General features: G+C 44.1%; 1 protein-coding gene across 1 annotated transcript; it reads right to left on the bottom strand.

The window, feature by feature from the left end:
- Positions 1-11,823: 11,823 nt before the first annotated feature.
- LOC121282465 (complement C1q tumor necrosis factor-related protein 3-like) lies at positions 11,824-65,707 on the bottom strand. The gene is made up of 6 exons (XM_041196172.1): positions 65,571-65,707; positions 59,762-59,876; positions 56,679-56,833; positions 53,174-53,303; positions 18,376-18,475; positions 11,824-12,982 (listed from the first exon to the last, which is right to left on the bottom strand). Exons 1-6 carry the CDS (start codon positions 65,652-65,654, stop codon positions 12,823-12,825), a joined length of 744 nt encoding a protein of 247 aa, XP_041052106.1. The 5' UTR covers positions 65,655-65,707; the 3' UTR covers positions 11,824-12,822.
- Positions 65,708-72,089: the final 6,382 nt, after the last annotated feature.

The raw sequence follows: 72,089 nt of genomic DNA, 5'->3' as shown, positions 1-72,089 counted from the left end.
CTCAGAAGCTACTAGAGTGGTGGAAATAGCTCAGCTTAGTCAAGGAGATCCCTTCCTGGGTACTGATGAAGTGAGTCAGGTCATTGGAAGTTACAGAGGCTTTGGGCTGAATTTTGTGTTTGACGGGCGGGCAGACCCGACCGAATCAGCACCAGGCGGGGAGCCGATCCCCACCACCAAAACGGGCTGCGCTGGCATTTTGCATGGGCAGGCCAATTAAGGCCCACCCAGCACGTTTCAGACTCTCGTGTTCAGTGGGAAAATTAAATTGGGGCGGGCGTGTTCAGATCGTCGGTTCCAATGGGGAACCTGCAGTCTGTATAAAAATGGCCAGGCAGCCATCTTTCAGCTGTTCACCATGGCCAGCGACCAGGCACCACAAGAGGTGAGGGCAGAGGAGGAGGAGGGGTCATGCTGCAGGATAGGCCAGCGGAGGGCCACTGTGCCCCTTGGTTCTCCGATGCCTGCCTTGCTGTCCTCCTGCAAGAGGTGTCCAACCATCGGGAGGTGTTGTTTCCAGAGGATGGGAGGAGGAGGGCCCCCCATGGGACAGGCAGGCGTGGCAGGAGGTGACGGAGGCTGTTACCTCTCAAGATGCTGTGCGGCTCACAGGAACACAGTGCCGCAAGCACTTCAATGATTTGTTGTACTCTGGAAGGATGAGCACCATGTCAGCCCTTGGCCATTTTACCCAGCAGGTAGCCTTAGCCTTTGAGGCCGACCCCCCCACCCCCGCCACGTCTTAGTGTCGTTACTGCATTGGGTATTTGGTGCACACTGGGTGGGCAAACAGATAGTGACCATGCTTACATCAACCTTAGTGGTTGAGGAGAAGATGGGTTCTCCCTGCAGCATATGTTGGTGTTTGTCGCATTTGAGTAGTCTGGGGGCAACCTGCAGGGGAGGCAGCGAGACATATACTCAGAATTCCAACACATATCTTATTGATGGTGATGAGATGGTGGAAGGGGACCCTCAAGGTGTCGTGGCCAAGAGCCATCTACTGGCCTCGGTGCTGCACCTAGTTGTGCCTCCTTGCCATGGGCGTAAAGACCCGTGTGTTATTCAAAGTGATGGACGCCGAATGTGTCCAAGGTGACCGTTGGGGAGGGGGGGTGGCGGGTGTTGGGACCAGCCGTGCTATCTTCTGGTGACTGATCACCAGTAGTGTGGACAGGAGCCACTGGATGCCTCAGATGGGCCACTATGGTTGGGGTGCAGTGTGTGCGTGCAGACTACATGAGCGATCAGCCCCAATAAATGCTCTTCTCTATTCTGCAGACAAAAAAGAGCACAATAGCCGGGAGCATTTGTGGACTGGTGGTGGGCACGCCGTGCTGCAGCACCTCACCACATATGAGGAGCAGATCATGGAGCTGGGGAGGAGGCAGGTGGCCAGGGTGGCAGGTGTCGGCGAGGCTGGGGTCCAGCGGTCAGTTATTTGAGGGCCACAGTCCCATCCACTCTATCTGCCCACCATCCAAAGCACTGATGGTTGCTGCAATCGTTAATGCAGCAAAACTGTTCATTCATAGACTGATACAGTCAGATGTGTGGGTCATACACAAAGGTCCCTCGGCCCCTTGAGGATGTGCATCTCTAGCATCTTCCAAAGTCACCTTATCCCATTTGTGACCACTATCCCCTTGGTCTAACATGCCATGGCTGCTGCACATCCAAAGACTTATTGCACCTTAGGAGGGTTTGTACCTCCACCACCCTTTCAGCCAGTGCGTCCCACATTACTCTGTTCAAAAGGTCCTCAGCACCTCACCTGTCAACCTCATGGCACTCAACTTAAATAAATACCACCATGTTAGTCATCCCTGTGCCAATGGGAAATGTTGCCTTCTGTCCACCCGTTCTATGCCCCTCACAACGGTATGAAGGTCAATAATGTGACCTGTCAATCTCCTGTGATCCATGGCAAATGTCACAAGTGTATGCAATATTTCCTCATCACTGTAACTCTCCAGGCCAGCATACATCCAGGTCAGGAACCTCTGCACTCTCCCCACTCCAATGCCACCCCTCCCATGAAGCTCAGGTCACAACTGAACGCAGAAGTGTAGATGTGGCCTCGACAACGTTTTCTGCACTTGCAACATGACCTCCCTTTTCCTACATTCTATTCCTCAGCTAATAAAGACAAGTCTGGCTTTGACCTTGTTAAACGCCTTACGTTCCTGTTCTGCTACCTTGTCTGCCCAGCAAGATCCCTGTAATCGGTGTGACTTCCCACGGTCCTACCATTACTCATGTATTCCTGTACCTTGTTTGTCTTTCTCAAGTGCTTAACCTCACACTTATCCACATAACATTCCATGTGGCATTCCTTAGGCCATCTGGCCAGCCTGTCTGTATGCACATGTAATGTTTGGGCCTCCTCTTGACTATTTACCACCCCATCAATGTTCGTCTCCTTAGTTTCTTGAAGGTTGAGCGCATTATGAGCCTGGGGGTGAAAGGGATGAAAGGTGTTAGTGACTGAACGCTAACTGATGCACTGTCCTTGTTGTTAATTTCAGCATCACCACCGCATGGCCGCCAGGAACAAGTCTAGAGCCACCCCTCCACACCTGAGCGGCATCACTTGCAACTTGCGTCATATCATTTCAGCGAGCCAGGCACCAGCGCAGCGACTACCACATCAGTGGGGATTATGATGTCGGTTAGTGTCCCGGGGCACAGTGGAGAGGGCACTTCACAATCGCTGGAGGAGATGGCACAGACAGAGGGTGCCGATGGCACCAGCAGCTGGAGGACTGTAGGGGACCAGGCACATGCTGAGTAGGGAAGTGATGATGAGCCTCTGGAGATGTCTGCCATGCAGCAGCTGCAGGACAAGCGGCCGGGTGCGTGCGAGCATCTGGCAGGGTTGCATGAGGGTGTGCTACACTTGATCTCTGTGGTGGAGGAATCCATGCAGAGTGTCAGTGATGGCATGAACCTCTGGACAGAGCTTCAGGCTTCCTCCATTGAGAGATTGGTGACTCTCATGGAGAGGGGGTTCCAACAGATTGAGAATCATCTGATTGGGTTAAGCTCTGACCTGCAAGCCCTCACAGCGCTAATGGCCACAGGTGGTCATTGGCAAAATGGGAGATGTTCTGGGCACCAAGTGTTGCAGCTCGGTGCCCATGCATCTGCGGTGAGCAGGGAGGTCCAATGTGACCTCAAGTCAGTGCAGCAGCTGTCTGTCGTCGCTGCGAGCTCCTCTCACGGTGCTCTGGATGAGGGCAGCAGCTCCTCCACCCCTCTGCCAGTGACTGTTGCATCCATTGAGGCTGCGACAACTGGGGAGGTGCCAGTTCTGGAACTGGCCAATCCCTCCCAGGCGGGGCCATCACAGGGGTCAGAGGACGTCCGCCAAGGTCATCGAGGCCAACAGGACAGCAGAGTCAGCAGGCTGTCTCACAAGCCACTCTGAGCGATGGGACAGCACCATGACATAGCACCACAAACGTAAGCATAAGGCACCTTAGGCACTGCATAGGTTTGTTACTGGTGATTTTGTGTTGGCCTTAGAATAGGGAATGTTTCATTATGTACGTCAGAGCGACATTTGTGGTTTATTTTGGATGGAATAAAGTCCACTTTTCTGACCATGGTTGAGGGTGTTTCCTTTGTGCTGCATTTGTACGTTTCACAGACATCTCATGAGTGTTTGAGTGAACATTGATATTTCTGTACTAAGCCCTTAGTTGTAGCTGATGAGGTGGAAGATGTAGCACCTAAGTGCCACATGTGGAAGCGCCAGGCAATGCTGGTCCTGCTGATCCATGTGTGTGAAGCTAGCTGAAGGTTCGTTGGATTAAAGTGTCCCAGGTGTCACTGCCTCTCTGGTGTAATAGTGGGTCAGCGTGCTGCACCCCAGCATTGCCCTGTGCTTCCTCATCCTCTGAGTCACTGCTGGATTCATCATGTGCAGCCTCATCCGCTGTGTAAAGGTCTTCATCGTGAAATGCATCCCCCCCTTTCCAGCGCAAGCTTGTGAAGCATGCTACCACTATCAGAGAGACGCGATCTTGGGGGTACTGGAGTGCGCCCCCTGAGCAGTCCAGGCAACAGAAGCGCATCTTGAGGAGACTGATGGTTCTCTCCACCACAGCCCTTGTGGTGCCGTGGTTCCTATCATAGCGCTGCTCAGCTTAAGTTCTTGGATGGCGGAGAGGCGTCATGAGCCACCTTCTGAGGGGATAGCCCTTGTCACCCAGCAGCCATCCATCCAGCTGGGCTGGAGCACTGAGGAGCCCCGGCACCTGGGAGTGTCTGAGGATATAGGCTTCGTGGGAGCTGCCTGGGTACCTTGCACAGACTTGCAGAATCTGCATCCTGTGATCACACACTATTTGCACGTTCATGAAGTGGAAGCCCTTCCTGTTGACGAAGGCACCGGGCTCACCTGCTGGCGCATTGATGGCCACATGTGTACAGTCTATTGCACCCTGGACGCAGGGGAAGCCAGCAATGGCTGCAAAGCCTCTGGCTTGCTGTGTCTGACTTGCCTGGTTGCAGCAGAAGTGGATGAAGGTCAATGTATATCTGAACAGAGTAACCTGCTTGACACGAGTGTGGACAGCTGATTGGGACACACCACAAAGATCACCCACCGAGCCTGGAAGGAGCCAGAGAAGTTGAGGGCAACTGTGAGCTTCAGAGCTGCTGGCATGGGGGTCCACCCACACAGTTAGGGGTGATCTCAGGGCCAATCATCTGACAGATATAGTTCACTGTCTCCCTTGATAGTCGGAGCCTCCTTCAGCACTGAACCTCAGTCACGTTGAGGTAGCTGCTTCGCTGCCTGTATACCCTGGCAGCAGGATAGTGGCGTCTTCTATGGCCCCTTCCACCTTGGACAACCTCTTGGCCCTGCGCCCCTTGTGCCTGCGTCTGGCCTCCCAAAGATGGCTTCCCTGGAGGCTGATTGTCCACTCCTGGCCTCCTCCTTATTCTATCCCTCCCTTCCTCCTCAGAGGAGTTGCCTCCAGTGGAGATGTCAGAACCCAGGCTAAATGGAGGCTTGCGATAAAGATTACTGTCTGCAGACTGGCGAGCTGAAGCTTCAAAGTACAGAGAAAGTTGTTGGAAATTGATCTGAACTGCTAACAATCACACAGGCAACTTTAAAACACTTTCTGTAATAAATACTTCAGACAAAACATTAACAACCACTCTGAGCCTACATACCCGCCTGTGGATGAAGTTTGTTTAAAAAAATCACTCACCCACCTGACCGTTGGGCCTGTGCGCCAAGCCGAAGATCGCACGGGTGCCTCAAAATCGGTGTTGAATACCGAGTTAAAGGCCTTAACAAGGCCTTTAATTAATGGCGGGCATGCGTTGCACTGCATAGCGCACCCACCCAGCTAAATATAGCGATGGTGCGAGCTGACGTCGGGATGCTTGCTCGACATCAGCACGTGACATTTTAAGCACTGATGTGTGGACTCTGTCACCCGTAGGTCATACATAAAATTTTGCCCCACCACCTCCCCAACACCCACCCCCTGCCCCACAGCATCTACTCTGTCAAGCCTTGTAAGAATTTTGTATGCTTCAATGAGATCACCTCTCATGCTTCTAAACTCTAGAGAATATAGGCCCTTTCTTCTCCATCTCTCCTCTCATCCCAGCGATCAGTCTGGTAAACTTTTAAGCACGCCCCCTGTGGAAATTATAACCTTCCTTTGGTAAGGAGACCAAAACTGTACACAATACTCCAGGGCCAGGATCTTTAGGTCGGTGAGCAGGGGGTGCCAACACTTAAAATGACACGGGATAACATCAGGCAGAACTCCCAGCATCACCGTGCCTCATTTTAATTGCAAGGTCGGCGGGGCCTCAGCCGAATCAGCTGTGTGCCCACCGACCTGTCAACAGCCTATTGAGGCCATTTAAAAACTAATTGTAATAATTAATGGACCTGCCCATCCAACTTTAAGGTTGGTGGACAGGCCGGGAGCCCTGGCGGGCTTCAGAAAGAGCATGAAACCTCAACCACATTTTTAAATTTGGCGCTGACCTTGCTGAGGCAGCACTTAGCCTCAGGGAGATGAGTGCACTCTTTCATGCACATCTGCAAAATAATGCACTCTCGGCTGAGGGACTCCACCCCTCCCCCCACCGCCACCCACACAGCAAGCTCATAGTGCTTCCTGGAGGACGTCATGCTGGGTGGGCCTTGATTGGCCCGCCACGTAAAATGACGGCACGCCCCCGATTGGAGGTGTGCCCGCACGTGCCCGCTCCTGAACTCCACCCCCCCACCCCCGACAGGGGGAAAATTCTTCCCCAGGTGCAGTCTCACCAAGGCTCTATACAATTGCAGCAAGATGTTTTTACTCCTGTACTCAAATCCTCTTGCAATAAAGGTCAACATACCATTTACCTTCCTAATTGCTTGCTGCAGCTGCATGTTAGCTTTCCATGTCTTATTAACCAGGTCCCATTGGGCATCAACACTTCCTACTCTCTCTCCATGTAAGGAATACTCTGCATTACTGTTTTTCTTACCAAAGTAGATCTTCTACATTATATTCCATCTGCCATGTTTTTGCCCACTCACTTAGCCTGTCTAAATGCCCTTGAAGCCTCTTTGCATCCTCCTCACAACTCACATTCCCACCTAGATTTGTTTCTTCAGCTAACTTGGAAATAATACATTTGGTCCCCACATCCATCTCATTGATATAGATTGTGAATAGCTGTGGCCCAAGCACCAATCCTTGTGCTACTTTGCTAGTCACAGACTGCCAACCTGAGAACAACCCATCTATTACTATTCTCTGTTTTCTGTCCGTTAACCGATTCTCAATCCAGGCCAGTATATTACTCCCAATCCCGTGTGCTCTAACTTTGCTTACTAACCTGTGTGGGACCTTATCAAAAGCCTCCTGAAAATCCAAGTACACCAAATGCACTGAGTCCCCCATTTTACATACCTATATAAGCTTTTACAGTCCTTTTTCATCTTTTCCGCTAGTTTACTTTCATATTCTATTTTCTATTCTTTAATCTTGGTCCTCTGCTGAATTCTAAAATGCTCCCAATCCCCATACTTACTACCTTTTAGGCAACTATATAAGACTCTTCCTATGATCTAATACCATCTTTAACTTCTCGTTAGCCATGGTTGGATCAACTTTCTTGCTGGGAAAGTAAATATATATTCCTCAAAGGAATGTAAATTTGTTGTAAACCATGCATTAATTCATTAAGTGCTAGCCATTGCCTGTCTCCTATTATATCTTTTAATGTAGTTTCCTAATCTACCACAGCCAACTTGTCCCTCATACCTTCATAGTTTCCTTTTTTTTAGATTTAAGACCCTAGCTTTGGATTGAACTACATCACCTTCAAACTTTATGTAAAATTATAGTCACTCTTCCCTAGAGGCTCCTTTACAACAAGGTTAATAATTAGCCCTTTCTCATTGCACTATCCTAGATCTAACACAGCCCTATTCTCCAGTTGGTTCATCAATATACTGTTCTAAGAAACATCTATTATACATAAAAGAAATATGTCCTCCACAGCATCAGCGCTAATTTGGTTTATCCAGCCTATATGTAATTGATATCCTCCATAATTACTATATTACCCTTGTTATATGCACTTCTATTTTCCTGATTTATTCCATACCATAGGATCATAGGTATATAAGACTGAGGAGCTGGAGTAGGCCATTCGGCCCTTCGAGCCTGCTCTACCATTCAATAAGATCATGCCTGATCTGTTTAAAGTCTTAGCTCCATTTTCCTGTCTGCACCCTATTTCCCTTGACTAAGGGAATATTACATATTACATAAAATATTACATATTTTATATTATATATTAAATAAAAATAAAAAAAAAAAAATAATAAAAATAATTTAAAAAATTGTAATAAAAAGTAATAAGCAACTTGGTAAGAGGATCAAAGGTTACGGGGAGAAGGCGGGAGAATGGGGTTGAGAAACTTATCAGCCATGATTGAATGGCGGAGCAGACTCGATGGGCCGAATGGCCTAATTTCTGCTCCTATGTCTTATGGTCTTATGGACTACCTAGCCTAACAAAAATGTATCTAACCCAGTCTTGAATAAATTTAAGGATTCAGCCTCCACTACCTTCTGGGGAAACGAATTCCACACAATAATGACCCCTGTTGGAGAAAAACATTCTCCTCATCTCTGTTCCCGAGTCCTAGTTCCTCCACAAGAGGAAATGTTCTCCCAGTATTCACCCTGTCAAGAAGCCTCAAGATCTTACATATTTCAATAAAATCACCTCTCATTCTTTAAAACTCCAAAACTTACATATTCAACCTTTCTTCTTAAGCTAAGTCCTTCATCCCAGTAATGAGTTGAGTAAATCGTCTTTGAACTGCTTCTAATGCAATTATATATTTTTTTCAAATAAGGAGACCAAAACTGCACACAGTACTCCAGATGTGGTCTCACCAAGGCCCTATCCAGCTGCAGCAAACATTCCCCACTTATAATTTCCATTCCTCCTGTGATAAATGCCAACATTCGATTTGTCTTCCTGAACACTTGCTGTACCTGTGAATTAACTTTGTGATTCATGTACTAGGACACCCAGATCCCTCTGTACTACCAAGTTCTGCAATCTCACTCCATTTAAGTAGTATACTGCTTTTCTGTTCTTCCAGCCAAAAGGACATGTTCACATTGTTCCACATTACACTCCATCTGTCAAATTTTTATCCAATCACTTAACCTGTCTATATCCCTTTGCAAACTCTCTACCATCTGTTGACAACTTGCTTTCCTATACTTACCTTTGTGTTACTGGCAAATTTAGCTACCATACATTTGATCCCTTCATCCAAGTCATTAATATAAATTGTAAATAGTTGAGGACCCAGCCTGATCCCTGCGGCACACCACGAGTTTTGGCTTGCCAATCTGAAAAAGACCTATGTATCCTTACTCTCTGCTTCCTGTGCCTTACATTACCACTACTGTTAGGTGGCCTATAAGTAACTCCTACCAATGTTTGCTGCCCCTCATTCCACCTAAACTGATTCTACATCTTTATCATCTGATCTAAGATCCCCTCTCACTGTTCACACAGGTTTGTTAAATTGTTCTTTGTAGTGACAACCTTAATAATGAGGGAAACACCAAAGGAAAAAAAATACTTGTTAGTGCAAGAGCTCCAGTAAATGCTTTTGGATCTCAGGTTCTTGTATAAAATCAAGAAATTTAATCCCCATAATAAGGGTTAAAATTACAGAACCCCACATAGTCAATCACCATAATCCAGTGGCACTGGTCATAGGGGATCACGGCTGCTTTCTACAGTATCAGCACATTTGCCATTTCCGGAGGAAAAAATATGCCCAGAAAGGCAAAATGCAACAACAACATGCATTTTAATGACTCCAGCCAGAATTCCATAACAATGGAATTTTATTAATTCAGTCACTGGTAATAGAATTTATTTATCTATTGTATTTGCATAGCACTGTTCGTGACCTCTGGATGGCCCACTGCACTTTACAGCCAATGAAAAGATTTTGAAATGTTGTCATTTCAAATGTAGGAAATGTAGCAGCCAATTTGCATACAGCAAACTCCCTCAAACCGCACTGTAATAATGGCCAGGACTGAATGACATTGGTGGAAGAATTAATATTGGCAAGGACACCGGGGAGAAATTCTTTGCTTTCCTTCAAAATATTCAAAAATTCTTTTATGTTCACCGGAGGAGAAAGATCAGGTCTCAGTTTTCAGGTCACATCTGAAAGACACCAACTCTGACAGTGCAGCAATCTCTTAGTATTGCTCTGGTGCATCAGTTCTCTCGAGGATTCCTGACTTTGATGCAGAAATGTATCTGCATATTTCCAAAAATTATTTAACAGAAGCACAAGAAATTACATTATGGATAAATATCAAATTAAAACCTTTTTAGGCATGCTTTGGGCAACATTATTAACATTTTATTCAAAGTCACAATTCCAAACACAAGAACACAACAAATAAGAGCAGGAGTAGACCATATGGTCTGCCAAGCCCACTCCGTCATTCAATACAATCATTACTGACCGAGCAGAGTTTTGATTAAATGTCAGGGTTGCTGCAATGCATTAGAACACAAATTGATGAGAGAATTTTTATGAACTCAAATTAACAGGATAATAATGGCCTCAAAATTGGGTTGGTAGACTTACCACCCTGTTATCACTGATAATTCACCGGCTGCCACTTTTACTAAAGCTTACTGCTGGGTGACTGAAGCTCTTGCCTGGCTCAGTCAGTGGGTCCCTTTTACCACGCTGAGTGAGGTCATATACTATGCACTCTCTGATACTTGGATGAATATTCAGCAATCACAGCTCACAATTCTATTTAAATGTACTATTTCCAAATTTGCAGATGACACAAAGCTGGATGGTAGGGTGAGCTGTGAGGAGGATGCAGAGATGCTTCAGTGTGATTTGGATAAGCTGAGTGAGTGGGCAAATGCATGACAGATGCAGTATAATGTGGATAAATTTGAGGTTATCCACAGGAAGGCAGATTATTATCTGAATGGCTATAAATTGAGAGAGGGGGATATTCAACAAGACCAGGGCATCCTTGTACACCAGTCGCTGAAGGTAAGCATGCAGGTGCAGCAGGCAGTAAAGAAAGCAAATGGTATATTGGCTTTCATAGCCAGAGGATTTGAGCACAGGAGCAGGAACGTCTTGCTGCAATTGTACAGGACCTTGGTGAGACCACACCTGGAATATTGTGTGCAGTTTTGGTCTCCTTATCTGAGGAAGGATGTACTTGCTATAGAAGAAGTGCAGCAAAAGTTTACCAGACTGATTCCTGGGATGGCGGGACTGACATATGAGGAGAGATTGAATCGGTTAGGATTATATTCACTGGAGTTCAGAAGAACAAGGGGGATCTCATAGAAACCTATAAAATTCTAACAGGACTAGACAGGGTGGATGCAGGAAGGATGTTCCCGATGGTGGGGGAGCCTAGAACCAGGGGTCACAGTCTGAGGATACAGGGTACACCATTTAGGACTGAGATGAGGAGAAATTTCCTCACCCAGAGAGTGGTGAGCCTGTGGAATTCGCTACCACAGAAAGTAGTTGAGGCCAAGACATTGTGTGTTTTGAACAAGGAGTTGGATATAGCTCTTAGAGTGAAAGGGATCAAAGGGTATGGGGAGAAAATGGGAGCAGGCTATTGAGTTAGATGATCAGCCTTGATCATAATGAATGGCGGAGCAGGCTCGAAGAGCTGAAAGGCCTACTCTTGCTCCTAATTTCCAAGTATGTTTCTATGTAAATGAGATCTGGGCTTCAAAATGGCTCCAGCCTTTTCTGCAAAAACTGGATCTCATTTACTTCTCAGTTTCAGTCAAATTACTGTTGGCACCTGTCAAGTGGATGCAGGGACCTTTTCTCATTAAAGGGAAAATATAAGACCTGCAGTTCATTTTTAAATGGATTCTTTCAGAAGTTACATGAATGTGGGTATAACAAAGCCACCAAACAACATTCCCTTGTCTTCTTTTGATGAAAGGCAAAATAAAAATTAGGAAAATTACTAAATCCTAGCTGATTCCATGGCCAGTAGGCTATAAATGAAGGCCAAGCAACACATGAAGCAGCAAGCCTGAAAAGAGCAAGGGATTAAAGGAAGGTAGGCTGTAAAGGGCCATCAGATCATATTGAGGTATTTAAAATGCAAGGAAACACAATTAAACCAAAATAAAGTGTTATGTGACCAGATATACAATAACAAATACTGCAACATCAACTCACATATCAGTACACCGCTCATAATAAGTCAAGGATTAATGACATCTTGTATATAGATTTATTTGTTGGCATTGTACAATCTCAATCACAAAAGGTGTTAACCCTGGAACTGTTACTAGCATTTATGCTTTTCACCTGTTAATATGATGCTTCTGATTTTTAAAAAAAAATTCCTGAAGTTATCATCTCTAATGACACAATCTTTCCATAAAGTGTCCCAATTTACTGAAATATTTAACCCTACTTAAAATTTCTACTTGAAATACATTTTATTATTGTCATGTATTTAGTAATGTGTTATTGTTAATGGGTGCATTTTATACATTAAATACTGTAGGGCCCAATTTATTACTTCTTAGACACAGCATAGAAATAGATTTGCTATGGCCAGATCCAGCTTGTGACCATGCCTAAACGTATAACCTTGTTTGATGCTAGGAGCCAAAACGTTCATATGAAAATTTGTTATGCCACACACACTCTCACTATTGTGGTGAGCTATGCATGGAGACTGAGAGCAGGTGGCAGTCAAGCAATATTCATGCATTTCTCCCAGGTTTTGTCCACTTTTTGTAACAAAACATTGAGAAGAGCAGGGCAACAGACAGACTGGTCTGCTTTGGCACTGGAGTCCAAAATGTATAGATGAGACCTCCTTCAAGCATGTCTAAACTGTGCATCTGCTTTTAGACTGCCTAATGTCTCCTCTACAACTGGGAAATTTTGAGTAGGGATGCAAAAAATATCTGTGTGCCCTCATCTTGACCAGGGTGAATTTTATGCATTGGCCAGATGTATCTTTTCTCGCACCAGTAATCATAGGGTAGGATGGAGGAGTGGAGGCTTAGAATGAAAATACTTAAAATAATTTGTGGAAAGCCAAACTCAGAAGGAAGAAATGGGCTTTTTATGTTTTAATGAAGTTACTCTCACCACTCTGAATAGACCATGGATAAAGGGTTACTTTAGATCTGAATGTGCAATTATATTCTCAGTATGGTGCATCTAATGTTATTAAGGAACAACATTAATAATAAAGGTTCTTAGTTATCCTCAAAAAGAAGGAAACCAGAAAATGTACAGTATCTTTGGTGGTCACCATGCAAGGCTCCATTTCCCATCCGCAGCCATACTTCATCTCCTGTTCCAAGCTTAAGCACTCCACTGTTTCCTGAAGTATCGTGTTTGCCCTTGGATTCAGAACTGAAAGGTGACAAGAAAAAATCAAACAAGTTCATTTTTCTTAAACTGGCTGCCTCGTCATCCACACCACCCGTTGAAATAATAAAGCAGCAAAAGAATTATGATCAAACAACATTTTTTAATATTAATTGGTTTAAAAATGCACATGTGTATACAAGATGATAGGACAATTGGGAAGACTAGTTTGGATGAGATACTAAAACACAGCTCCAGAGCTATGGGACACTGTTCCATGTCAAAGGTTGCAGGTAGGCTGAGAAGGATTAGGAATGATAAGAGCATCATCACAGGGGATGTCATTTGTGACTGATAATATGACAACATATCGGAGGACTTTGGAGGGAAAAGAATGAAATAGTATTTTGTAAGAAAAGAGAGGTCATGGATGAATTCTTTTGAGGACAGTATCTGAGGAGAGAGGACTGTTAACAATATAAGAAAAAATAAATTTATATTGTAACAACTTTCATGATCTCAAAATGTCCCAAAGCACTTTAAAATCAATGAAGAAATTTTGCAGTCATAGCTGTAATGCAGGAAAAGTAGCAACCAATTTGCACAAAACACAATTCCACAAATAACAGTGTGATAATGATCAGCTCATCTGTTTTAGTGCTATCTACAGAATTTTAACGGCACAGAAGGAGGCCATTTGGCCCATCGTGTCTGCACCGGCTCTCCAAATGATCATTATGACCTACTGCCATTACCCTGCCTCTTCCCTGTACCCCTGCACATTATTTCTATTCAAGTAACTACCTAATGCCCCCTTGAATGCCTCAATTGAACCTGCCTCCACCACACTTCCAGACAGTGCATTCCAGACCCAAAAGTTTTTCACACTTGGATAGATTGCAAGATTGAAATTATCAGTGAGAAATAAATATTGCCAGGGTACCAGGGAAAACTCCCCCGTTTTTGTCTTGGGAAATACTGATGTGTGATCTTTCACATCCACTTGAAGGGGCAGAAGGGGCCTCGGTTTAATAGCTCATCTGAAGGACAATACCTCTGCCAGTGCAGCACTCCCTCAGTACCGCACTCAAGTGTCAGGCTAGATTTTATGGTCAAGTTTTTGGCTGACCCTGTGACTGGCATGGAACAGTGAAAAGAAGTTGGGTGGTCAGCAGTTCAGGAGAATCAGGCCCACAGAGTAGGAGGTGTGTTTAATTGATGAGATGAGTTTGGAGACTGTATGAGGGGATAAAGAAGAGAAACTAGAGAATTGGGGATGCAAAAGGTAAACATTTATTCCTGTGGAAGACTGGAAAAATGTATTTTAATTGAAAGTGATCTGATGAAGTCATGCTTGCTTCTCCTCAGTCCCTGAAACCTGGAGGAGGCAGCACCTTGTGTACTCTCTAGGGTCCCTGAACTAGCATAGTTAGAGTCAGGTATCTTGGACAGTTCTGACTTACTTATCTATATAGTTAACTGAATTTAACTTAACATATGAGGAACGTTTGAGGATTCTGGGTCTATACTCAATGGAGTTCAGAAGAATGAGGGGGGATCTGATTGAAACGTACAGAATACTGAAAGGCCTGGATAGAGTGGACATGGGGAAGATGTTTCCATTAGTAGGAGAGACTAGGACCCGAGGGCACAGCCTCAGAGTAAAGGGAAGACCTTTTAGAACAGAGGTGAGGAGAAACTTCTTTAGCTAGAGAGTGGTGAATCTATGGAATTCATTGCCACAAAAGGCTGTGGAGGCCAGGTCATTGAGTGTATTTAAGACCGAGATAGATAGGTTCTTGATTGGTAAGGGGATCAAAGGTTACGGGGAGAAGGCGGGAGAATGGGGTTGAGAAACTTATCAGCCATTATTGAATGGCGGAGCAGGCTCAATGGGCCGAATGGCCTAATTTCTGCTCCTATGTTTTATGGTTTTATAGTTACTCAGGAAATGTTAGGCAGAAAAAACCTAGGGTGGGATTTTCTGGCCCCAACACCAGCAGGAATCATTGTGGGCAGGATGGGAAAATTTGGAGAAGCGTTAAAAGTCAACAGCTCTCCAAATTTTCCCATCCCTCCCGCAACAACGCCTGCTAGTGATGGGAGTGGAAAATTCCAGACCTACTCTAACACCTGGGTTACTCTACAACTAGCCCCCCAATCACTCACACTGACCCCCCAACTCCTCACCTGATCCCCAACTAACCCCCCTGACCCCCAGACTCCCCACCTGACCCGTGAACTCACTGACCTTCCAACTACCCCAACTTGACCTGACTAGCCCCCACAACCCAACTCCCTCCTGAACCCCCGTCCCAAACTGACTACCCCCCCGACCCAACCTGACTAGCTCTCACCACCCGACTCCTCCAAACCAACCTGACATGACCTTACCACAGGACTCCCCCCTTGACTGCCCACAACCCAACATGACCACCACCCAACTCCCTGCTGACCCAGACTGACTAGCCTCCACATGACAACCCCTCCTGACCCCGACTATCCCATGTCCCAGCTGCCCACTCAGCCACCTGCCAACATGCTACCCTACCCACCTGATACCCTACTACCTTACCTGCCTACCCAGCTGCCACCCTGCCACCCTACCAGCTGCCATCCTACAACCTCACCCATCAGCTATGTTGCCCAAATTCCACCCCAACCAGCTGCCACAATGCCACCCTACCCATCTGCCACCCTACCCAACTTCCAACCTACCCATCTGCCACCCTGCCCAACTACAACCTTACCCACCTGCCACCCTGCCCATCTGCCCCCCTTACCTGCTTTAACTACCCTCCCCAATACCTGCTTACCTTCTCCATACTACCCCCTTGCCTGTTTACCTTCTCCACCCTACTCTCTTACCCGCATACCTAACTATCCTACCCTCTTACTCACTTACTTTCCCTCCATAGCTTTACAAAGAAACTTTGGGACATTTAATTCTTTGCTCACAAAATACGGCAACTAGTGCCATAAAAAAGGGGCATGGTTTCTGCATGGATTCTTTCTGCTGCATCCTCCAAGAATTCCTGCACTGTGTCATTTCTGCAGGATCCTCCTTCGGAAGACAGCCCTGAAAAATCAGAGTAAGGTAAGCATGTAAGTTTTTGCCTGATCAGCGTTGGAAATAGGTGCTCCATCCCTGAACAGAAGATTCAGGCCATATGCATCTGTAATGCAGAAAGTTATGCTTTTAACTCACTAGAGTACAAATGTTTCATAAAGTTTCTTTGTACAGCAAGAATATTAAAAATATAGGCAAAGGCAAAGCCATTAGATTTCATTTCTTTTGGTTTTGCTAAGTTTACTTCTGATCTGGCTTTAGGAGCGTGACCTTTGACTGCCAGTCTATCCAATGTATAGTATTCAGACTGTCACTACTCTCCATATTTGCTGCCGCTATGAGATACAGGTATTAGGTATACATTTCAAAACATGCATGCAGAGGATTGTGACATCATGCTTTAGGTCATTTAAGTTCAGGTTGGAGTCTAGCTGAGGGAAATGTTGAAGTAAATCAATCCACAAGAGAGTCTAATGTCAAAAAATCAAATCTGTTTTTTTCTCGATGTCCTAACCCTTAGAAACACTTGTCTCAGATTGTCTCAGAAGACCAATTGTACCTCGGCCTTTACCTGACAAAGATTACTTGTTGTTAGCCCAGGGATTAATCAGAAAACACTTGTCACTTTATTTTGGCTCACCGGTCAAATCAGATACCATCAGGTAATCTTCCTGGAGGTTGGCAGGTGACCAAATAGCCATTCTTTAAAAATGTGCTTTGTAGGATGGCCAAGTTCTGCTATTAGTAATATAATTAAACTGCAGACACTTCCTCAGTGGAAACATTATGGCCTGAATCTTCTGGTCGGTGTTCAGGGGGCGGGCCCCGCTTGCCGACACGTAAAATGACATCATTCTGATCTTCAGTTCGGTGGGCGTGCACCGGAGTCGACTGCGCGCCCGCCAAACTGTCAAAGGCCTATTAAGGCCGTTAATAATCTAAATGAGCTGGTTGTCTGCGCTGCCTGTCCAACCTTAATGTTGGTGGGCAGGCGAAGAGCCCAAGCGGCCTTTGCATTTATCACGAAACCTCATCCACGGGTGGGATGAGGTTTCATGAAGGCTTTATAAATCGAATAAAATTTTTTATTAAAATTCATTGACACGTCCCACCTCATGTGACACTGTCACATGAGGGGACACGTCTGATTAATTTTTTTTCTTCTTTATTTCAATTCATAACAATCAAACTGATCTCCCTGAGGCAGCTCTGTGCCTCAGGGAGATTTCTGTGCTCCTTTGCACAGGCCCCTACTCACCCTCCTCCCCCTGCCCGCACAGGGAGCGCTCAGCACTTCCAGGTGCGCAACACACTGGACGGGCCTTAATTGGCCCGCCCACGTAAAATGGCAGCACGCAGCCGATCGCGGCTCACGGCTCAGCTCCCCTGACGAGGGGAAAATTCTCCCCTAAGTTTATTTACAAGATACTCAGCAGCAACAACACGTATTTTCAATTCCAACTCCAACTCTATCTCTACACTGTCTGCTGAGGTTGCCCATGCTACTCTCCTACTGGTTACTACAGATCATGTGATCTTCCCTAACAAGTATTATTCTTGAACGTACATTACACACTAAATAAAACCATAATTACTACATGCGCTTAGTCTATAAACCCTGAAACAGACTTATTAACCAATAAATGTTACTATGAACAGTAGCATTGACAGATTTACAGTTACTACAAGATTGACTATCAGAAGATAGAAAGTAGAGAACGGAACCATTTGCTGTGTTAAAATGTAATGTGAACTCGACCAAGATACAGATCTTTGAATATTAATCTCTAAATGACAACTACTGCTGGTGATTTATGGATTATGTCTGGATAATTTGCCTCTATGTGATAGCTACATGTAGAGTACTGAATTGGAACAAATCAGGATGAAAAATACTTTGTAAAATATTACAGGGAAAAGAAAATTTTAATGAGTCTTTTAAATTCAAGAAGCACTGCCACTCAAATATATGTACAAGAAAAAATGCTCAACAAGATGCTTGTATTTTAATGGAATAGTTTAACCCTTTACTGGGACAGATATGAGGCAGCTGTGTGTCAAAATGAAATGCGTCATTTTCTCTAACTGAACATAGTTTTTAACCCTATAAAATAAAGAGGTCAGTGCTATGATACATCATATCTAAATATGCTTCATTCTTGTGAAACATTGTTCGATGTATAATTTGCAATATATCTGCAAAGAGCTCTACTTGTAGGCAACAATGGATATTGGTATTAGAACTGAGTTGAATTGCATACGATTAACATCTCATAGGAAATCCAGCAGACTACCTTGGAAACCTCTAAACCTTGAGTTTAAAATTAAAAGTTAAAATTCACTAGTTTTTTTGAATTTCAGTTCATACCTATACATGCTTATGATAGCATTTCCATTGTGCATTAGATAGACAGATGTTTCTTCTACATCTTCATGCTTCAACATGTTGAATATAAAGAAATAAACACCTGTAATGAAATAAAACACATTCAATTGCACCGCTGATATCCCTGTCTTTTATAATTAATTACATTTTTTTGGCCGTTTTCATTAAGGTGTAATTGTAGAAATTAGGGAAGTGTCCTAGGTCCAACCATCTTCAACTGCTTAATCAATGAAGTTGCGGAATTTGTACTGTCAATATGAACTAACTAGGAAGTTAAGTCTTATCATTTCAACTATAAGTGCATTTTAACAATGTGGTAAGTGTTAATTACTGTCAATTAACTTCACAGAATCACAGAATCACACAGTGCAGAAGAGGCCCTTTGGCCCATCGAGTCTGCCCGGACACGTGAGAAACACCTGACCTACCTACCTAATCCCATTTACCAGCACTTGGCCCATAGCCTTGAATGTTATGATTTCTCTGTCTTTAAAAATTAACTATTCAAAATGTTGAGACTCGTTCCTTCAGTTATTAATTGTTGTTAGAGATATTAAAATTCTTTACAAATGTTTAATTTTTTTCTTTCCTATTGTCTCTTTTCTCTCTCTTAATCCAAACTTTCCCCCCTCTCTTTATTTCTCTTTCTGTGTCTGATTCGGCATTGAAGTCACTCACTTTAATTTACATTTCCTTCTCAGTCCTTGTGTTGTTTATTTCTGAACCCTTCAGTCTGATTAGTTAAGAAGCTATACAGTTGCTTACTCTGTTCACTGACATCTCACATGCCTGATTTCCCATACTGTGATAATATGAGCTTGCACTTACAGCAATAATTTTAAAACTTAAATACCTTAGACCAATAAAATAAATTTGCACCTTGAAACCTGATACTGTAACTTTTAGTTAATTATTATGTATCATTCTTGCATTGATCTGAACCTTAGTATTACTATGAATTTCTAAAAGAATAGCTTGAATATCTTGAATATTTTTGTTTAATATCTAAGGTAGTCATATATTTCATAGAAAACAATTCGGTGATTGAATGTAGAACATTTAGGTCATTTGCGATTCTTAATAGACATATCACAACCTGCAAACATGTATGCTTTAGAATACTTTTCTAAAGCCATAATTTAAATGTCTTTACTTTGTAGAAAATTGAAACATGTTAATGCCTCAGTAACAAATTGAATGCTTATGGGTACTTTTTGCTATGTGATATTCCTTCCAATCTTCCCGTTCTTTCCCATCCTCTAATGCCAGCTCTGAACAAATGTTGTACACATCTATTCTGCTAAAAGTTTTTAGAATAAGCTCATAAATCAAGGCTTACTAAGCAAACCCACCATAATAAAATATGTTTTACCTGTTTACTCCATGCAGTAATATTAGAAGAATAAAAGCAAGTATTGCGGATGCTGGAGATCTAAAATTAAAACAGAAAGTGCTGGAAAAACTCAACCAGCCTTGCAGCGTCTGTGCAGCGAGAAACAGAGGTAACATTTCGAGTCCAATGAGGACTCTTCTTTGGTTCCGAAGAATCATATTGGACTCAAAATGTTAATTCCATTTCTTTCTCCACAGATGCTGCCAGACCAGCTGAGTTTTTCCAGCACTTTCTATTTTTATTTCAATAATATCAGGAGCTTGAAAAAAATAGTAACCATTTAATTCATGCTAATGGATCAAGTTGCTATAACATGCATAATAATTACCTCTCCCCAAACAAATGCTTTACTTCTACCTGAATATATTGACAGCAATCTGAGAAATCTTAAGAGCCAGGCCAATTCTTGCAATTCCAAAGGAACCCGACCAGTATTTGCTGGGTTTAGCCACCGGGCAGTTACGGTCTCCAACATTAAGTAAGCAGCTGGTGTTGCTAGCTGGGAGAATTCGCATTCTGACCCGAGCTAAGTGTAGCGCTCTCCACAACAAACGTGTGGCCAAGGTGCACGTGGGACAAATCACAATAAGTAAATGTAATGTTTCACCTTCACTTTGAGCTTGAAAAAATACCAAACAGTCTGGGGAGATTCATTGAGAACAAACAGCCCACCCACTGGGTGGAATCATTCATGCCCGTTGGCGTTGGGCGTGCTCGGCACGATATGGCGAGACGGCCAGAAATCAGTTTCAGGACATCATGAAACCAGTTTGTGATCGCCCGCTCAGTCCGATGGCGGGCTACGTTTCCTGCCTTCAGACGTCAGGAACCTCAATGTAATACATCTGCATATCATTATAAGGCCAGCCGCTGGAATCATCCTCTCCACTGGATGGTCCACCCACATCAGCATACACTGATGTGTTTCACAACAGCATATATAAGGCGTGCACTTGGCAGGCTGCACTTTGAGAGGAACTCAGAGGTGAGTACACAGTAACATTGTGCAGCGCTTGCCTCAGTTGCCTATTGGACTTCAAGGTTGAGGTGCGTTGGAGGCATGGGGGCAAGGGCTACCATTTGGTTGAGGTGATTTGGGCGTGGGGACAAGGGCCAGTTGAAGGTAGTGCACAACCACATGCGGGGTGGGAGGGAGGGAAGCTGCCAGGCGTTAGGGGAAACCTATATGAAGTGACCACTCCTCTGCAGCTGAGACAGTTCAGATGCAGCCACAGTGACATGCATGGATTTGGGCCTCTAGCTTCTCTGCCAACTCAAGCAATGCAGAGGCATGAAATTGCAACCAAGTGCTCCACAGCTTTTCAATCCGTGGTCAGAGAATGCAAACTAATGAGCATTTTAGTGGACTGCACAACAGTTGGACAACTGCACACATTGTACAGTTGCCTTGCTAAAGCTAGGTGTGGAGCAGTCACTGGTGGATGCACCTACAGCCCCTTGCAATGTTATCATCCTGGTTTGGATCAGTCTCCCCCATGGTTCAAGCTAACAATACAGCCTTGCAGTGCGGGTTAAGAGAATGCCTGTGCCTGAGCTGAGAGCACTGCAGTTCAGTGGGTGAAGCTGTCGCCAATCAATCAGGCGGAGTGGGGCAGTGGTGGGTGGGGTTTCAGGTAGCCTTGCAGAGCACTAAACTCTAGCCATCCAAGTAGTGGCCAGTGCTCTCCGGAATGCATTAAAGGGCCTTCAGACTTAACCAAGAGATGTTCTTAGAACACCCAAGCTAACCCATGTGTCTCGCTCTATCATCCTGTAAGAGGATTACATCAGGAGCATGGAGCCTGGTGAACTAGCTATATGCCCTGTGATGCACAGAGAGTGGAGAAGACAGAGAAGAGAGCGACAGAGGCACCTGGCTGCCCAGAGGGAGGAGCAGCACCCTCAGGAGGAGGGGAGACTGGGGCTCCCGCACACACTGAAGAGCCACAGCGAGCCATCATTGGTTGGTGTCTAGCTAGACCCAGGGTCCAAAGATGCCGCCTTTCATTCCTACAGATGACTGAGAACCAGTGTTGCCAAAGACTATGCATGTCTAGTGAACTGGTTGGTCAAATCTCCCACCCGCTGCAGGATTTGGTGCCACAGGGACATGAAGGGTGTCCACTGGCAGTGACCGTGAAAGTGACCACGGCACTCAATGTTTATGCAAGTGGCTCCTTTCAGGGCTCCACAGGTGACCACTGTGAGATATCACAAGTCTCCGCTCACAAATGCATCCATGAGGTCACGGATGCCATCTTCGTGAGGGCACACAACTTTGTGAGTTTCGTCTGGGACCAGGAGAACCAGGATGCAAGAGCAATCGGATTTGCCCCGATCTCAGGTTTCCTACAGGTGCAGGGTGCCATTAACTGCGCTCTTGTGGCGTTCAGATCTCTGTCGCAACAAGGGCTCTACAATGTCAATCAAGGGCTTCCATTCACTGAATGTGCAGCTGGTGTGTGACCACCGCAAATACATCTTGCAGGGCTGCGCACGGTTTCCAGGGAGTGTGCATGACTCCTACATTTTCAGTCGATCACAGATCCCTGCAGTCTTCCAGGGTCCACAGAAGTTGCAGAGTTGGCTCCTTGGGGGCAAAGGCTACCCACAGAGGACCGTGCGGCGGCCTCAGACTGCAGCAGAGTGAAGGTATAACGAGGCTCATGCTGCAACTCGCAACTTGGTGGAGCAAAGCATCGGGATTCTGTAAATGTGGTTCCAGTGCCTGGACCAGACTGGTGGAGCCCTGCAATATAGTCACAGAGGGTGTCACACATCTTCATCACCTGTTGCACCCTTTACAACCTGGTGCTGCAATGGGGAGAGGAGCTGGTAAAAGAGGAGCTGGAGGTCACCTCCAATGAGGCGGACACCAACGAGGATGAGTATGAGGATATCCTCGAAGGTGACGATGATGGCGATGAGGCCCTCTCAATGGCCAGATAAGGCAGGCACAATCGTGAGGTCTGCATTGCTGCTAGATTTGTGGAGGATGATGACAACAAGCAGTGAGGAGATGCCATCGGATCCTCACATAGCATCTATGAACGTTTGACTCTAATCTGGCTTATGGCAACGCTCATACCCTCTGTGATAATGCTCCTGACATTAAGATGCAGTGGAGGCCCTAATAGTCACTCGATTGCAGGAGGATGGTGACGACATGCAATGAGAACACTCCATAGATCTTCACATAGCTTCTGAGAATGTCTGACTCCTGTCTTGCTGAGGGCACCTTGTTGGGGCTCTGCGATCAGGTCATATCATGGAGACGCAGCCATGAAACTTTAAAAGCACCTGATCTTTTGTCCAGCTTCAGTACCTGAGCCCTTTCAGGAGCACAGAGTCATTGGTCACAGATGCTAAAGAGATGAGGGCCAGCCCCACATTAAAGGTACTGAGAGCACACAGAAACAATGATGGAACTCCTTGCTGCCTGCCCACGACATTCTGGGAGCAATGACGAGCACTGCCGAGGTGCAGGCAACAGTAATATATCCAGGGAGGTGAGGCTGGGCCATCACTTTGGCCTGAAGTCTGCACAGAGCACAGGGAAGAGCCCTGGGCTGAGACATCTGCCTTTACCTTGTGCAGAAAGTTTTCACATTGAGTGACATGAATACTGCTTATCAGAACAAGGAGCCATAGACAGGGAAACGTTCTTTGGAGTTTATTTACAATAGTGATCATTATGTACAAGTGAATAACACCCATGACCAGGCTGTGCAACTATATCTTCTTAACTGTCCTAACTCTGCTGCTACGTCTTGGTGCTCCCTGGACATCCACAGCATAGGTGGAGGCAGCCTGCTGACTGCTATGCAGTGTTGTCTGTGATGACATTGACAGGCGTCCTCAGGAGGGCCGAGACCTGAGGGCCCTGGCATGCTTTCAGGGTCCTGCTGTGTGGCAGTGGCACCCTCCTTGGCCTGTGGATCTAGAGCTGCTGAGGTCACAGGAAGAATGGATTTGGATGGGCTGGACACAATCGGAGTCACCTGGATGGATGGCCATGGAGTGTGCGCCTGCTGATCCTCCTCCAAATGGGTGCCCGAGGGCCCCAGGCTGACTCTTTGAGGAGAAGAGGTAGCTGGAATGAGATCGGACTGCCCTGCACCCCTCTTACTTACACAGTGTTAGAGGCCAACTATGGCCTCAGCAATGGAGTTGAGCCTATGCAGCAGTGCAGGAGCAATACCTTGGACCAAGGTCCCATGGCAGTCACCACCTAATCAGTGTTGACCTCAGTGCATTGCAATGCTGGCACTATTAACTCAGCCTGAAAGCGGACGGACTCCCTCCATCGTGCCTTGCAATCCGAGGAATGCAGCGGACATCCCTTCCTGATGTTCCCGAGCTTGCCCTTGCAGCTCAAGCAACTGTGACATGGCTGAGTCCAGAGGCTCGTCATCTGACATGGACTCAGCAACATTTTGGTCTCCAGCATCCTCTGAGTGCTGGGGACCTGGGAAGCCCCTGCCGCTGCCTGCTGTGGATCGGACTGTGCGATGTGCTCACCAGATTGTGATCCTGAGGCTACTGTAAAGCTAGGTCCCACCGAGGTGTGTGTTTCTGCGCGGGTGGAGGGTTTGGGTGAGCGCTGTGACAGGGCTTCATGGAGGGTTTCGGCAAATTCCTCTTCGGAGCTTCCCTCGTGGCTTGATTGAAGGCCCTGTGTTGTGGACTCTCTTGGCTGTTTCCCAGGTGTGCCTGCGGAAGCAAGGAGAGACAATTAGTGCATGACAGTAGCCTGTGAAACAGGACACAGCACTCACAGCATGGTTGTCTGATGTATATTGCACTGCTGGATCTTCACTTGGTAGAGCACCGCCAACCTCACCATCAGCTCAGGACCGGTCCAGAGCATTGCTGGTCAGCTGGATGACTCTGTTTTAAAGGACCATGATTTCAGGCATTCCTCCACCAGTCTGTGACATCTCCCTCTTGTGTTCCAGCTTGTCCTGCATGAATAAAGGTGGAGAAAGTGTAAGCAGGATGCCTGCCAGTCCAGATGATAAGTATGCCTGGCAAGTCTGGGTGGTGAGTGGTCTCATGGACAGGTTGAGGACAATGAAGGTGTGTGTGAGAGAATGGTGATGTCCCTTGAACTGGCAGTGAGTGAGGGCCTGGTGGATGTGTGATGGGTTTGTGAGTGTGAGAGTTGAGAGTGATGAGAAGAGTGATTTACCTTTGCAGAACAGAGGAGATCATTCATCCACTTGCGGCACTGGGTGGCTGTCCTCTTTTGCTGGGCATTGGTGCTGACCGCCACTGCCACTGCCTCCAAGCCAGATTGAGGATGTTGCTGCCCATCCTGTGGCCAAGGTGGTAAAGGACATCAAAGCTGGCCTGCACTGTCTCCAAAAGGTGCTTGAGGGGCGCGTCATTGAACCTGGGGGTTGCAGTCTTTTTGCCTATCGGGGCCATGTCTTCCATGCATCAGTTGTGGGCTGGAAGCACTGAAGTGTGCACATGGCTGTACATTAAATATGGTGCCTGATGTGATGTAGCGGTAATGTGATGGCGTGGTGGGTTAATGAAAGCCCGCCTGCCATGGAAACGGCGTGTTTCCCGGGAATGTGTAATTAATGCAGTGGGTTTGGGGCAATTTGTGTGAAGCCACCATTGTGGCCGATGGGTAAATTGCTGTTTTTCCCCCCACTACCTCACTTAATGCAAATCTGTGACAATTCTACCCACTGTCTATGAAATTAGAAAACTTTAACCAATATCAGAACTATCTTCCACCCTGCTCCTTCAGTCCCCAGCCATAACAAAGCCACAGAAAGGCAAATCAAGCAAGTTTCTTCAGTCTCTAGATCTACATTGCTGCTGGTGCAAAACAGCAATGTCTCTGCCAAGTATTGTGCAACCTAGAGATACAGTGGATTCATAAAATAGGTATGCAAATACACATACTTCAGAATTCAATTCAAAAGCAGCAAGATTATAAACACAAATAAAAAATGTCTATAAAATAATTAAAGGTCTTGATAATGTGCCTATTGATAGGATATTTAGTTTAACAGACTCAAGAGGGCCAGGGATATGAGTTTAAACTATGTAAGTGTAGGAGTAGACCATATGTTAGGCAGAGAGTGATGAGTGTCTGGAATACATTGATAAAAACAAAAAACTGCGGATGCTGGAAATCCAAAACAAAAACAGAATTACCTGGAAAATCTCAGCAGGTCTGGCAGCATCAAAGGGTCATGAGGACTCGAAACGTCAACTCTTTTCATCTCTGCCGATGCTGCCAGACCTGCTGAGTTTTTCCAAGTAATTCTGTTTTTGTTCTGGAATACATTGCTGGCTGGTGAGGTGGGTGTTGACTCTCTGTATGCCTTCAAGAGGATGCTGGAGCAGTTCCTGACTGGGGCAGGGAGCACATCATATATAAAGGAAGTAACTTTATAGATAACACGAGGGCCATGTGATCTCCTGGGCTAATCTTGATTATTTGAGGGGGTCAAAGAAGAATTTTCCAGAGTAACTTTCTCTTATTGGGCTTGCATTTTTTCCCTGACTTGTTGCTTCTCCCAGGATATTACATGGTTGAGTGCAGGGGTGGGGGGCTGAGGTGGGGTTGGGGGCCAGCGGTACGGTGAGTGGAGGGGTGGTGTTGGTGGCATCAGGCAGTATCTAGTCATGATGTTCCAGCCATCATGATGTGGTGCAGGCTGGATGGGCCAGTTAGCCTTTCCTGTCTACATTTTTGTATGTTTGTACACCAGTAGAGATAAATAAACGATAGCTCTTGACTGAGTAACAGCAACCATGAAAACTTTAAGCAAAGCATCGCAATTGGGCATCAGTGAATTGCAGATAACATACAACTAGATAGATATTGTGGAGTTTAGTTTGATTCATATTTGCAGGGAGCTGGAGAGAAAGTTTCAGAAAGTTAAATGAGTTTGATGATGTTTATGAAAGAGTAGGTTATATTCAGATATGACAACCTTAATGGTCTTTTCCCACTTAATAATTACTTATGTTCTTGAGTTCTCTTATTTATTTCTGGTTTCTTTGTCACTTAATTCCCTGCTTCTCCACTTTAATGAAATTGTATTTATAGAGTTTGCTAGTTTCATGAATTAACTGAAGGTTCTGTATTATTCTAATTATCTGCTCACTTAACATTCAGCATCAGTGACTTCTCTCAAATGAATAATTTTTGACTGGTTACAAATTGTAATTTAACATACTCTCCAAAATGTTGAGAATGACTCATTGCTAAAAGCAACAAGGTATCAAGTTAAATGATCCAGATGTGAAAATGTCATATGCCATTCATGGCTTCAATTAGTAATAAAACATTAAATAATGATCTGTTACATTGCTAACTGATCCGCTAATCACTCTACAAAACAATATGGAGTGCAAAAGCTTCAAAACAAGGGCTCATGCTTTCTTCTGTTTGTAAAGAAATCAGGAGAAATGTTTGTCTTCTCAGTAATTTAAGATCATGTAACATGACTGCCAGAACAATTTTCAAGCATGCAGACTCTAAGGCTGGAATTTTATTAGCAACAAAGGATATAGAAGCAAGGTGCCTGTAATAATAATCCTCTCAACACTTCCCCAGCAGCCAAAGATTCACGTAATGGGGAGAGAATTCAGAAATCTGGAATGCAAAGGGACTTGGGAGTCCTAGTCCAGGATTCTCTTAAGGTTAACTTGCAGGTTAATGCTATTTGGCATTTATTTTGAGAGGACTGGAATAGAGGACTAGAAGGCTCTGGTCAGACCACATTTAGAATATTGTGAGCAATTTTGGGGCCCATATCCCAGGAAGGATGTGCTGGCCCTGGAGAGGGTCCAGAGGAGGTTCACGAGTATGATCCCAGGAATGAAAGGCTTAACATATGAGTAATGTATGAGGACTCTGGGTCTATACTCGATGGAGTTTAGAAGGATGAGGGGGGATCTGATTGAGACTTCCAGAATACTGAAAGGCCTGGATAGAGTGGACGTGGAGAAGAGATTTTCATTAGTAGGAGAGACTAGGACCCGAGGGCACAGCCTCGGAGTAAAGGGAAGACCTTTTAGAACGGAGATGAGGAGAAACTTCTTTAGCCAGAGAGTGGTGAATCTATGGAATTCATTGCCACAGAAGGCTGTGGAGGCCAGGTCATTGAGTGTATTTAAGACCGAGATAGGTAGGTTCTTGATTGGTAAGGGCATCAAAGGTTACAGGGAGAAGGCAGGAGAATGGGGTTGAAAAACTTATCAGCCACAATTGAATGGCGGAGCAGAATTGATGGGCCGAATGGCCTAATTTCTGCTCCTATGTCTATGGTCTTATGGTGATCATTGTAAATGTCAAACTTATTAATCAGAGCAAGTATGAAGGACAATAGCTCAAGAAAATTTGATAAGAGCTTCTTTTAGTTTCATAAACTTTGTTTTCCAGAAGGTGTTAAGATTTTGGTGGGCGAAGCCTTCTCTTAATTTGGAGATGAGATGAGAAATATTAATGTATAATTACTCGACAATGAATGCAAGGGGAATAATATAGGTGATGCAGCAACAGTAAAGCACGAATATTGCTGCAAAATTGTAGGGACATGAAGGAAATTAGTATTTGCTGAAGATATATGCAAAAAAAACAGGAACAGAGGAGTGAACACAGCATGCCGTCAGTGGGAAAACTTGCTACAAATCAATTTCACACCCACCTTGCAACAAGGTGAGGATTGCATAGGATATATGGCACAGAAACAGGCCATTCAGCCCAACTAATCCATGACTGTGTTTATGCTCCAGTTGTGACTCCTCCCATCTATCCTCATCTAAATCTCCCATCGTAACCCTCTATTCTCTTCTCCCTCATATGCATTTCTAGTTTTTCTGGAGTGCTGCTTTGGGCTGAATTAGATTGCTTCAGTTGGAATTTGGTGAGAGAGGGGCTTTTAAGGGTTACTTTCTATCTAAAGTCTAATATTTCTTTAATTTAGCAACTAACAAAAAGTTGCTCTTTGGGTTGAGAGAAGGTGAATTTTAGTCCAGCTTTAAAATAGTGGTTATATAAGCTCTGCTTGTAGCAGGGGAGGCGGTGGCATAGTTGCTGGGCTAGTAATCCAGAGACCCAGTCATGCTCTGGGCAGCAGGGTTTGAATTCCGCCATGACAAATGGTGGGATTGAATTCAATAAGAGTGTGACTCCAGACCCACAGGAATGTGGTTGACTCTTAAATGCCCCCCGAAATGTCCTAGCAAGCCGCTTAATTGGAACAAGAAAGGGATGAAACCAGAAGGATTGCCCAGCATTGATCTCAGCCTGGTTGATCCTGCAAAGTCCTCCTTACTAACATCCAGGGGCTAGTGCTGAAATTGGGAGAGCTGTCTTATGGACTAGCAACAGCCTGACATAGTCATCCTTATGGAATCATACCTCAGAGATAATGTTCCAGGACAGCCCCAGAAAAGGTGGTGGCACAGTGGTATACAGTCGGGAGGCCAAACATGGGCAAGGAAAACTCCTGCTGATTACCCCATACTGCCCACCCTCAGTATCATGAATCAGTACTCCATGTTGAACACCACTTGGAGGAAGCACTGAGAGTGGCAACAGCACAGAGATGTGCTCTGGGTGGAGGACTTCACTGTCCATCGCCAAGAGTGGCTTGGTAGCACCCAGCTGGCTGAGTCCTAAATGACATAGCTGCTAGACTGGGTCTGCGGCAGGTGGTGAGGGAAAAACATACAGGGCCAAGCGATCCCACAACAAACGGATCAGATCTAAGCTCTGCAGTCCTGCCACATCCAGTTGTGAATGGTGGTGGACAATTAAACAACTCACTGGAGTAGATGGCTCCACAAATATCCCCATCCTCAATGATGGAGAAGCCCAGCACATCAGTGCAAAACATAAGGAGTTTGCTACAATCTTCAGCCAGGAGTGCTGAGTGGATGATCCATCTCGGCTTCCTCTGGAGGTCCACAACGTCTCAGATGCCAGTCTTCAGCCAATTCGATTCACTCCACATGATATCAATAAATGGCTGAAGGCACTGTATATTGCAAAGGCTATGACCGTGACAATATTAAAGACTTGTGCTCCAGTACTTGCCGTGCTCCTGGCCAAGTTGTTCCAGTACAGCTGCAACTCTGGCATCTACTGATCTATGTGGAAAATTGCCCAGGTATGTCCTGTACAGAAAAAAGCAAAATAAATCCCACCTGTCCAGTTACCGCCGCATTAGTCTACTCTCAATCACCAGTAAAGTAATGGAAGGGTCCTAAACAGTGCTATCAAGTGGCACTTGCTTAGCATTAACCTGCTCTCTGATGCTCAGTTTGGATTCTGCCAGGGCCACTCAGCTCCTGACCTCATTACAGCCTTGGTTCAAACATGGACAAAGGAGCTGAACGCCCGAGGTGAGGTGAGAATGACTGCCCTTGACATCAAGGCAGCATTTGACAGAGTGTGGCATCAAGGAGCCCTAGCAAAGCTGGAGTCATTGGGAATCTGGGGGAAAACTCTACGCTGGTTGGAGTCATACCTAGCACAAAGGAAGATGGTTGTGGTTGTTGGAGGTCAATCATCTCAGCTCCAGGACATCACTGCAGGAGTTCTTCAGGATAGTGGCTTCGGCCCAACCATTTTCAGCTGCTTCATCAATGACCTTCCTTCCATCATAAGGTCAGAAGTGGGGATGTTTGCTGATGGTTGCACAATGTTCAGGACCATTCAGGACTTCTCAGATACTGAAGCAGCCCATGTACAAATGCAGCAAGACCTGGACAATATCCAGGCTTGCGCTGACAATTGGAAAGTAACATTCGTGCCAATCAATCACCATCTCCAACAACAGAGAATTCAACCATCGCCCCTTCATGTTTAATGGCATTACCATCGCTGGATTCCCCACTATCAACATCCTGGGTGTTACCATTGGCCAGAAACTGAACTGGACTAGCCATATAAATACTATGGCTACAAGAACAGGTCAGGGGCTAGGAATTGTGTGACGAGTAACTCACCTCCTGACTCCCCAAAGACTGTCCACCATCTACAAGGCACAAGTCAGGAGTGCGATGAAATACTCTTCACTTGCCTGGATGAGTGCACCACCCATAACATTCAAGAGGCTTGATACCATCCGGGACAAAGCAGCCCACTTGATTGGCATCACACCCACCGATGTTCACTCCCTCCACCACCAACGCACAGTAACAGCAGTGTGTACTATCTACAAGATGCACTGCAAGAATTCACCAAGGCTCCTTCAACAGCACCTTCCAAACCCATGATCACTACCATCTAGCAGGACAAGGGCAGCAGATAGATGGGAACACCTCCATCTAGAAGTTCCCCTCCAAGTCACTCACCATCCTGTCGCTGGATCAAAATCCTGGAACTCCCTTCCTAACAACAGTGTAAGTGTACCTACACTACGTGAACTGCAGCGGTTCAAGAAGACAGCTCACCGCCACCTTCTCAATGGCAACTAGAGGTGGAGAATAAATGCTGGCCCAACCAACAAATCCCACATCCCTTGAGTGAATAAAGAAAAAAAAAGCTACAGCTAGTAGATTAGTTAACTGGCTTAAATAGGTTTTCAGAAATAGATTCAGACAGCATGAAAGTAAGCCATCTACTGTGCTGCTTTTGTCTGCACTGTAATGATACTTTGGGCTGCATTAGAGTGCTTCAGTTGGAGTTTGGTGAGAGAAGGAGTTCCCTGAAGAGGAGGTGATCCTTTCATTTTCTACCTCTTCTAGTAAGAAGAATGGTGGCCTTGCTAAATAGAACCTGGTAAGTATTTCTTCTGTCCTTAGCATTCTCTAAACTTGAGGAAGTAAAAGTAAAGGGAGTAATTTAAGGATAAGTCATGGCAGGGCAGCTTGGCCATGTAGAATGCTACTCCTTTGCAATGTGGGAAGTCAGGGACACTTCAAGTGTCCAGGGCGACCATGTGCACAGTAAGTGTTTCCAGCTGCAGCTACTCAAAATCCATGTTTCGGAGCTGCAGCTGCACCTGGAGTCACTGTGGAGCATCTGCAAGGATGAAATCATCATGGATAGCATGTACAGTCAGGCAGTCACACCGCAAGTAAAGAGTCCACAGGCAGAAAGGGAATGGGTGACCATCAGACAGAATAAAAGCACCAGGCAGGTAGTGCAGGAGTCCCCTGGGTCCGTCTCCCTCTCCAACAGATTTTCCATTTTGCATACTGTCACAGAGAGATGGTTTCTCAGGGGAATGCAGCAAGAACCAAGTCCATGGCACCATGAGTGGCTCAGCTGCACAGAGAAAGGGAAGGAAGAGTGGGAGAGCAATTATAATAGGGGATTCTATCATAAGGGGAATAGATAGATTTTTCTGCGGTCGCAGACATGATGCCAGGGTGGTATGTTGCCTCCTGGTGACAGGGTCAAAGATGTCACTGAGCGGCTGCAGGATATACTGAAGGGGGAGAGTGAACAGCCGAGGTTTTGGCCCATATCAACACCAACAACATGGGTAAAAAGAGGGATGAGGTCCTGAAAGCAGAATATAGGGAGCTAGGAAATAAATTATAAAGCAGGACCTCAAAGACAGTAATCTCAGGATTATTCCCAGAGCCACATACCAGCGAGATCAAGAATAGGAGAATAGTCTAGATGAATGCATGGCTGCAGAGATGGTGTAGGAGGGAAGAATTTAGATTCCTGAGGCATTGAGACTGATTCTGGGGAAGATGGGACATGTACAAGCTGGATGGGTTGCACCTTAGCAGACCGGGACCAATATCCTCGAAGGGGTATTTGCTATCACTGTGAGGGAGGGTTTAAACTAGATTGGCAGGGGGATGGGAACCTGAGCGGGGAGACACAAGAGAGGGAAACAAAGATAGGAATTAAAGACAGGAAAATTCAAAGCAAAAGTAGAAGGCAGAGGAAACAAGGGCTAACAACAAATTGGGCCATGGTACGAAAAAAGATGTTAAAAGGACAGGTCTAAAGGTATTGTATCCGAATGCTTGGAGCATTTGCAATAAGGTAGATGAATTAACAGCGCAAATAGATGTAAATGGGTACAATATGTTTACTATTACTGAGACATGGCTGCAGGGTGACCAAGGCTGAGAACCGAATATCCAAGGGTAATCAATATTTAGGACGGAGAGACAAAAGGGAAAAGGAGGTTGTTATTTAAGGATGAAATTGGTGCAATAGTGAAGGAGGATATTGGCTCAGAAAATCTAGATGTAGAATCAGTCTGGGTGGAGTTAAGAAGCAACAAGGGGTGGAAAACATTAGTGAGAGTTGTCTATAGGCCTCCAAACTGCAGTGAGAAGGTAGGGGATGTGTTAAACAGGAAATTAGAGATGCATGTAACAAGAGTACTACAGTAATCATGGGTGACTTTAATCTACACATAGGCTGGACAAGCCAAATTAGCAATAATACTGTGGTGAATAAATTCCTGTAATGTGTACAAGATGGTTTTTAAACCAGTATGTCGAGGACTGACTAGGGAACAAGCTATCCCGGATTTGGTATTGTGCAATGAGAAGTGTTTAATTAATAACCTTGTTGTGCAGAGTCCTTTAGTGGACAGTGACCATAATATGATAGAATTCTTCATTAGGATGAAAAGTGATGTAGTCCAATCTGAAACTAGGTTCTAAATCTAAACAAAGGAAACTACAAAGGTATGAAGAGTGAGTTGGCTAAGATAGGTTGGGGAACTTCATCAAAAGGCATGACAGTGGATAGACAATGGCTAATATTTAAGGAACTAATGTATACATTGCAACAGTGATATATTATTTTCCAGTGCGAAAACACAACAGGAAAAGCAGCCCAACCATGGCTAACAAAAGAAATTAAGGGCAGTATTAGATCCAAAGAGGAGTCATATAAAGTTGCTAGAAAAAGTAGCAAGCCTGAGGATTAGGAGCAGTTTAGAATTCAGCAAAGGAAGACCAAGAAATTGATTCAGAGGTGAAAAATAGAGTAGGAGAGTAAACTTGCAAGAAACATATAAGGGTAACCAAGCTTATGAAAGCTTCTATAAGTATGTAAAAAGAAAAAGGTTAGTGAAGACAAATGTAGGTCCTTTACGTTCTGGAAATGGGAGAATTTATAACAGAAAACAAGGAAATGGCAGAGCAATTAAACAACTACTTTAGTTCTGTCTTCATGGAGGAAGACACAAAACTTCCAAGAAATACAAAGGAACCAAGGGCCTGGTAAGAAGGAGAAACTGAAGGAAGTTAGTATTGCTAAAACAGTAATTACTGGAGAAATTAATGGAATTGAAAGCTGATAAATCACCAGGGCCTTATAATCTACATCCCAGGGTACTAAAGGAGGTAGCCATAGAAATAGTGGATGTGTCTGTTGTCATCTTCCAAAATTCTGTTGATTCTGGAACAGTCCTGGCAGTTTGGAGGGTGGCAAATGTAACCCCACTATTTCAAAAAGGAGGGAGGGAGAAAACAATGAATTACAGACTGATTAGCCTAACATCGGTAGCAGGGAAAATGCTAGAGTCTATTATAAAACATGTGATAAAGCATGGGCTTAGACAAAGCCAACATGGATTTATGAAAGGGAAAGCATGTTTGCCAAACCTACTGGAGTTTTTTGAGGGTGTAACTAGCAGAATAGATAACGGAGAACCAGTGGATGTGATGTATTTGGATTTCATAAAGCCTTTGATAAAGTCCCACAAAAGAGGTTAGGGTGTAAAATTAGAACACATGGGATTGGGGGCAATATATTGGCACAGATTGAGAAGTGGTTAGCAGGCAGGAATCAAAGAGTAGGAATAAACGGGTCTTTTTCAGAGTTGTAGGTGGTGGCTAATGGTGTACCGCAGGGATTAGTGCTTGGGCCCCAGCTATTCACAATATATATCGACGATTTGGATGAAGGAACCAAATTTAATATTTCCAGGTTTGGTGACGACACAAAACTTGGTGGGAATGTGGATGATGGCGTGTGCATTAAGAGGCTTTAAGGTGAGTTAGGCAGATTGAGTAAGTGGGCAAATACATGGCAGATGCAGTATAATGTGGATAAGTGTGAAGTTATCCACTTTGGTAGGAAAACAGAATGGCAGAGTATTATTTAAATGGTGATAGATGGACGTGGGTGTCCTTGTAAACCAATCACTGAAAGCAAGGATGCAGTTGCAGCAAGCAGTTATGAAGGCAAATGGTATGTTGGCTTTCATTACGAGAGGACTTGAGTACAGGAGCAAGGTTGTCTTACCACAGCTGTACAGGGCTCTGGTGAGACCACACCTGGAGTATTGTATGCCGTTTTGGTTTCTCTACCTATGAAAGGATATACTTGCCATAGAGGGAGTGCAGCGAAGGTTCACCAGACTGATTCCTGGGATCACAGGATTGTCATATGAGGAGAGATTGGGCCAACTAGGCCTGTATTCATTGGAGTTTAGAAGAATGAGAGGGGATCTCATTGAAACATGTAAAATTCTGACAGGGATGGACGGACTGGGTGCAGGGATGATGTTTCCTCTGGCTGGGGACCCTAGAAGAAGAGGTCATAGTCTCAGCTTACAGGGTAGACCATTTAGGACTGAGATGAGGAGAAACTTCTTCACTCAGAGGATAGCAACCTATGGAATTCTCTACCACAGAAGGCTGTGAAGGCCAAGTCAGTGAACATACTTAAGAAGGAAGTAGATAGGTTTCTGGACTCTAAAGGTGTTAAGGGGTATGAGGATAGCACAGGAGTATGGCGTTAAGATAGAGGATCAGCCATGATTATATTGAATGGCGGAGCAGGCCATAAGGGCTGAATGATCTACTCCTGCTCCTATCTTCTATGTTTCAATGTTTCCATTTAAATACATCTATACTATTCGCTTCTGCCACTCCCTGTGATAGTGAGTTCCACATTCTCACCAATCTTTGGGTAAAGACTTTTCTCCAGAATTCCCTATTGGATTTCTTGGTGATTATCCTATGTTCATGGCCTCAAGTCGTGCTGTTCCCCAGAAGAGGAAACATTCTCTCTGTATCACTCTATCAAATCTTTCATCATTTTAAAGACCTCTATGGCGTCACCCCGCAGCTTTCGGTTTTCAAGAGTAAAGAAAACCAGCCTGTCAATCCTTTCCTGGTATGTATGCCCACACATTTCTGGTATCATTTGGCAGGCCTCATTAACATGCTATTGTTTGACTTCCTGTCTGCTAAATCCAGTGGGATGTATAATGGGTATTATCCAACTTGCTCCCCTATCAAAATTGAATTTAATCCCCAAAACTTCTTAAGGCTGTTCGAGAGGAAAAGCTGGGAGATTGGATGAATGCACAAACTTGTGCTATGCTTCATATTCTATGATTTCCACAGACAGTGGTCATTCATAAGTGCCTAATAATGCATTTGATGACATTGAAGTACTCACATGAATAAATATGCACATTTACTTTTATCGACTATCTGCTCTGACCAAGGAGAAAAATTTAGCAAAGCCCAAAGAAGATAATTGGAATACAAATCATCAACCCATTTGAAGAAGTCAATGGCAAAGATGCATGCATTACAGGACATTTAGTGAACTTGAGGAAGAAGCATAGGGTGCAGCGCTTAGAAGTGAAAGGGACACAGTAATAACGAGCAGAATTTTTTGCTTGGCAAGCAAGCGTATACCTGACACTCTCAAGTGTAAAATAAGATGCGATGACATCAGGTGAGCGTCCCAACGTCATCGCACACTCATGCGATATTTTGGGCGGCGAGGGAGCACTAAACTTGGAATCGCACCTGCCGACAATTAAAAGGGCTGTTAAGCCCATTAATGCCGCAATTGACTGGGATTTTTCACTGCCCATCCAAAGTTACGATTGACAGGCAGGCGTATCGGCCAGGTGGCCTTTGCAAGGGCAGGATGAGGTTTCCGTCATTAAATTAAAAAATGTTTACTCAGAATTTTCATATTGTATATGATCAGGTGACTGCTTCTGATGCTTGGGCAATTTTTCTGGATTTCAAAGCCTGTCTTTATTGGATTTGAGTTCTTCAGCTCCCTGAGGCAGCTCCCTCTCTTCAAGGAGCTACCTGTGAGCACTCGCTCATGCCCGTGCTGACTTTGGCACTTGACCTCCTCCCACCCCCACTTCGGCAGCACTGTGCATTTCAGCACGCCTTTCATGCTGGCTGGCCGCTAATTGGCCAGCCAGTGTGAAATCGGGTTTGGGGGCCAATGCGAGTGGTGGGACATTTCCCAGCCATTCCCAGGCCCACAGACCACACCCACCTGCCAATCTCAAAAATCTGGCCAACATTTCAAAATGGGACAGGGATGAGATTCCTTCCTGAGTTGCATCTAGATACTGACTTTAGAGGGGCAGCTTCCCAGCTCTGATACAGCAGCCGGGGTTTTATGGCCCCGATGCGGTGGGAATGAGGCAGTAAAATGCAACGAGTCATTCTAAACTCCATTGACTTCAGCCAGAATGTAAAATCCTGCTGCCATAAAATTCCGCCCAGTGTCACAGCAACATTAATGAGTCACTTACAGACACTTTGTCTGCACAGGGGTGCTGTGTTTGGCCGCAGTAGAGAGCTTCAGTTGGAGATTGGCGACTGAGGGGGTTTAAGGGTTAACTTAAAGGTTAAATTATATCTAAAGTCTAGTCTTTCTTTAATTTAGCAATTAACTAAAAGTTGCTGTTAGGGTTGAAAGAAAGTGAGTTTTAGACCAGGGAGAAGAGAGCGATATTAAATGGTGCGAAAACAGAGGCCGGGATCAGAGAGGAGAGGCCAGTGAGAGTGGTATAAAAGGGTGCAATAAACAGAGGCCGAGACCGGAGAGGAGAGGTGTACCCTCAGGACCTTCAAGCGGTGGAATTCGAAGCGACATCATGATTCAAAAAGTGATGCGGCACAGGGGAAGTGGTTGACTGACAAATAGGGTCAGGTGAGTACTTCTACTTCTACATTTGCTCCTAATTAAACTGCTGCAGTCCATTAGCTTAAACAAAATGAGGTGAGGACTTTGGACTGTAGTGTGAATGTTTGGAGTGGAATAAGGCCCCTTTTTAAAGGGAATAACTAACGAGCTTAATCTAAAGGGAAGTCATGGCAGCAGAGCTCGCACCCATGATATGCTCCTTCTGCATTATATGGGAAGTCATGGACACTTCCTGTGTCCCAGGCAACCATATGTGCAGCTGCAGCTACTGGCTAACTGCATTCTGGAGCTCATGCTGCATGTGGATTCACTGTGGAGCATCTGTGATGCTGAGATTGTCGTGGACTGCCGTTTAGTGAGGTGGTTACACCACAGGTACAGGCTGAACAGGCAGAAATGGGATGGATGACCACTAGGCACAGTAGAAGAAGGCAGGTAATGCAGGAGTCCCCTGTGGCCATTCCCCTCTCTAACAGATATACTGTTTTGGATACTGTTGGGGGAGAGCAGTTTCTCAGGGGAAAGCAGCAGGAGCCAAGTCCATGGCACCACGGGTGGCTCTGCTGCACAAGAGGGGAGGAAAAAGAGTGGCAGGGATATAGTGATAGGGGATTCAATAGTAAGGGGAGCAGAGATGCATTTCTGTGGCTGCAAAAGAGACTCCAGAATGGTTTGTTACCTCCCTGATGCCAGGGTCAAGGATGTCACGGAGAAGCTGCAGGGCATTCTGAAGGGGGGAGGGTGAACAGCCAGTGGCCGTGGTACATTTTGGTACCAACGACATAGGTAAACAAAAGGGATGAGGTCCTACAAGCTAAACATAGGGAGTTAGTCTGTAAATTAAAAAGTAAGACCTCAAAGGTAGTAATCTCAGGATTACTACCAGTGCCACGAGCTAGTAAGTGTAGAAATAACAGGATATATCGGATGAATACATGGCTGAAGAAATGGTGGGGATTCAGATTCCTGGGACATTAGGATCTGTTCTGGGGAAGGTGGGACCAGTACAATCAGGAGAAGTTGCAGCTGGGCAGCACTGGGACCAATGCCCTCGGGGACGGTGTTTACTAGTGCTGTGGGAGAGGGTTTAAACTAGAATGGCAGTGGAATGGGAACCAGAGCAGGGAGACAGTGGAGAGGAAACAAGGCTAGAAACAAAAGGCAGAAAAGTAAGAAGCAAAAGTGGAAGGCAGAAAAAACAAGGGCAAAAAACAAATAGGGTCATAGTGCAAAATAAAGCTAAGGTGACTAACAAGGTTTAAAAAACAAGTCAAAAGGCATTGTATCTTAATGCGCTGAGCTTTCACAATAAGGTAGATGAATTAACAGCACAAATAGACATAAACAGTTATGATATAGTTGCAATTACGGAGACATAGTTGCAGAGTGACCAAGGATAGGAACTGAACATCCAGGGGTATTCAATATTTAGGAAGGACAGACAAATAGGGAAAGAAGGCGGAGTAGCACTGTTAGTAAAGGAGGAAGTCAATGCATTAGTGAGGAAGGATATTGGCTCAGAAAATCATGATGTGGAATCAGTTTGGATGGAGATAAGAAACATTAAGGGGCAGAAAACGACGGTGGGGGTTGTCTCTAGGCTCCCAAACAGTAATGAAAATGTAAGGGAAGGCATTAAGCAGGAAATTAGAGATGCATGCAATAAAGGTACAACTGTAATCATGAGTGACTTTAATCTATATGTAGATTGGACAAACCAAACTGGCAAAAACACTGGATTTCCTGGAGTGTGTACATGATTTTTTAGACCAATACATTGAGGAGCCAATTAGAGAGGAGGCTATCCTAGACTGGGTATTGTGCAATGAGAAAGGATTAATTAACAATCTTGTGGTGCCCTTGGGAAAGAACAATCATAAAATGATAGAATTGTTCATTTAGATGGAGAATGAAGAAGTTGAATCCGAAACTAGGGTACTGAATCTAAATAAAGGGAACTATGAGGGTTTGAGGTGCGAGTTGGCAATGATAGATTGGGGAACTTTACTAAAGGGGTTGACGATGGATAGGCAATGGCTAATATTTAAAGAATGTAGGCATGAATGACAACAATTATTCATTCCTGTCTGGTGCAAAATTAAAACAGAAAAGGTGGCTCAACTATGGATTACAAAATAAGTTAGGGATAGCATTAGATCCAAAGAGGAGGTATATAAAATTTCCAGAAAAAGCAGCAAGCTTGAGGATTGGGAGCAGTTTAGAATTCAGCAAAAGTGGACAAAAAGATTGATCAAGCAGGGGAAAATGGAGTATGAGAGTAAATTTGGAAGGAACATAAAAACTGACTGTAAAAGCTTCTATAAATATGTGAAGAAAAAAAGATTAGCAAAGACAAATGTAGGTCCCTTACAGTCAGAAACAGGGGAAATTATAATGGGGAACAAAGAAATGGCAGAAGATCAATCTTTTTGTCCACTTTTGCTGAATTCTAAACTGCTCCCAATCCTCAGGCTTGCTGCTTTTTCTGGAAATTTTATATATCTCCTCTTTGGATCTAATACTATCCCTAATTTATTTTGTAATCCATAGTTGAGCCACCTTTTCTGGCAGAAGAATTAAACATATATTTTGGTTCTGTCTTCACAAAAAAGAACACAAATAATTTCCAAGAAATATAAGGGAACCAAGGGTCTAGTGAGAGGGAGGAATTGAAGAAAATCAGTATTAGTAAAAAAATGGTGCTAGAGAAATTAATGGCATTAAAGGCTGAAGAATCCCCAGGGCCTGATAATCTATATCTCAGAGTACCAAAGGACATGGCCCTGGAAATATTGGATGCATTGGTGGTCATCTTCCAAAATTCTATAGACTCTGGAGCAGTTCCTACAGTTTGGAGGGTGGCAAATGTAAGCCCGCTATTTAAAAAAGGAGGGAGAGAAAAAACAGAGAATTACAGACCGGTTAGCCTAACATCAGCAGTGGAAAAAATGCTAGTCTATTATAAAACAGGTGGTAACAGAACACTTGGAAAGCGTTAATGGGATTACACAAAGTCAGCATGGGTTTATGAAAGGGAAATCATGCTTAACTAATCTACTGGAGTTTTTTGAGGATGTAACTAGTAGGAAGAACCAGTGGATGTGGTGTATTTGGATTTCAAGAAGGCTTTTGATAAGGTCCCACATTAGAGGTTGGTGGGCAAGATTAAAGCACATGGGATTGGGCGTAATATACTGGCATGGATTGAGAATTGGCTGACAGACCGGAAACAGAGAGTGGGAATAAATGGGTCTTTTTCTGATTGGCAGCTGGGGGCTAGTGGTGTACCACAAGGATCAGTGCTTGTGCCCCAGCTATTCACAATATATATAAATGACTTGGATGAGGGAACCAAATGCAACATTTCCAAGATAAATATAGATATATTGGGATTTGCAACATTTCTAAGTTAGCTGATGACACAAAACTGGGCGAGGTTGTGAGTTGTAAGAAGGATGCAAGGAGGTTTCAGGGCGATTTAGACAAGTTCTGTGTGTGTGGGCAAACACATGGCAGATGCAGCATTACGTGGATAAATGTGGAGTTATATGCTTCAGTGTGAAAAATAGAAAGGCAGTGCATTATTTAAATGGTGATATACTGGGAAATATGGATGTATAAAGGGATCTGGGTGTCCTTGTACATCAATCAATGAAAGTAAACAGGCAGGTGCAGCAAGCAATTAGGAAGACAAATGGTATGTTAGCCTTCATTGCAAGAGGATTTGAGTTCAGAAGTAGCGATCTCTTACTGCAGTTATACAAGGCCTTGGTGAGACCACACCAGGAGTATTGTGTGCAGTTTTGGTCCCCCAAGCTAAGAAAGGATATACTCGCCAGAGATGGAGTGCAGCGAAGGTTCACTAGGCTGATACCGGGGATGGCAGGATTGTGGTATGAGGAGAGATTGGTTCGACGTGGCCTGTATTCACTTGAGTTTAGAAGAATGAGAAGTGCATAACGTTCTAACAGGGCTAGACAGATGAGATGGATGGAGGATGTTTCCCCTGGTTGGGAAGTCTAGAACCAGGGGCCACAGTTTCAAGATATGGGGCAGGCCATTTAGGATTGAGATGAGGCAAAATTTCTTCACTCAGAGGGTGTTTAACCTGTGGAATTCTCTACCACAGAACGCTGTTGAGGCCGGGTCACTGAGTATATTCAAGAAAGAAATTGATAATTTTTTTTGAAATTAGGAGAAACAAGGTGTATGGAGAGAACGTTGGAATATGGTGTTGAGATAGAGGATCAGCCATGATCATACTAAATGGCGGAGCAGGCTCGAAGGGCAGAATTGCCTACTCCAGCTCCTAGTTTCTACAATTAGTGAGCCTGATGTCCAGACATCATGTGTTGTCACCACCCACATGAATGACGTCTTGCAGCAATGACTGTCTTCACAGCTGTCTGCACTTGAGCACATGATAACCCCAGTGGCAACTATAGAAGCTTCAGTTGCACATGTCAGAGACACAATAGGAAGATCTCTCATGGATGGTCATACTGTTGTTACAGAAACTTTGGGTTTCAACCTCCAAGAACCAATCCATGGGTGGTCCTTAAAGTGCTTGAAGAACAGTTACAAAGAACGAAATGGGAGGGATAGAAACCATCAGTTCTCCAAGGGGAAACAAGCAAAGTAGTTCATTCCTCAGATGCCCCTGTGGGCACTGGGAAGGACACAGTCACGCTGAAATTTAGTGCCATGGTGGCCAACACCACTATAGGTTGAGACACTGGAACTGGACATATTACAGGGAAATCCCTGAGGCAGCAAAACAACTAAACCAGTACTTCAGCGTAATTGTCACCATCATTGGCTGTCCCTCAATTCGAGAGTCATGTGTATTCAAGGTCATGCATTTCTACCATGGGTTTTCATGTGACAGAACAGGCCGATTCTTGACCCGCAGATCTTTGAGCATATGAGCAGGGTGTACCACAAGGTAGAAGGATCCAGAGTTTAGGATATACTTCCTTTCCTTTCTTTCTCTGCCACTGCTCAGCCTCATCGTTAAGACGTTGTGACTCAAAGACTGATGCAGCTTGATGGACAAGTGGTGGCCATTTTAAATGATTGATAGCAATCAATGCTGCTGCGCTTCAAAGAGAGCTTCAAAGTGTCTTTGAAGCATTTTCTTTGTCCTGCTGTGAAAATCTGGCCATTTGAGAACTGAGAAAACAAAACCTGGCAGGGGAGATGCTTTTCAGCCATCCGGACAAAGTGTCCAGTCCATCCAATTTGATTTTGCAGGAGATTTGCCTGAATGTTTGTGGAGCTGACTTCAAGAAGGACAGTATTATTTGTTCAATGGTACTCCCATTGAATCCAGAGGATGCAGTAGACAGTGCTGATGGAAATTCTCTCGCGCTCTTCTGTGTCACTGATACACAGTTGAGTTAACACTGCAGTGGAGTGTGGTGACAACAACATTTCTACACACTAGGACTTATGTTGACATATGTAGCTCTTGCTGTCAAACATTCATTGCTGTAGTTTGTAGAAGGCTGAGCCGGCACAGCTGACCTGGTTTTTTATCTCATCAATGCTAGCATTTTGAGAAAGGTAGCTGCCTTGGTATGAGAAGTGTTCAACATATTCTAGAGTCTCTCTTTCAACATATATAGGAGGTGGAATATTTGACTGACCAGGTGTGTGTTGATATATGAATTTTGTTTTGGCAACAATCAAAGCAGGCTGAGTTTCTTGTATGCAGAATTGAAGAAATTGAGAATGGCTTTCAGGTTTTATTGATGTGTCCAGGACTGGACAGGGCATCTGTCATTGGATGGGTAAGATGCCATCAGAGCGTGAAGTTGTCCTTTTAATTTGAACCATCCTTTCCTGGGGTGTGTACCAGATGTACAGGCAGAAGTTGCTGAGCTAAAATGGTGAAGGGTTGGGAATGATATGGGATTGACATCGTGAACTTCAAGATACATCTAAGTAATTCTTGTCAGATGGGTTGGGTTAAAATCTATCCTCAAATTTTTAAATTGAGTCAAAAATGCAAAGTACTAACAGGACCAGATTTTGGCTACCAAGGCGGGTAGCTTGAGTCAGGAAACTTCGCAAATTACTGGACCCACCTTGTTAAAAAGTGCCCGGAATATACGATTTTTGCTCCAGTGGGAACAAGCGTGGGATGGGTCCTGTCATCCCCAGAAACAGAGTATATGTGGCCATGGAGGTGGACAAGTGCCAAGGCAGGCTGGTTAGAAAGCCCATCTCAGTTCTCTAGGACTTTGTTCCAATTGTTCTAGAAGTTGTTAGGCCCTCTATTACCCCTCACCCCCACATCTCCTCACTCCCGCACCTAAGACCCATGGCCCCTCATACTGTGCTGTTGCCACCATTCTGCATCACACACTAACCATCTAACCAACTGAGCTAACTGACCCCTCTCAAGTCATTAATTTCTTACAAAAACAAACAAACTTCTATTCAGTAGCCACATCAAAGACAGATAATCCATTAATAGCCTCTTTATGTTGTCAAGCAAACTCTGAAATCAAAAACCCCTGTTGACATAATTGCCACTTATGAAACTCAGCCAAGCATTCATACTGACAATAATGATAGCCTTTGGGGAAATGTCAGCAAAGTGCTCAGTTGAATCTGAACAACCAGATGCTACTTATTTTCTAACCTATACCTGTCAATCAAAGCATCCAGAAGAGTTTCTTTTAATTCTCACTGACAGATGCAGCCCGTTTTTTTTTTTACTTAAAGAGTGCGTCATTTAAATCACTACAGATCATGAAAGTGATACAGACTGTATCTGCCCTTCAAGGGAGTTTATGTCAACTCCATCAGTTTGTACCTCCCACACTGCTAGTTAAGATCCTCTACGAGTCAAAATTGGGTCTGTTTGAACTCAGCACCGAATTCAAATGGCCCTGCTGAATTTGAGGTTCCCTCCTATGTGAATTACACACTGACCCCTTTACCACCGGAAAAAATTGGATCTGTAGGAAATGGAGGCGGGATTTCCACATCTGGGTCCTGTTTGCTATTTTTAAAGATCCACGGAGTCATCCTGACTCCGCAAAAATCCATTTAGAGATTTTGGAATCTTAAAAGCAAAAGTATGAAAAAGCTGCAAATGCACAGCATTGGTAGAGAAATAGGAGTCAATCAGTTGAAGTTTTAGGTCTTAGGCCCTTCCTCAGTACAGACAGGAAGGGTCCTGATGAAGGATTTTAAACCTGAAATGTCAACTGACTGACATGCTTCTCCACAGATGCTTCTGGCCTTGTTGAGTGTTACCAGCGTTCATTTGTTTTTGTTTTAAAATTGTGTCTCCTGGGCCTGAATTTTACGCTTGCAGGGGTGCGCGCATGACTGGCAGGCTCGGGGCTGGTTGAGAAACAGGCCCCTGACTGCAATCGACCAACCACGGCAATTTCACACTTGTTGGCCAGTTAAGACTGACCCAGCATGAAATGTGTCTTCCCAACGGTCGGGAAGGGCCAGGCGGGGGTGGGGGCCTGTAGGGTGCCGGGTCCAATGGTGACCCGGTGGGTGGTTTAAAATGGCGCAGGCAGCTCCTTGAAGGCTGCCAGGAAAGAATCATGTACTCTGCGTTCTGGAGAATGAAACTATAGCCTCAACGGTGACTGGAGACACCAGATGGGAGGGTAGGTCGGCTGGGCACTCGGCCACCCCCGTTTTTTGGACAAGTGCGTCGGGGTGCTCTTGGAGGAGTGGCTGCCAGGAGAAACACCCTCATCCCCAGAAATGGAAAGAGGAGGCCACCGCACCAGACAAAAAAAGTTTGGGAGAAAGTGGCAGCCGAGGTCAGCAGTCACGACGTTGTGTGGCACACATGGGTGCACTGTGGCAAAAAGTACAATGACCTGCTGTGCTCAGGAAGGGTGAGTACCATGTAGGCATTGGTCAGTGTGAAGAAATGTTAAGAGCTGGCCATCCCCCCGTAGAGCTCAGGGGGGTTAGAGTCTGAGTGCCAACTGTCAATTATGCCAGAATTGGCCAAGGGGGTGAGCCCTGGCTCCTTGGACTGAGTGCCTTGCTGCTCGAGGGCCATGACTCAGATGTGCCCTGCAAGGTGCTCCTCAGATGGGATTGGCCAGGCTGCAATGGCACTGCAGGTAGAAAGTGGGCTAATCAATGCTTCTCTGTCCTTTAAGGAGAAGATAAGCCATAACCAAGTTGAGTGGTCACGGACAGGCGGAGGCGCCCAAACCTCCTAATATTGACCAGATTTGAGCAACACGCCTTGGAGCTGGAGAGGCGCCACGCACCTCATTCAGTCGGTCATGGAGAGGCTGGTGTGTCAGATGAAAGTAAGAGTGCAGTGCGCAGAGATGAGATTTTTCAATTGTGCAAACATTCTTGTGTACTCTCTTAGTTGACGGGAGCCTCAAAACTGGAATCCCCATTGATCATTGAAAGATGATTTTACCATGATCTCCATTGTCCACCAGGGTGCCTGGCATGCACAGTGACAGTGTGATGACTTAAACTAATGACATGTTGTTGTTGTCCCTTAGATTCGCCAGCAGGCACTCGTTTGCAGGACCCCGAAGAGCAAACCCTGACACCAGAGGACTGCCAAGCTTCAGCTGCACCTTCATCACACCTGCTTGCTGAACCAGGCACCAGCGGAGAGAACAGCACCCCGGTGGGCATTAGATCATCGGCTAGAATGTCGGTGAACAGTGGTGAGGGTACTTCACATTCACTTGAATTGCAGGTGGAGGCAGAGAGTGCCCAGGGCACCGGCAGTGGGAGGACTGCTGGAGACCAGGACAATGCTCAGTCAAAGGCAGACGATGAGCCTCTGAAGTTGTCCATTAGGCGGCAGATGCTGGATGTCCAGCGGGATGTGTGGGAGGATTTGGTAGAGATCCAAGAAGGTTTGAGTGCCATGGTCTCTGTTGTGGAGGTGTCCATGCAGAGCATAGAAACGGCACCGACCCTCATGGCTGAGCGCACTGCCTCCTCCATTGAGAGAGTGGCGTCTCTCATGGAGAGGCATCTCCAGGGATAGAATCAGGGGTTCCTAGGGCTGTGCTTGGACCTGCAAGTTCTCACACAGGCACTGACCTCAGGTTGTCAGTGCCATTGTGGGAGATAGATGAGGCAGTATTCCAGCTAATTGTCCGTCCATCAAAGGTGAGCAGGGAGGTCCAGATCAAACTTATGTTGACACATGAGCTGCCTGTCATCTCTGCGGGCTTCTCTCAGGACGCTCTGGATGAAGGCAGCAGCAGCTCCACCCCTCTGTCAGTAACCATGGCATCTGATGAAGCTATACCGGCTGGGGAGATGCCAGTCATGGCACTGGCTGTTCCCTCCCATGTGGGGCCAGCACAGGCTCCACTGGCCAGAGGACGACCGCCAAGGTCATCAAAGCCAACAAGACAGCAGAGTCAGCAGGCTGTCTCCAATGCCAGTGCCAGTGAGATGGGGTGGGGGAGGGGCACCAAGACGTAGCACTCGCAAACATAAGTTTAAGACACCATGAGCACAAAAGGGACTGGTCACGGGTGATCTTCTGTTCTCTAATGTTTTGTTTAGATGTTTACTGGTGTGGAAATGAACACCAGGGATGGTAATGTTAATTTATTTTGAGTGTGAAATGTACATAAATTTTGTTTTTTTCATAATGGTTTGAGTATGCTTCACCTTTTTTTTTGGTGCAGGTTATGCCAGGCTGTAATGCTGGACGTGAGTGGCTCTAAAGCTTATTACGCAGACATCTGGTTGGAGGCAGCAGCCCTGGCATGAGGTGGAAGCTGATCTTTGGCGGCCTAGTTGAAGGAGCATTGGATCAAGGCGTCCCTGGTGACCCTGCCTTCCTGGAGGTTATTGAGGTCTTGTTCCATGCCCTCAGCATTCTCCTCACTGTACTCATCTTCAGACTCACTACTGGATTCATCCTCTGTGGCCTGTGGAGCTGCCTCAAGATCCTCTTCCTCCAGTGGGTCCCCCCTTGCCAGTGCCAGCATGCAATCACTATCAGTGACACACGCTCTGGGGGGTATTGTAGTACTCCCACTGAACGGTCCAGGCATCTTCAGAAGACCTTTGGTCCTCTCTGTCATCGCCCTTGTAGAGGCATGACTCCTATTATAACACTGATCTGCCTCTGTTCTTGGGTGGCGGAGAGGCGTCATATGCCACCTTTTTAATGTATAGCCCTTATCACCCAGCAGCCATCCAACCAGTTGGGCTGGAGTACTGAAGAGCCTTGGCACCTGGGCGTATCTCAGGATATAAACGTCATGGGATCTGCCAGGGTACCTTGCACAGACTTGCAGAATCTAAGTCTTGTGGTCACAAAAACTATCTAGACGTTCATCAAGTGGAAGCCCTTCATGTTGACGAAGGCACTTGGCTGAACCGCTGGCATCTTGATGGCCACATGTATACAGTCAATTGCACACTAAATGCGGGGGAACTCAGCAATCACTGAAAATCCTTTGGCTCGCTCAGCCTGGCTGGCCTCGTCTGTACGGAAATGAATAAATGTCATTACCCACCTGAACAGAGCTTCTGTCACCAGCTTAATGCAACTGTGGACAGCTGATTGGGACACTCCACACAAATCCCCCACTGACCTGAAAAGAGCAGGAGGCATAGAAGTTGAGGGCCACTGTGACCTTCAGAGCCACTGACATGGGGTTTCCACCCACAAAGTTGGAGGTGATGTCAGGCCCAATCATCTGACAAATGGAGGTCACTGTCTCCCTGGTGAGGCAGAGCCTCCTTTGGCATTGCACGTATTGGACATATTGAGCCAGCTGCATCACTGCCTGTAAACCCTGGTAGCAGGATAGTAGCGTCTTCTGCAGCCCCTTCCACCTTGGACTTCCTGCTGGATGCTGCATTGGGCCACCAGGCCTCCTCTCTCTTCTGCTCCTCTCTTCCTCCTCAGAGTGGAGAGCACAATCCCCATTACAAGGGTTACAGAAGGCTGTATGACACCTGAAAGGGTCCAGAAGGTCAAAATCCTCTGGGGGCCTTGGAGAAAGCAACGAGTCCTGAAATGAAGTCTGGAAATTCCAAGAATGAAGCTCAGAACTGAGTTGAAGCTGTCAAGTTCCAACAAGCAACCAGCAGCAAACTATCTCCTAAACTCACTGCTCAGAATGGCAATGCTTATGACCCTTTTTATCCCGCCTCTGGATGAAGTTTTCGCAAAATACCTGCCTGTTTTGCCCATGTGACAAGGGGGAAATTGACTGGATAACATAAAATCTGGATCAATTGGGGTTTTAATGGCCTTAAATGGCCTTTTAATTGATGACAGGCATGGCTCTAACACCCGTGCGCACCTGCCAATCTGAAGACACTCGCCCGACGTCTTCTTGCACTATTTTATGCCCAATTGGGTCAGGCGTGCGCTCGCCCGCGAGGTGTAAAATTCAGCCCCTGGTATTTGAATTATTGCCACAGTGCAAAATCGAGATCAAGTTCAGAATCCTGAAAACTTTAGCAAGGTCTCCAAAAGTATCTTTTCCAAGTGCTTTTCAGAATCACAGAATCACACAGTGCAGAAGAGGGCCTTCGGCCCATCGAGTCTGCACTGACACTTGAGAAACACCTGACCTACCTACCTAATCCCATTTACCAGCACTTAGCCCATAGCCTTGAATGTTATAACGTGCCAAGTGCACATCCAGGTACTTTTTAAAGGTTGTGAGGCAACCCACCTCCACCACCCTCCCAGGCAGTGCATTCCAGACTGTCACCACCCTCTGGGTAAAAAAGTTTTTCCTCACGTCCCCCCTAAACCCCTCACCTTGAACTTTTGTCCCCTTGTGATTGACTCTTCAACTAAGGGGAACAGCTGCTCCCTATCCACCCTGTCCATGCCCCTCATAATCTTGTACACCTCAATCAGGTCGCCGCTCAGTCTTCTCTGCTCCAACGAAAACAACCCAAGTCTATCCAACCTCTCTTCATAACTTAAATGTTTCACCCCAGGCAACATCTTGGTGAATCTCCTCTGCACCCCCTCCAGTGCAATCACATCCTTCCTATAAAGTGGCAACCAGAACTGCACACAGTACTCCAGCTGTGGCCCCACCAAGATTCTATACAACTCCAACATGACCTCCCTACTTTTGTAATCTATGCTTCGATTCATAAAGGCAAGTGTCCCAAATACCTTTTTCACCACCCCACTGACATGCCCCTCCGTCTTCAGAGATCTATGGGCACACACGCCAAGATCCCTTTGTTCCTCAGAACTTGCTAGTGTCATGCTGTTCATTGAATACTTCCTTGTCAAATGAGTTTTCAGGGTTAAATTCCATCTGCCACTTATCTGCCCATTTTACCATCCCAGTTATATCTTCCTGTAGCCCAAGTCACTCAACCTCACTGTTAACCACCCAGCCAATCTTCGTGTCATCCTCAAACTTACAAATCCTACCCCCCACATTGTCAGCTATGTCGTTTATATAAATGACAAATAATAGGGGACCCAGCACAGATCCCTCTGGTACGCCACTGGACACTGGCCTCCAGTCACTAAAGCATCCTTCTGACATCACCCTCTGCCTCCTACAACTAAGCCAATTTTGAATCCACCTTATCAAATTACCCTGTATTCCATGTGGATTTGCCTTCTTTATAAGTCTCCTTTGTGGGACCTTGTCAAAGGCTTTGCTGAAATCCATATAAACTACATCAACACTACCCTCATCTACACATCTGGTCACCTCCTCAAAAAATTCAATCAAATTTGTTAGGCATAACCTCCCTCTGACAAAGACATGCTGACTATCACTGATCAAACCTTGCCTCTCCAAGTGGAGATAGATTCTCTCCTTCAGAATTTTCTCAATAGTTTCCCTACCACTGACGTGAGACTCACTGGCCTGTGGTTCCCTGGCTTATCTCTACAACCCTTCTTAAATAGCATGGAACCACATTAGCTGTTCTCCAGTCCTCTGGCACCTCCCCCATGGCCAGAGAGGAATTAAAAATTTGGGTCAGAGCCCCAGCGATCTCCTCCCTTGCCTCCCTCAGCAGTCTGGGACACCAATCATCCAGACCTGGAGATTTGCCCACTTTTAAGCCTGCCAAAACCTCCAATACCTTGTCATTCCCGATATCAATTTGCTTAAGAACCTCGCAGTCTCCCTTTCTGAGTTCAATACCTTCATGCTCATTCTCTTGGGTGAAGACGGATGTGTAGTATTCATTCAACACTCTAGCGATGTCATCTGGCTCCATCCATAGATTCCCCCCTTGGTCCCTTATGGGCCCTACTCTTTCCCTGGTTATCCTCTTCCCATTGATATATTTATAGAATATCTTTTAATTTTGAATTAATTGGCAATAAGAAGTTTAAATTTGTTGATAATTGTTGTGACATTTAAAATAATGGACCCAATGAATGGGTTAAAATAATGCTTAAAATTTCAATTGCAAGCACTTGTTTTGTAAATACTCCGAAGAGCAAGTTCACTTCTTAACGTGGAAACCTCACAGAAATAGACCACAGGATGGTTGGTGTGAGAAACAGAAAACTATTACACTGGCTGCAAGATCCTAAGTCATGTTTGGTGGAAGTAGACTCTTCAGCCAAATAGATTTCATCCTTCCTGAATTCCCACCGTCTTCCTTTTAAGCTGATAGCGAATTTATAAATGTGGCTTTGGCGCAATTGGAGCAGATCTTCAGATATTGGTGTTCTGGCATATCACTGATATAGAGCAACAGGAGTTTTATTATACATATAGCCATGCTGTACCTGACCTGAGAATGCTTGGTGAATTCACTGGGTTCCCAAAATGACCATTTTTCCATTCCATAGCACAAGCATTCCTCACCTTGAAGTGTACTGGCATCCAAACAAAAGCTTCATAAATACAATTATCTATAACCATTGATCAGTAGTTACTAATTAATTGCATAAACCTTTTTTAAATGCACAATCTTTTTTGAAAACAGGAACATAGGAGTACTGGAAACCAAGTGTCTTTCAAGCAGCACTTACTCAGCAATAAACTGCTCATGAATGTTCAGTTTGGGTTCCGGCAGTTTCCTCTTCTGACCTCTTTGAAGTCTTGGTCCAAACATGGACAGAAGAGCTGAACTCAATAGTTGAGGTGAAAGTGACTGCCCTTGACATAAAGGCAGCATTTGACCAAATGTGGCATCAAGGAGCCCAAACAAAACTGGAGTCAATGAGAATCAGGGGCAAAACTCTTCACTGGTTGGAGTCATACTGAGCACAAAGGAAGATGATTGTGGTTTATGGAGGTCTGACACCTCATTCCAGGGCATCACTGCAGGTGTTCCTTAGCATAGTTTCCATGGCCCAACCATCATCATCTGCTGTATCAATGGCCTTCCCTTCATTATAACATTAGTAGTGGGGATTTCGCTGATGATTGCACAATATACAGCACCATTTGCAACTTCTCAGATACTGAAGCAGTCCATGTTCAAATGCAGCAAAAACTGGACAACATTCAGGCTTGGGCTGATAAGTGGCAAGTAACAAGTGACACACAATGAACATCTCCAACAAGAGAAAATCTAACGATATACCCTTGATGTTCAATGGCATTACCATCACTGAATCTCCCATTATCAGCACCCTGAATCTTCCATTATCAACATCCATTGACCAGGTACTGAAATGGACTAGCCATATAAGTACTGTGACTACAAGAGCAGGTCAGAGGCTGGGAATGCTGCATCAAGTAACTCACCTCCTGACTCCGCAATGCCTGTCCACCATCTACAAGGCACAAGTCAGGAGTGTGATGGAATACTCCCCACTTGCCTGGATGAATGCAGCTCCTACAACACTCGAAAAGCTTGACACCGTCCAGGACAAAGCAGCCTGCTTGATTGGCACCACATCCACAAACATTCACTCCCTCTAGCACCGATGTACAGTCCATATCATCTACAAGATGCACTACAGTAACTCACCAAGGCTCCTTAGACAGAACCTTCCAAACCGACGACCACCTAGAAGGACAAGAGCAGCAGATGCATGGAGCCTGCAAGTTCCCCTCCAAGCCACTCACCACCCTGACTTGGAAATATATCGCTGTTCTTTCACTGGGTCAAAATCCTGAAATATCATTCCTAACAACACTATGGGTATGCCTACACCACATGGACTGTAGTAGTTCAAGAAGGCGACTCACCACCACCTTCTCAAGGGCAATTAGGAAGGGGCAATAAATGCCAGTGATGCCCACATCCCATGAAAGAATAACTTTAAAAAGGTAGGCCATTCAGCTCTTCAATCCTCCTTTGTTATTCAATTAGATTATGGTTGTCTTGCACCTCAACTCCATATTTGTGCCTTTGCTCCATATCCCTTGGTAGAATGACCTAACAATAATCTATCTGTCTCAGACCTGTAAGTTTCAGTTGTCCTAGTACCTACAGCCTTTTGAGGGAGATAGTTTCAGATTTCAATTACCCTTTCGCTGAAAAAGTGAAAGTACATTACGCACTTGTTTGCAAATCAGCCAGCTGAAATGTCATCAACTTACCTGCTATTGGTGCAGTAAATCTTCCAGTCATAACATCAAAATAGCTTCCAACATTGGTCTCCACACTGCTGAAAATAATACCACTGTTCTGGTTTGTGAAATGGGTTGCCATAGAAGCCATAAAAGCAACCTATGTAAATTAAAATGAGAAAAGTGAAGTAATGCTTGATTTGTACAAAACTGCCAATATCATTAAAGTTGTTGGTACAATATGGCTGATGGTTTTAGCAACCAGCTACTTTCAGACTGGTGATAATCTCTATGCATGTGTCCTTGGACAGGTAGAAGCCTATTCTTGACCTGAAAAACCTGTTTTAATATCAACACTAGCAGTGAGCCAATTATGTGGCTGACTCTGCAAAATCAAAAAGGTTAAATTAAGTTGAAAACAAAAACAGAATTAGCTGGCAGCATCGGCGGAGAAGAAAAGAGTTGACGTTTCGAGTCCTCATGACCCTTCGACAGAACTAAGTAGAAATAGGAAAGGGGTGAAATATAAGCTGGTTTAAGGTGTGTGTGTGTGTGTGTGTGTGTGTGTGTGTGTGGGGTGGGGGGGGGTGGGTTGGGTGGAGGGAGAGAAGTGGAGGGGGGGGTGTGGTTGTAGGGACAAGCAAGCAGTGATAGAAGCAGATCATCAAAAGATGTTGCAGACAACAGAACAAAAGAACACATAGATGTTGAAATTGGTGATATATATCTAAACGAATGTGCTAATTAAGAATGGATGGTGGGGCACTCAAGGTATAGCTCTAGTGGGGGTGGGGGGAGCATAAAAGATTTAAAAATATTTAAAAATAATGGAAATAGGTGGGAAAAAGAAAAATCTATATAATTTATTGGAAAAAAACAAAAGGAAGGGGGAAGAAACAGAAAGGGGGTGGGGATGGAGGAGGGAGGTCAAGACCTAAAGTTGTTGAATTCAATATTCAGTCTGGAAGGCTGTAAAGTGCCTAGTTGGAAGATGAGGTATTGTTCCTCCAGTTTGCGTTGGGCTTCACTGGAACAATGCAGCAAGCCAAGGACAGACATGTGGGCAAGAGAGCAGGGTGGAGTGTTGAAATGGCAAGCGACAGGGAGGTTTGGGTCATTCTTGCGGACAGACCGCAAGTGTTCTGCAAAGCGGTCACCCAGTTTACGTTTGGTCTCTCCAATGTAGAGGAGACCACATTGGGAGCAACGAATGCAGTAGGCTAAGTTGGGGGAAATGCAAGTGAAATGTTGCTTCACTTGAAAGGAGTGTTTGGGCCCTTGGACGGTGAGGAGAGAGGAAGTGAAGGGGCAGGTGTTACATCTTTTGCGTGGGCATGGGATGGTGCCATAGGTCGGGGTTGAAGAGTAGGGGGTGATGGAGGAGTGGACCAGGTTGTCCCGGAGGGAACGATCCCTATGGAATGCCGACAGGGGGGGTGAAGGGAAGATGTGTTTGGTAGTGGCATCGTGTTGGAGTTGGCGGAAATGGCGGAGGATGATCCTTTGAATGCGGAGGCTGGTGGGGTGATAAGTGAGGACAAGGGGGACCTATCATGTTTCTGGGAGGGAGGAGAAGGCGTGAGGGCGGATGTGCGGGAGATGGGCCGGACACGGTTGAGGGCCCTGTCAACTATCTGCTCGACATGGACTCACATTGCTTGATTAAATGTGCTTCAGTGGGGTCAATTTTAACTTGAGGCACATCCAGAGAAAGCATGGTGGGACGGAATTCCTGTGAACAATTTAATATGAGGCCCAAGCTATTTTCGCTCCCAGGCCCTTAGGCAATGGTTGATCTGTACCTCAATTCTATGTATAGAGACATAGCAACATAAGAAATAGGAGCAGGAGAAGACCATTCAGCCTGTCAAGCCTGCTCTGCCATTCAAACAGACCACAGCTGATCATCTACCTCTATACCATTTTTCCCCATTCTCCCCATATCCCTTGATGCCATGAGTATGCAAAAATCTATCGATTTCTGTCTTGGACAGACTCAATGATTGACCTTCCACAGCCCCCCAAGGTAGAGAATTCTAAAGATTCTTCACCCTCTGAGTGAAGAAATTCTTCCTTATCTCAGTCTTAAATGGCCTGTCTCTTATTCTGGGACTGTGTCCCTTGGTACCGGACTCACCAGCCAGGGGAAACATCCTATCTACATCCACCCCGTCACGCCCTGTAAGAATTTTGTAAGTTTCAATGAGATCACCTCTAATTCTTCAAAACGCTAGAGTATACAAGCTCAGTTTCCTCAATCTCTCCTCATAAGGCAATCGCACCATCGCAGGGATTAATCTGGTGAACCTCCATTGCACTTGCTCTATGGCAAGTACATCCTTCCTTAGATAAGGAGACCAAAACTGTACACAATGCTCCAGGTGAAGTCTCCTACCATGGCTCTATACAATTGCTGTTTTTGATTTATATCCTTTAATACTTCTAATAATACCTAAAAGTTAACACCCAGTACAGATCCTGGGAAACATCACTTTTTACATTCCCCCAGTGTAGATTTCTTATATCACTGCCATGGCTGCTATTCCCCCAGCTAATTAACAACCCATATCACAAATTTACCTCTAACATTATGTGCTCTATATTTTGCTAATAATCCTTTGTGTGGAACTTTACTAAATGCCTTTTGTATCTTACATAGATGACATCCTTAGACATTACCCTGCCCACCTTGTTGATGATCTGCTCAAAAGAATCTGCTAGATTAATCAGACATGATCTACCCTTCACAAATCCATACTGACTCTCTTTGTTCAGCTCATACTTGTTCAAATGCTCAATCACTCTGACCACCCCTTCCATTCAAAACCCTCCTCAGCACCCTTGTTTTGATTGTGCCTTCATTAACCATGCTCCTTCTGTCCAATTATTTTTGCTTTCCCAGCATAACATGACATATGTAGCAATATTTAAATAGTACTACCACAGGAGCATTATCAAACAAAATTTGACACTGAGACATGTAAGAGATATTAGGACAGTTGACCAACAGCTTGGTCAAAAAGATAGGTTTCAAAGAGTATTTTATAGGAGAGAGTGTTATAGCAGAGGATAGGTTTAGGGAGGCAAACCAAAGTCAAAAACTAGGGCAGTTGAAGGCACAGCCACAAATACACTTAGGAATGGTTTATTATGGGCGTCACTTCCTTGGAGTGGCACTCGGCATCAGATTGCCACTGCTTGCCCAATTACTTGAACAAAATTTATTTTGTACATGTGTCACCCAATCTTCAGACACAGGCCGCACGAAATCCAGGCAGCGCATCTGTCCTCAAGGCCCAGCACCGCACTTTAGCAGAGTCAGATTGAAGAATGACACACCCACTTTTTATGACACTAGCTGCTGTAAACCAGGTAAGTTAAAGGTCCCATTGTACTAGTGTTACCAAAGTATTAGCCTGGGCTTATAGCCCAGTGATGTTCCCAAGGTCTCACCCATATTGACTAACCATTGTTTTACACAATACTGTTTTGTAAAATGTTTTGCATATTGTGAACAGGATAGTATCATTCTTACTTTGAGTTCTGACGGGATCCCGGCTTGTCCCTTCTCGCCTTTAATGCCTTGAATTCCACGTTCTCCTCGAGGTCCCATGTCTCCTTTTCGGCCTTGCTCACCTTTCTCCCCCTCATGTCCTGGGAGCCCATTATTTCCATTATTTCCATGGTTTCCTATTAAATTACAGATAATTGTATTGTAGGAATCAATTGGTATGTGATTGCCAGCTGTTGTATTTAGACAGTGGCTACTTGGATAAATATGCTTCAAGGCCAAAAATAAAACAAATATAAGTTCTCCAATGTAAAGGCAAAATACTGCAGATACTGGAAATCTGAAACAAAAAAAATGCTGGGAAACCTCAGCAGGTCTGACAGCATCTATGGAGAGAAAGACAGAGTTAACATATGAAGAAGAGTCATTAGGACTCGAAATGTTAACTCTGTCTTTCTCTCCACAGATGCTGTCAGACCTGCTGAGTTTTCCCAGCATTTTTGTGTTTGCGAAAATTCTCCAATGGCTCAAATGATAATTGCACTGATAGTGTACTGAGCCATATGAGCTAAGAAGGGTAAAAGCAAAATAATGCGAATGCTGGAAATCTGAAACAAAAACAGTAAATGCTGGAAAAACTCAGCAGGTCTAGCAGCACCTGTGGAAAGAGGAACAGAGTTAATGTTTTGAGTCCGTACGACCCTTCTTCAGACCTGCTGAGTTTTTCCAGCATTCTCTGTTTTTGAACCAAGAAGGGTCTGAATTCTTAGTTATGCTTTTCCTGCCTCCCAATGCTGAAAATGAGTTCTGCACCCAAAGTGTGCTGAAGCTATTTAGACCAAGGTGTATCTGAGTTACCTTCACTAAGACATTAACATGGTCCAGAGACACTCCCAATCCATGTCCACCTCCCCCAAGCTATGCCTAGCACCAGGAAATAGGGCAAGAAAAGGAGAAGGGCCAACCCTTTGTTCGTGTATCTGGTGGATAGTTATTAAAATTGATTTTATAAATTTATGAAATCTCCAACAACAATTCTCAACCTGAATGGATGAGACTCCATACTTTTAATTGTTCCTTTCCAGGGCCAGAGAGGTTGATTGACAGTCATCAACAATTCCCCTTGCAAAACTGGAGTCAATGGGAATCAGGAGGAAATCTCTTTCCTGCTTGGAGTCATACCTAGTACAAAGGAAGATGGTTGTGGTTGTCGGAGGTCAGTCATCTGCGATCCAGGGCATTGCTGCAGGACTTCCTCAGGGTAGTAGCCTCGGCCCAACCATCTTCAGCTGCTTCATCAATGACCTTCCTTCTATCATAAGATCACAAGTGGGGACGCCATAGGGCTCCTCCTCTGTTTTATGCAAAAATCTTCAAAAGTACATTGTGGGAATTACCCATGTTTTAGTGTCCGGTGCCCATAAATACAGGAGGTGAGCTAGGAAGCTGTGCACAGTGCCTGCCGCTTTAATAACATGATAATGCTAGGCCTGTAACAGACAGTCTCATCTCTGTCCCCTGCTCCCAGAGCAGTATAATGGGATGGAGATACAGCATTATGGATCCCCATCCATTTTTCCTGAAATTTGCACCCAGGGAATGGGTGTTTCCCAGAACATTTCAGTGTTTTGAAGCCTTGAAGAGGAATCGAGTGCAGAAATAGAAAATACAACAATCAGTAATCCAAAGTATATTTTGTATGATACAATTATCAGTGTTGGTAGAACAATTGAACATTCAAATGAGTTTTGAAGCAATCAGGGGTCAAGTTTTTCCATGTAGGAATAATGGGTAACATGTAAGTAGTTTCAGCTTGTAATTTATTAAAAGAAAATCTCATAAGGTGCATCTTTTTTTAAATTCATTCATGTGTGAGCATTACTGGTAAGGCCAGCATTTGTTGCCCATCCCCAATTGCCCTTGAGAAGGTGGTAGTGAGCGGCCTTTGTGAACTGCTGGAGTCCATGTGATGTAGGTACATCCACAATGCAATTAGAAAGGGTGTTCCAGGTTTTTGATCCAGGCACAGTACAGGGGCAGAGATACAATTCCTAGTCAGGATAGCGTGCAATTTGCATCACTTGCTACAGGACGTAGACAGGCTACCAGAATAGGCAGAAAAATGGTAGATGGAATTTAATACAGGGAAGTGTGAGGTGATGTGTTTTGACAGAAGGGATAGGGAGAGACAATACAGAATTAATTCTAAAGAGCTAACAGGGACAGAGGGATCCGTGGATACATGTGCATAGATTTTTAAGGTGGCGGGACATATGGAGAGAATAGTTTGCAAAGTATAGGGGATCTTGGGCTTCATAAGTAGAAGCATTGAGTACAAAACCAGGAAGTTATGTTGAACTTTAATGAGCTCTGGTTAGGCCACATCTGGAGCATTGCATCCAGTTCTCATCACTGCACTTCAGGAAGGGTGTGAGAGTCCTTGACAGTGTGCAGAGGAGATTTACCAGAATGGTTCCAGGAATGGAGGGTTTTAGTTACAAGGTGAGGTTGAAAAAGATGGGATTGTTCTCTTTGGAGCAAAGGAGACTGAGTGGAGATTTAAGAGAGGTGTACAAGATTATGACAGGTTTAGATAAGGTAGGCAGAAGCCTTGGTGACTTGCTGCAATGCATGTTGTAGATGGTGCACACTATTGTCACTGGGCACCAATGATGGAGGCAGTGAGTGTTTAAGGTGGCGGGTGGGATGCGGGCTATTTTGTCCTGGATGGTGCTGAGTTTCTTGGGAGTTTTTGAAGCTACAATCATCCAGGCAAATGGAGAGTATTCAATCACACTCCTGACGTTATGAGGAAGTTATGAAGAAATTAGGGGAAAACTAGAGAAATTCTTCCCCTGCAAGTAAGCAAACCTCAGCACCTCCCATCAGCTGATAAATACATGCAAGAATCCTAATTCCCTACAGTGGAATTGCCTGCTGAGAGTCAGTGTGCAGATTCACGTGAAGAATGGCCATTTGGGTGAGCTATGGGAGGGTTTACTGTGAATTGTGAATGTATGGCCTCCAAAATTGGTTACAGGAATAAAGAATGGGTTAAAATTGGAAGAGAAAAATTAAACATTGGAGAGACACAATTAATAACTCACCTGGAATGCCAGCTTGACCAGGAGGACCAGGCCATCCACGGGGACCAGGCTCTGCTCTGTGACAACAGTGGCTACATTCAAAATGAGCAGGCCTATCCACAACCTCATGTTGTTCCTCAAAATAGAAAATTATTTTTTAAATTTGCAAGTATACTTTCATAAAAATCTAAATTGACAAGCTAAAAAAAAGTAACTCAAGGCAACTGATCTGATTTTAGGATAACAAATTTTATTTTTACAAATGTTCTTGCAGTTCCTTGGACAGAAAAATAGAGTATATAACATGGTTACTGTTGTATTCAGATAAATGAAATACGTCAATACCATATTGTTACTACAAAGGATATTGGACTTGAAATTACTGAAAAAAATAACAGCATGTGAAGGGTGCACTTTGCAGTTAGAGTGGAAGTCAGCCAGAAACTTGCGGTAAGGATGCCGCATGAAAAACAAGTTGTCAGAAAATTTTGGATGATTTGCACTGCTCCTCTGTTAACGTCACAAAAATGGAATCTAACACTTAACCTCAACAGGAGTTTCTTGAAGTTGCCGTATTTGCATGTTAATTTTCCATTAAATACAGCATAACATATTAAGTCTAGCAATTAACCACATTGGTATCCTTTAAACAAGGTGATAATTGGTTTCTTTTATTCATTCATGTGATGTGGGCTTCATTGGCTGGACCAGCATTTATTGCCCATCCCTAGTTGCCCTTGAGAAGGTGGTGGTGAGCTGCCTTCTTGAACCATGCAGTCCATGTAGTGTAGGTACACCCGCAGTGCTGTTAGAAAGGGAGTTCCAGGATTTTGACCCAACAACAGTGAAGGAACGGTGATATATTTCCAAGTCAGGATGATGAGTGACTTGGATGGGAACTTTCAGGTGGTGGTGTTCCTATCTATCTGCTGCCCTTGCCTTTCTAGATGGTAGTGGTCATGGGTTTGGAAGGTGCTGTCAAAGGAGCCTTGGTGAATTCCTGTAGTGCATGTTGTAGATGGTACACACTACTGCTACTGTGCATCGATGGTGGAGGGAGTGAATGTTTGTGGATGTGGTGCCAATCAAGCAGGCTGCTTTGTCCTGTATGGTGTCAAGCTTCTTGAGTGTTGTAGGAGCTGCACTCATCCAGGAAAGTGGAGAGCATTCCATCACACTCCTGATACGTGCCTTGTAGATGGTGGACAGGTTTTGGGGAGTCGGGAGGTGAGTTACTCATTACAGGATTCCTAGCCTCTGATCTGTTCTTGTAGCCACAGTATTTATTTGGTTAATCCAGTTCAGTTTCTGTTCAATGGTAATGCCCAGGATGTTGATAGTGGGGGACTCAGTGATGATAATGCCACTGAACATCAAGGGACGATGGTTAGATTCTCTCTTGTTGGAGATGGTCATTGCCTGACACTTGTAAGGCACAAATGTTACTTGCCACTTTTCAGCCCAAACCCGGACATCATCCAGGTCTTGCTGCATTTGGACATGGGCTGCTTCAGTATCTGAGGAGTCATGAATGGTCCTGAACATTGTGCAATTGTCAGCGAACATCCCCACTTCTGACCTTATGATGGAAGGAAGGTCATTGATGAAGCAGCTGAAGATGGTTGGGCCGAGGACACTACCCTGAGGAACTCATGCAGTGATGTCCTGGAGCAGAGATGACTGACCTCCAACAACCACAACCATCTTCCTTTGTACTAGGTATGACTCCAACCTGCGGAGAGATTTCCCCCTGATTCCCATTGACTCCAGTTTTGCTAGGGGAATTGTTGATGACTGTCAATCAACCTCTCTGGCCCAGGAAGGGAACAATTAAAAGTATGGAGTGTCATCCATTCAGTTTCAGAATTGTTGGAGCTTTCATAAATTTAAATTTATATTTTTAAATCTTTTTTTTCTACATTTACTTTCTGTCTCTTTTTTTCTCTCTCAATCTAATCTTTATTTCCTTCATTTTGGGTGGAGTTGAATGCCTCCTGGTGGGGGTTTAGAGATGGGGGCATTTAATCAAGTAGGATGGTGCTGAATGGGGAACCTGCTGCCTTCCCACAACACCCAATTAAGTCCAGGGCAGGAAGGCTCATGCATAGCCTTCCCACCTGGGCACTAATTGAGGCCTGTAATGCCACTTAAGGGCCTCATCCCACTGTCATTTGAATTCAATCAGCAGTGAGGGAGGTAATCACCACACAGAGAGCCTGAAAACCAAACCAAACTGGTGGGCATCTGGGCGGAGGGAGGGGTGGGGGTTCCTTGTTCAAAGACACTATGCCTGATCAAGGGACAAGAAATCAGCAAGGGAGATATCTGCTAAGAGGCCCTCCTTGCACTTTCTTCAGAACCCGTGACACCTATCCCGCCCTGGCCTGCGTCTTTTGTTAATTGCAGTCCTTTGGCGTGTGCATTATTGGCAGCAGCCACTACTCCTGGTGATGCTGATGGGCAATGGAGAGCTGCCGGCTTTTGATTGGCTGGCAGTTCTTGGCAGGGGCAGGTTTATCACCCCTCAGGTTCCTAAACACCACTGCAGGCCTGACGCTGACCAGTTTACGTGCCTGATGGCTAATGAATTCTGGGGGACTTTCCCTAACGGAACTGACATGAGGCTCCCTCTGGTTGTCTAAGCAGAAGATGAGACCTGGGGCAGAATTTAGCTGTTGTTGGGTGGGTTGAGCGGGGGCAGGACGGTATGGTTAGGAAGCTGACTGCTGCCTGCAATCGAAGCCAGAAAGCAATTTCACACTGGCGGGCCAATTAAGGCCTGCCCAGCGTGAAATGCAAGTGGGAGTGCTGCCTGTGCAGGCAGGGGGAGGAGGGCAAGGGGGGCAAGTGCAAACTTCACACAGAGCTGCCTCAGGAAGATGAAGAGTTTAAAAAATAATAATAAAGGTTAGAAAAATGTTATAAAACATATCCCTCATGTGACTCTGTCATGGGTAGGGACATGTTATAAGTGAAATTTGAAAAATGTTATTTCATTTTTATTTGATGTTGGAAACCTCATCCTACCCGTGGATGAGGTTTCCAAAAAAGTACAAAGGCTGCTTGGCTCTTGGCTGACCCACCAACTGTAAGGTTGGACAGGCAGCAAAAAATTTAAGTTAATTGTTCCTTAAATAGCCTTAACACTTTAATTATCGGCAAGCACGCTGCCAACTCCAGTGCGTGCCTGCCGACCGAAATATCATGCAACTGTGCATTGACATCGGGACGCTCACCCAACATCAACACGTGTCATTTAACGCTTGAGCAGGACAGGCGTATGCCCGAGCGGGTCAGGTGCACGCCCGCCTGCCGAGGTAACAATTTTGTCCCCTATCACCAACATTAAATTCCGTCCTTTATTTCTCTTTATGTGCCTGAGTTAATATTAAATTTATACATTCTAATTCACCCCCTTTCTCATTCTTTTCTTTGTTTATTTCTCATTCCCTTAATCCCATTACTTAAGGTGAAGCATTGTTAGTCCTGTTGTTCACCAAGGTCCCATTGACCTCACTATGCCATTATCAAATTGTGCTTCCAACAACTTAAAGGGCAAAAAAAATTGAGCTGAAAGGTACAGGAAAAGTATCAACTATGACCAGTCCCGTTGTGAGATGCTGCCCACCAAATTCTGGACTGTTAAATTTACAGATTGTTAGAAACTTCACATCTGTGAGGCAAGAAATGGATGGTCAGCAGTTGAAAATTTCTTTGCTGCACAATCCCTGGGTTTTCCAATGGCATTTGACACAAGGTGTGGTAATACCTGGTAAGGATCGGGCCAGTATGTTAGATTTTAACGTTTGTAAATTATTCTTTGCTTTTCTTTTGTATTCAGGAAACTTTGTCTCTGTGAATCTACCAGGTAAGATGGCTAATCATTTAGGTGTTTATAGCATAAATGAAGAGGCCATAACAATAATAAGCAAAAATAACCAGAGTAGTTCAATATATCAGCTTTTAAGATACATGGGATTATCTATCTAGCATATATTTCCATTACATGCTTAATATTTAAAAGAAAGTTTAAATATATAATTCAAAGTAAAAAAGAAATGTATTTGAGGCATGAATTCAATACGATCAGAATTAAGGTAGCAGCAGAGATGTACTTATTAGCATAATAGGCATCTGAAAGATCCACTATGTGATGAAACATTGCATTTAGTATCAATAAGCACCACAACTACACCTTCAACTTGTACATAAATCAAGATTTTGGTAGAGTTTGACACTACTTTTATGAACTTAGTACATTTTTTAAAAATATATGTTTTTGTGTTGTGGATGACACCTGAAATTCCACCATTTATAGCAATCACAGTTGCCCTGAACAAGGCATTAATCATCTTTAAAGTTATGCTATTAGGAGCTGGCTGTTCTATCACCTTAGTTTCAAATTTGTTTCATTTTGGCTTTTTTGTATGTTCCCACAATAGTGTTAGAATATGAAATCCATTGCCGCATTTAGCTACTGAAGTCAAATGAATCACAACATCTAGGAGGGAATTAGATAAAACTTCAAGAAGATAAATATTAAAAGGTATTAGGAAAAACAGGGGAGTTACATTGTAAGAGATGGTTCTGAAATAGAGCAAGCACCAATACAGCTACCCCAGTGCTGAAATTCTTATGGCAGACAGGTGGAAGTGTCGGCTTTGTTAATGTTATTTGCTCTATTTTTGACACGTCTGAATAACACCAGGAGTTACATTTTGTTTCCTTTGACAGTTCAGATTAAGATCAGGGTTTTTTTTAATATATTATTTGATTGGCTATAATGTTGCACTTACTGAGGGAATAGCATATAGGAATTTGGCAGTTGCAATGAAATTTATAAAATATTTTCTGCTTTGACCAAGTTAACTATATCGTTTGTACGAGCAAGAATATTTATATCATTGCTCAATGCTGATTTTTGTGAGGCAAATCACTGATATATAATCATAGAGAAAAGTTGTTGTTCAAATAATTATGCAGTGCAGAACTTGGACTGCCATTTACCAGAAACAATCCATAATCTATATAGCCCACTTCCCCTGAGTACATGGTCGAATTTGACATTTTCAAAATACTTGATCCTGGCCGACCCTACCACCTGAAAACCTTTTCAGATTAGCCTGATAATAAATAATCATAACCAATTCAAACATTAAAATGGGGAATCTTCAACAGATAACATTTTCAATAAGGGTTATCACAAATTTAAAATTTTAATTAAATCTATGGGGAAAATAATGAGGAAGTGCATGTATACATTTCAACTGCCGCATTATCCAGGAAATCAAATTTTCAAATTGTTCCCCTTTTTAATGAGTTCATTATAAGATATTTTATTATTCAATTTGAAAAGTATTCAGTCCTGTTTCAATAGTTGGTTTTGTTTAACTTTACAACAATACAACAAATTCATGAGTAAGCCCATGATAAACATATAAAGTTGTTTTCCTTTTTCCTACCAACAAAAAAAAATTTCTAGAATTTTAAGCTTTAACTGAAAATCAACTAAACTTTGTTATCCTAAAAATCAAATTGTTCCAGTTTAAGGCAGATGAAGCCAAACTGCCTCGGAACTATTACTATCTTTGTGTACAAAATCAGTTCAAAATACCTGGATGCTATGAGGAGTTGGCTGTTCTAGTACCTTAGTTTCAAATTTGTTTCTTTTCAGCTTTTTTTGTACTTTTCCTGTCTTGTCAGCTGCAGCCAGTCTTGAATTTACCCCACCTGTATGGTTTACAGCTTCAGTCTGTTCGCTCTTTAAATACCTGGAAGATTGCTGGTTTTCAACTACTTTTGTCAAGTTTGCAATATCTTTCACGCTCACCTCTGAATATTCTTCCAGGCATAGGCAAAAGGGTAGGAAGAGGAAAATGAGCAGGGACCAGCGTTCACAAGTCTTCAGTGCCATAACCTTTGGGCTGGGGCCAGCAGCAAGATGCTAGTCTTATCCTTCAGTCACATGCAATCCCTATGAAGCTTGCACCAAGCGTACAATTTTATAGTGCTGTGGGCTCCTGGTACAGGAAACTCTGGGTCAGCCCAGTGATATAATCTCTCAGCTGTGATCAGTCGAACCTATCGAAAAATATGGTTCATATTACTTAAATGAGCTGTGACCTATTCATTCGTTAACCCCAGTCACACAGGGAGGTGAACTTCCATGGATTAATATTGATAGCTCCCCTGTTCCCCATATTTTGGTGTCAGTTATCCATTTAACATTCGGGGTAGGTCTGTTTTTGTTCAAGTGTGAAAAACTTTGTTGAAAGTGAGAATTTGTGACTAATGCAGAACTTTCCTAACTGGAACCATGTGCTAATATCATTATATGGCTATGCCTAACTGGATAAATGCATGGCCTGTTTTTTTTTTAAATAAAAGAACTGACATTTGGAGCTTTCATTAACCCTACCAGATATTAAATATGTGGCAACAAATTAATTTCAAACCGAATGAATAAAGCTTGTAATAACTTACACAAAATTAAATTCCACTCATGATTATGTGTGATCTAGTAAGATTTTCTTACAATTTGTTGCAAAAAAAAATTGTGTATAACTATGCTTTCATTTTAGTCAATGTGATTAATGGTACTGCCCTAAGAATGAAGTTGTTGAACATTGAGACTTATGCCAATGGGTGACTCATTACAAAAACCAGACATTATGTTATATATAAAAAATACCTAGATTTTTAGATTGCAATATGACTTTCCTAAGTGTCTTAATGAATGTTTAAACATGTCAAAGAGTTCCCTTGTTCTATTTTTAAGTGATCTAAAACAAAATACATCTAATTAAGCATTTACATTTCATTTAAAAATGAAGAATGTTTGAGGAATTATAATATAAAATATCCTGAAGGTGATAGGCTAGATTTTAAATTGCATTGGCAAGTAGAAAACTGGTGGAAATTAATCACCCGGTCATTATACACTACACCCAATTCTTTTCCATTGACTTCAAAAGAAAGAGAAATCAGGCACAGTGCATAACGAGGAATTGATTTGTTACAATTAGTTTTCCTTCCAGTGGTGAAACCTAAAAGCCACCTCAATATCTCTACATTTACAGGTGTACTTTGGAAGTACTGGCAATTGGCAGATAAGTATATGTGTGTCATTACTTACTTAGAATCATATCTCTCAAAATTCTTGTTTACAAAATGGAAGGACAAGACATGATCTGGATGCTAACCTGGGATTTTTTTTAAAAGGTCATAAGTTGACCTTAGGAAGGATTTTTCAGTCAGTGTGCGGGGACCGGCCTGACATGCCGACAGGTAAAATGGTGCGCAATGACGTCGGGTGTGTGTCCTGACTTCATCGCGCAGTCCCGCGATATTTCATTTGGCGGACGTGTGCCAGAGTTGGCTGTATGCCTGCCGATGTGTAAATGGCCTATTAAGGCCAGTAAGAAAGTAATTGATGTCATTAGTAACACTGCCCGTCCAACCTTAAGGTTGGCGGTGAGGGAAAAAGAACAAGCGGCCTTGGCATTTTTTAGGAAACCTCATCCATGAGCGGCAAAAGGTTTCCTAAAGCTTTTATGAAATAAATGAAAAAAATTTCCTAAAGATAAAAACATGTCACATCTCATGTGACATCGGCTCTGTGACTGCCCCTGCCCACTCCCGCCGAGCCCACCGGTCACCTGAAAAATTCAGGCCCTTGGATCTGTAAACAAACAGGCCTCTTCCAAGAAATCACCTCACTTATATGGTACTTAAGAAGGAGTTGTTTGTTGAACTGCAAAGCATTTTACTTACTGAAAAGCTGGGAGACAAAAAAGGCAATCACATGGGAGAGAGGAAAAAACTTAAGTAGTGAACCTGCTTGTTTAGGAGACAGTCTTGTTGAAGAAGAAGCTGAGGAAAGAAGGCTATCTTGACTGGCTCCCCCTCTCCCCACCTTGCCTAAAATTGTGTGTGGCTATCAATCTGTATCCAGAGAGCATTCATCTGAGCTTAACTTGCCTGCATTTGGACCTGCAAGGCTGAAAGCTGGTGAGAATTTCCAGGCATACCCAGGACAAGTATTCAAATGAGAGAACTCCAAATCATCAGTGTTGAGACCCTATGGACTTTACCCTTTATTTTGTAATGCTCATCCTCCAAAACCTATCTGTCTGTCTTTTGTCTGCGTGTGTGTCCTGGGGAGAAATCTTTAGGAAGAGATAGGTAGTTATACCTCCAGATTACAATTGTGTGTTAACCAGTACTTGCAACTTGTTAAAAGAAGTCTTGTTTTAAAATAAATTAATCTTCCTGAGCTTTTGAAAGAAGCCTGCTCAGAGTCTCTTTTAATCTGGGTACTAGAGATATAGGTACACAATTGGCTATTTTTGAAAGAAAATTAAATATTTAAATTAATGGCATGGCATGAGGAGTAGTGGAGCTTGATAATTCATGCTCTCCTCCCGTCCCAGTCATAACATAAATTGGGGGCTCTTGCGAGATTTGAAACGCGGAGAGTGGGTGATTGGACACAGAATAATAATTGGTAAGGGATAAGAGGATGGGGACCAGGTTTCTTATACATTGGTAAACTAAAATGGCGTTGGAAATTGCTAAGGCTTTTTTACAGATGGAAAATGCAACCATGACTGCTTCACAGAACTTAACCAAGAATAAGCTAATGGAATACAAAAACAAAAATACCTGGAAAAACTCAGCAGGTCTGACAGCATCTGCGGCGAGGAACACAGTTAACGTTTCGAGTCCGTATGACTCTTCAACAGAACTAAGGAAAAATAGAAGAGAGTGAGAGGTGGAAATCCTGTCGGAGAGAAGAGCAATACTTCTTCAAGGTAAGCATTCCTTGAAGAGAAGTGGCAGTCAATTCATTGGGAGATAAGTTGGAGTTAGAATTACCCGAAGGAGCGAAGAAAGCAACCATAGCACAGCATTTTAAACTGGAAGGGATAACAGAGAGATCACGTTCTCCAGGGCATGAGTCAATTGAGTTAGCTAAGATCCAGTTGTGAACAAAACAACTTGAACATGAAAAGGAACTGAATAAACTTGAATTAGAGGCAAAAGGAAAAGAAAAGTCTTTATGAGAAAAGGACAAATCTAATATGTTAGATTATGGCCTGAATTTTACCTTTGGCGGGTGCATGTGACCGGCAGGCCTGGGACCGTTGGGAAATGGGCCCCCAACCGCAATTTCATGCTAGCTGGCTGTTAATTGACCAGCCAGCATGAATGCGTCTTAGAAAGCTCAGCGCTGTCAGGGTGGGGGCAAGAAGAGGGCGGGCGATGACGTTTCCGGGAACGCGGGGGAGCGCTGTGAGAAAGTTCCCTAGAAGCAGACAGCTGCCTCAGGGAGCTTCAGACCTGAAAATGTGTGTGTGTGTGTGTGTGTGTGTGTGTCTATGTCTGCTGGGGGAATTCTTTAGGAAGAGGTAGATAGTTATACTTCCCGATTGCAGTTATGTGATAACCAGCACTTGCAACTTGTTGAAATGAGTTTTGTTTTAAAATAAATTAATCATGCTAAGTTTTTGGAAGAAGCCTGTCAGAATCTCTTTTATTGCGGGTACTAAAAGTAAAAGTACATAACTGGTCATTTTTGTGAGAAAATTAAACATTTATGTTAATGCTATGGCCTGCGAAGTAGTGAGGCTCAGTAATTCGCATACTCCTCCCATCCTGATTGTAACATTGTGCGGTATTTCTGATGTCATAGGAGCCAAGAGAACACCATATAAAATGTCAGCTCCCAGGCGGTCTCTAGCTAGCATTTCTAAATCATGAACGGTGAGTGACTGAAAAACACTGGTAACTGTAACAATAGTTTTATTTGTGACGTTTTGGATTAAGGGCAAAGTTGTTGAAACATTTCTCCTTTATTAAATCTTTGAAATAATATCTGGTGATTTTTTCCTAAAACTGGACTATTACACAATAAGGAAAATTTGAGTTCTGCAGAAGCAGAAATCAAACAAGCATGAAAACAAATATCAATTTAGATATAGGAAATACATGCATAGCCACAGTTGTGGGTGGATATACGCCAAAAGTCTTTAGTTCACTGCTTAGAAGTGATTGAAATTTTTCTATCAATTGTGACAGGCTGGAAGCAGTACAGTAAGGAAAACTTTTAATTTCTTTAAAATGTCTTGGAAACCTTTAATTGTTTTTAAGAATGTTTGAAAAGGAATTTTAAGAATTTGAACCAGTTGTAAAGGGATCAATTGTAATTTTCTTGAATATGAAATACTGGTCCATGTGATCTGGTGATCCTTGACCTAGAAGCAGTACTAACAAGAAATTAAGACAAGAAGCTGTGTGACTGTCTGACACAAAGGAGAGCTACAAACAGAGGAACTCGAAGATGAAGATGATCAAAGTACAGATGTAGAAAGAAAGAGAAGGCAAACAGGGACAGATAGAGGAACACAGAGAATTTTTGCAAGGAGAATAAGCAAATCATTTTCAGGGAGAGGTCAATTTTTCTGTTTGGCAGAGAAGGAGATAGAAGCTCTTGGTGGTACTGTGCGATCTGACTAAAAAGGTCTAAAACCTGGAAATCTGTTTGAATAGCTCAGGGATGTTAAAGAGCTGGGCGTTTGCCCAGAAGTTGTCAAACTGTGAACTAGGGTGTTTTTAGTTGGTCGATTGAAAAGGAACTCTGGAAATCTACACCATCTGGACTATCATGATCTGAGGGAGACAGGGTTTGCAGAAGTATGCCTTGTTGATGATAATCAAACAGATGAAACTTGAAGGTGAAAGCTTTTGTTGGATAGAATGCCTGATCTAATCTGCATGAGTAAAGAGCAGCATATTGTGGAACTGTGTAGCTATGTAGTGCCACATCTATACAGGGGGGCAATGCAAATACTTGTGGTTGTGTAAAACATATCTTTGTTGTATCAACTGGTTAAAGTGAAATTTATCTTTTTATTTGAAGTATCATTTGCCTATTATTTCATGAGTAATTTGCATTGGGTGTGATTTATGTTAAAGTAAAAGCTACAAAAAGTAGAATCTTGTTGGAAATTTCTTAATTTTGGTTCAATAAATTTGATTATTTTGGTTTACAGTTTCTCCACAGGGGTCATAACACAATCAAAATATTCCCAAAAGTCTTTCTTCCTCTTGGTAGCTGAAATTCATGGTATACATGCTAATGGCACTATTTTATATTTTGCAAAGTATTGGATGCATTATTACTGAGGACAGTGATTAGAACTAATCTAATTGATAGATAAATATGTAAATAGATTAAAGAAAGACTTACAAAAGGTTATGAGAAATAGAAAGAGTAGGGCATGCTGTGATTTCCTTGCTCCACAACTTAATAAGATCATGGTCGCTCTTCCATTCCAGTTCCATACTTTCCCACCCTATCTACAAATCCCTTAATGCCCAAAAGTTCTAGCGATTTCCACCTTGAATATACTGAGCATGCACAGCCTACTGGGGTAGAAAATTCTAAAGATTCACAACATTCTGAGTGAAGAATTTTTTCCTCATCTCAGTCCAAAATGGCCAACCCCTGATCCTGATTTTATCATACCTAGTTCTAGACTCCCCAGCCAGGAGAAACAGCCTAAAAACATTTACCCTAGCAAGCTATCTAAGAGTCTTATATGTTTGACAGGGATTCTTCTAAACTCAAGGATATACGCGCCCATTATGAACATATGAACATATCAATTAAGAGCAGAAGTAGGCCACTTGGTGCTCGAGCCTGCTCCACCACTCAATAAGATTGTGGTCAGTCTAATTGTAACCTCAACTCCACCTTGCCGCCTACCCCTGATAACCTTTCACCCCCTCACTAATCAAGTATCTATTTACCTCTGCTTAAAAATATTCAAAGACTCTGCTTCCACCACCTTTTGAGGAGGAGAGTTATCAAAGACTCATGACCCTCTGAGAGAAAAAATTTCCCCTCATCTCTGCCTTAAATGAGTGAACCCTTATTTTAAAGCTGTGACCCCTAATTCTAGATTCTCCTACAAGATTCTTTCCACATCCACCCTGTCAAGACCTCTCAGGATCTTATATATTTCACTCAAATCACCTTATATTCTTTTAAACTCCAGTGGAAACACTAGCTCTGAAGAGTCATACGGACTCAACACATTAACTGTGTTTCTCTCTTCACCGATGCTGCCAAACCTGCTGTGCTTTTCCAGGGGCAGGATTTTCTCCTCATTGGGCAGGTGCAGCAGGCAGGCCTGGGAATAGCCACAAGACTAACTGCCGCCCACAATCAGGCTCTGACTGCGATTTCATGCTGGCTGGCCCATTAATTGGCCAGCCAGCGTGAAAGGTGCACTAAGAGCCTCAGCGCTACTGGGGTGGGGGGGCGGGAGGAGCGCGAGTGCAG

This window comes from Carcharodon carcharias, chromosome 1 (assembly GCF_017639515.1).
Source record: "Carcharodon carcharias isolate sCarCar2 chromosome 1, sCarCar2.pri, whole genome shotgun sequence".
Taxonomy (NCBI): domain Eukaryota; kingdom Metazoa; phylum Chordata; class Chondrichthyes; order Lamniformes; family Lamnidae; genus Carcharodon; species Carcharodon carcharias.
This window is presented reverse-complemented; position numbering and strand designations above follow the sequence as displayed.

Coding starts and splice junctions, on each gene's coding strand:
- LOC121282465 (XM_041196172.1), bottom strand. CDS start 65,654: ATGGCACTGAAGACTTGTGAACGCTGGTCCCTGCTCATTTTCCTCTTC. Junction 53,304..56,678: donor GGATCCCGTCAGAACTCAAA/GTAAGAATGATA, acceptor TAATTTACATAG/GTTGCTTTTATGGCTTCTAT. Junction 12,983..18,375: donor GCTATCATAAGCATGTATAG/GTATGAACTGAA, acceptor GTCACCTTTCAG/TTCTGAATCCAAGGGCAAAC.